Source organism: Leptodactylus fuscus, chromosome 7 (genome assembly GCF_031893055.1).
Source record: "Leptodactylus fuscus isolate aLepFus1 chromosome 7, aLepFus1.hap2, whole genome shotgun sequence".
Classification (NCBI taxonomy): domain Eukaryota; kingdom Metazoa; phylum Chordata; class Amphibia; order Anura; family Leptodactylidae; genus Leptodactylus; species Leptodactylus fuscus.
In genome coordinates this window covers 28,414,646-28,476,508 of record NC_134271.1, presented here as the reverse complement: position 1 = coordinate 28,476,508, position 61,863 = coordinate 28,414,646, and the positions used below count along the sequence as shown (strand labels likewise).

Here is a 61,863-nt window from a genome sequence, read left to right as displayed (position 1 = left end):
TGCTTTTTAAGCGGATAGGATTTCCGTCTTTTGTCTCCCAATGGATGGGAACCCGAATGCTAGACCTTGTGCAGGTATTGAGGCTTTGTTTTTAGGGTTCCTTTAATTCTGCCTACGGTAGAGGTCACAGCATTAGGAAGATGGTTATGACTTATTGCTGGCACATATATGCAAGCAGGCATAAAGAAGCATGTGTGTGTAGTGTATAACAGATAATATATGATACTGACCAGTGGCGTAACTAGGAATGGCGGGGCCCTGTGGCGAACTTTTGACCCCCCCCCCCACACACACAACCGACACCCTCCTCCGCACTCTATTATGTCCCTTAGTAAGCCCTGCACACAGCATTATGTCCCTTAGTGGCCCCTGCACACAGCATTATGTCCCACTGTGGACGCCCATAAACAATTATTATACTTTGGGGTCTTTTCAGACCCCAGAGTATAATAATTGGAGACCTGGGGGAATAAAAACATTAAACAAAAAAAAACAAAAAAAAAAAAAAAAAAACAGTTGCTTACCTGTCCCCCGGGTCCTATGCTGTCTGCCGCCGCTCTTGTCCTTCTTTAATGACGTTGGACATCACATGACCCGGGAAGCAGGCCGGGTTCATGTGACGTCAGACAAGTATGAAGGAGGCCTGGCAGGATCGTGGAGAGGTAAGTAACAGTATTTTTTACGTTCCCTTACCTCTCCCGGGCCTCCGATCATTATACTCGGGGGTCTGCAACCTCCCCTCCCCCCTTCCCCCCGAGTATAATGATAGTGCTTGTGGGGCCTGTGGTGTCACTTACCGATCCCGGCCCAGCCAGGATCAGCAATTGAATAGGGCACGTAACGGCCTATTAAAAAAAAAAAAAAAACAAAAAAACACAGCAGTAGCGGCTGTCACTGGGCCCCCTAATGGCCCGGGCCCTGTGGCAGCCGCCTCCGCTGCCTCTATGGTAGTTACGCCACTGATACTGACAATATTCTACTATACTCGTGATCACATTATCAGATCAATCAAGCTCTTGGGACTTTATTACAGATCTGCATAGAAGGCCGTGATATAAAGAACTGCTGACATTACGATGTTCCACACAGATGGTCTATAGCCCCGAATGTGCTGAATGTATTCATTTCTATCTGCCTATGAAGCAAAGAGAGCGCTTTTCATTTGTATGCAGATACTGGTTAATAGTTTTATGCTAATATGTAACATATTTTCTAACACGCGACAGTGGAAAGGATATTAGAAAATAGGAACTTAGAGCAATGAGGCATTCGCCTGTAACCAGAAATATCGCCCCACCTACACAAATACAACACAATTCTGTATAAAAAAAAAAAGATTTTATTTCAATAAATAGATCAGTTTAATAAATAAAGATATGTTCCCCGGATAAAATATAGGGAGCCATGGGAAGGACAAAGGGATAGCGGGCACCTTGTTGCTACTCCCTCCAATTGGAGGATGCCCAGATTCACAGTGTAAATAGGGGATTTAATGCCCGAGGTAATTCAGTCTCCCGCTTGGAAGATTTAAGACACAGATAACGGGGGATGGGCAGGAGTTGGCATGAAAATACCCCTGGAAGGAAGAAGGAAGGGGTGCTACGTTTCAAGCAGATACCTCATTTTCGCACAATGTAATATATATATTAAAAAAAACAGTTGTCACATTGTTATTGCACATAATTCTTGTTGCAAATCGATTTCTAAAAATATTGTCCGATATTATCCACTTTCTGCAAGTAGAAAACCCTGGAATTCATTGTTCCTTTTTTTCAATTTAGCGTGCAGCCCTGTCCACCGGCTGAGAGGGATTACATCTGTTATCCGGCAGATTAATGTTATGTAACCATTCCACTTCTTCTTCACCCTAAGCCTATTGGCCAATGCAGGAATCGGTTTTCTTCGCTTCCAATGCATTAAATTACATGTGAACGGGCACATAAAACCGCAGATTACGCTATTAGGATGCAAATTAACCCAAGATATGGTTCAGAGAGAATGCATTTCTGTCTATTCACCCCAATCGGGCAACGACAGCGTGAGAATAGCTGTATACAAGCTGTGTAATTATAATGTAATAATATTGGTGCAGCACCAAAAATGGCTGCCACATGTATAGACGGCAGGTGCACGTCCCTTTTTTTTTTTTTTTTTTTTTTTTTTTATTAATGCCATTATTTTGTCTAGCCTCCTTTAGTCCAAATTGGTAGCGAGCCAAGGCTTTAAAGGAACATAGATTGTAATGGTAGAGGTACTGAATGTCATCTACATGCTACAAACGGAAGGCTTTCAGGATTTCTACATTGGCATGGTCAAGGGAATCTGTCACCATGAACAATCTAACCTATTGGTGGCATGTTATAGAGCAGTAGGAGCTGAGCAGATTGATATATAGCTTTTTGGGAAAGATTCAGTAGATCTTCTGACATATTAATTGAAATCTTACATCATGGTGGACTTAGGAGTCCAGTGGGCAGTCTTCGTCAATAAGAAGAACCGCCCACTGCACTCCGAAGCCTAGAAGGAAGATATTTCAATGAATAAATTACATATTATACTGCATCTGTCCCAGAGCTCTATATTATTGAAATCTCTGCTTATTCTAGGCTTAGGAGTCCAGTGGGCGGTCTCACTTGTTGTGTAGAACCACCCACTGGACTCCTAAGTCCAGAACGAGCAGAGATAAGTTATACGTTGTACTGAATCTTTCCCACAAAGCTATATATTACTGAAATCTCTGCTGTTTTTGGCTAAAGAGTCCATTGGGCAGTCCGACTGAGTAGGACTGCCCACTGGACTCCTAAACCCAGAATAAAAAGATATTCTGTATTCAATAAGTTACATTATAAACCAAATCTTTTAACTATATATAAATCTGCTCAGCTTCTTCTGCCATATAACCAGATGCTTTGAGTAAGACTGCTTGTGCAACGCAGTATCTGACAGAGGTTCCTTGGGCCCACCCTACAATAACTCTTAGGAAATGGGCCATATTATCCTATGGAGTCTGGGCCCACTGGCGGACACTCTGGTAGTCAGTGGGTGGGTCAGTGCGAAACTGGTTCATCGTGACAGATTCCCTTTCAGTACAACCATTCCCTTCCTTCCATTACCTCTAATAGCTTATTTCTGATATTAACACACAAAACAAAAAACATAAAATGGCTAAATAATACTTCAACAGCCCTAGTTATCGTGTCATCCAATAATACTCAAGCTGCCGAATTTAGGGAAGATCACAGGTCCTTAGGGGTTTGATACTGCAGATTTCACTTTATAGAGTATAGTGCTAGTCTATGGAGGCCTGAAGCTGCATTTTTTGTGGACGTAGTAGCGATTTGCCTGGTGGATCCTGACGCTGCATTTCTATAATGATCTCATTTGGAAGGTTTTGCTGCTTGTTTAATCACATCTTGTGCAACATCAAAATTGGCTTCTTCCATCTTCTAGATTTTTTTTTGTGTCTCACACGTCACTCTCAACACCCCTCAGTCTGGGTACAAGGATTCTTGGCGTGATGCCTGCATTTAGGTCAGATTCAAACTCCAGGAGCTGCCCCATGAAATTCAGGTTGGGCGATATGATCGGACGCTTCCCCTTCACAAACTTGTAGGCATCTCCCACAGTCATCAATGTGTGCTTCATGAGATATGCAATGACCACAGTGGCAGATCGAGAGACCCCAGCCTGGCAGTGAATAAGAACGCTTTTGCCTTCCTGTTGTGCCTCTTCTACAATAAAGACAAAAAAAAAAAAAAAAAAAAACACAAGTCAGTTATCAGCTGTAAAATTCATGGATAACACAAACATACTATACAAGGTTCCTCCAAAGTGTCTATGTTCCATAAATTATGCATCTGATCACACAATCCTATAGTTCTGTTTTCCGCTACAAAATCCACTCCAATTTCCGCCTGAACGAGCCTCCACTGATTTCAATAGGAAGAACACGCTGATTTTTTTTTTCTTCTATAGTTTATATGAAACTATAAAACCTCTTTCCATAAATGAATAGTTCTGGTAAATATAAGAAACTTTGTAATATATCTTAAGGAGATCTGTTTCCTTCTTCACTTATTAAGCTGTTCTCCTGTTCCTTATCTCCAATGTGACTGCTTGTTTACATTATATTCCTAACCATATTCGCCTTCACACAGCCTTCTCTATGGAGAAGGTAGGGGTGAAGTAGTATTTTTCTATGGGCGGCCTGTTAATTGATTTCTTGCCTCATTCTGTGTACTCATAGCCTCTCATCTACAATCTAGCGGTGTTACAAAAGCAAGTAACAGCAGAAATTATTTGTCTGTCTTTTCTATCCCCTTCCCCCCTTCATAGACTAATATGGAGAAAGTAACTGCCTGAAAAGTGGAGAATAAAACAGATTTCTTTAATAGGATATATTTCAAAGTTTCATATATTATCCTGTATTATTCAGTTATATAAAGTTGTTTATAACTGGAGGTAGACTTTAAATGTTATACATGAAAATGGACCCCCTTTTATTGACTAGTGAGAAAATCTCCGTCAGCGAGTAAAGTAATATGTGGTAGTACTCACTCTGAAATGACCACTACAATACAAAGATCCTCATACGCTAGGTATACTCAATACAGGGGCATAGCTATAGGAGATGCAGAGACATCAGATGCTACCAGGACTTGGACCCTGAGGGGGCCCACTGGTTCTTCTACCACATAAAATATACCAATATTCTAAATGACACAAGGCATGGTGGACCCCCATTACAGATTATGCAATAGGGCCCAAGAGCGTCCTGTATTGTATTGTATACGTACACCCTGTATATAGTCTAGACAATTTCAAAATTGTTCATCTTTCTTAAGCTATATTCACACTCATGTCTGAAGATTCATTAGGAGTCTTGTCTGGTAAAATGATGGACTCATAGGTATCATTGTTATTGTTTGGCTACTATGATGGAGCAGAACAACCACAATGAATAAAGAAGATGTGAACAGAGTCTTATGGTCCATGCACTTATCTGAGAGCATTCGAGTTGGGGGGCAAGTTTATCACAGAATACAGTCAGATGACATCTGGGTACATTTCATGATACATTCACATTATAGATGAGCGAACACTGTTCGGATCAGCCGATCCGAACAGCACACTCCCATAGAAATGAATGGAAGCACCCGTGACGCCGGCAAAGTCAGCGTCACAGGTGCTTCCATTCATTTCTATGGGAGCGTGCTGTTCGGATCGGCTGATCTGAACAGTGTTCGCTCATCTCTAATTCACATCTAGGGGGCTTCTGGATCCATTCCATCCCGATAGCTCCTATCCTGCTCCCCCACATTATCGGAAAGGAATGGATCCGGAAGCCCCCTAGATGTGAATGCATCACAGAATATACTCAGATGTCATCCGAATGTATCCTGTGATAAACTCAGGACTCCAACTCAGATGCACAGTGGATCAGTAGTTGTACATGGGCCACATTAGATGTATTTGTCAGCAGGACTGGTGAACCTTCTATTATATACTCTCTCCCGACATCTGTATTTTTTTTTTATAACTCAAATTTTTATTGAAAATTTTTTTAAACAATAAGAAAAGAAAAAACAATTACAAGTTACAAGGCGAACACCCGCCCTGCGAACAGAAAAAGCACACAGTGCAACACAAAATACAATCAGAAGAATAAAATTAAAAAAAAATAAAAAAATAAAAAAATAAAAAAAAAATAAAAGACAAAGAAAGCAACATAGAAAAAAAAAGAAAAAGGAAAAAAAGGGGGGGGGGGAGGGAGGGGTTAGTGGGACAGATGAGTGGGGGAGAGGACTAAATGTGGGGGGTGAAAGGGTAGGTAGGGGTGAGTGTGAGCAGTCAGGAAACCAGTGAGAGCGCTCGCCAGGTCATCCATACCACAGCCAGTTGGGAAGGGCTCGGGAGCAACCACTGGTCAAATACCTGAGACGAACAACAAGAGTATCAATCAGAGGAGGGGTCAGAGCCCAGGAGCGTCCGGTACTCTGCAGACTGTTGAAACCTGAACCAGTAGAACCAGGTTTTGATGTACGCCTCAGTCGTGCCATGCAGGAAAGACGTGAGATTTTCCATGCGCATTATCTTGTTGACCTTCGAAATCCAGAGGGAGAGAGGAGGAGGATCCACTCGTTTCCAAAAAAGGGGGATACAAGCCCGGGCAGCGAGGATCAGGAATCTAAGTAGGGAACGCTTAAAGACCTTTACAGAAGACTCACAATGATTAAGGAGGAACAGGGCAGGGCCCAAATGGTGAGAAGTTTCAGTAAGCTGGAGGGTTATCCGCTTGACCCCCTCCCAGAAGGACGAAAGGGCAGGACAGGACCAAAAAATGTGTAGCAGCGTGCCTTCCTCGTCGCCACAGCGCCAACATAATGGGGAGACCTGAGGAAACATAGCATGGAGTCTCGTAGGAACCCTATACCATCGGGACAAGATTTTGTAGCTGGCCTCCTGGTGGCGAGAGCTGATGGAAGCAGTATGAGAAAGGCGAAAAATGCGCTTACGCTGCTCCTGAGAGAGGGAAAGGGACAAATCAGATTCCCATTTCAACAAGAACGGCGGAACAAAGTCCTCCGGAGGTTCAACCAGGATCCGGTAAGTGAGCGAGAGGGAGTGGCGAAGGGGGCCAGCACCAACAAAAATCTTCTCCAAGGGGGTAGGTTCGACGCGGAACTCTGCAGGAGCAGGGAGAGAATGTAAAAAGTGACGAAGTTGCATCCCCCGCCAAGCATCCAAAGGGGGCAGCTCAGGAGGGGCCTGGGAATTCAGAAGTGTAGTCCATCCCCCAGCGTCCTGGAAGTGACAGGCACGGAAAATCCCATGACGGCGCCAATTACGAAAAACTCGGTCAAACATTCCAGGTGGAAAGGCAGGATTGCCCAGCACTGGGAAAAGAGCGGAATCCTTAGGGAGGAGAGTGGAGCGAACAAGGCCCCTGGAACAAATCCGAAGCGTGGGACCAAGGGTAGGGTGAGAAAAGAGAGATGACAATGAGGAGGAGTCCAGCCATGGGGCAACCTGCAAAGGGATCGGAGAGAATGCCTGTTCGATGTAGACCCAAGGTTTAGAAACAGCATGCCTACACCAGTCCACGACACGAGTCAGGTGGGTAGCCAAGTAATAGGACTTCAGGTCCGGAAGCGATAAACCACCGCAACTCTTGGGACGAAAGAGAAAAGCCTTGCTCACTCGGGCGGGTCTGCCCGACCAGATGAACTTCAATTGGACGGAAGTGAGGGATCTAAGAAAAGACAGAGGGATGTGAATGGGAAGCGCCTGCATCAAGTAGAGAAGACGAGGGAGAATGTTCATTTTAAAAATCGCGCATCTCCCGAACCAAGTAAAGGCTCCAGCGGACCATCGAGTACAATCAGCCCTGATAGACGCCAGAAGTGGGGGGAAGTTGCAACGAAAGAGATCTTTCGGGTCCGGAGTAAGATAAACCCCCAAATATTTGAGAGAAGTGGGGGCCCAATGAAAAGGGAAAGATTGACTCAAGGAGGTGGCCGCCGAGGAGGAAAGGGTCACATTAAGGGCTTCTGATTTCGAAAAGTTGATTTTAAAATTCGAAAGGGTCGAGTAAACCTGAAAGGCAGACATCAGAGCTGGAAGAGAAACATGAGGGAAGGAAAGAAAAAATAGCAAGTCGTCTGCATAAGCCGCCACTTTGTATAAACAGGAAGAATGAGCAGCGCCTGAGATGTTCGGGTCGGCTCGAACCTGGCGGAGGAAGGGTTCAAGAGTCAGGACGAAAATGAGAGGCGAGAGGGGGCATCCTTGCCTAGTGCCATTTCGGATAGGGAAGGACTGGGACAATAAACTGTTCACCCTAACCATCGCTGTAGGGAGAGAGTATAGAGCCATGATCCAACTCATCATGCGATTTCCAAGACCAATATGTAACAGGGTCTCTTCCATGAACCGCCAGTTGACCCTGTCGAAGGCTTTCTCAGCGTCAGTTGAAAGAAGCATGAGAGGAGAGCCCGATTGTTTAGCCCCATACATGAGGTTGATAGCTTTGGTAGTATTATCTCGAGCCTCACGGCCGGGTAAAAATCCAGCTTGATCCGCGTGAACAATATTTCCTAACAAGGGCGATAAACGCGTCGCAAGGATCTTGGCTAAAATTTTTAGGTCAACATTGATTAGCGAAATGGGGCGGTAGTTAGAGCACAGAAGAGGGTCCTTTCCGGGTTTGGGGATAACCGCTATGTGAGCACACAGGGAGTCACGACACCGACATCTGTATTTTAACATGTAGAAGATGCTTTAGTTCTGAAGGAAATAATCCACTGCCAGCTGCTTTTTCTCCTCTCCATATTCAGACCACATGGAAACCAAGTTGAGCGTACATATGTATGGGGGGCTCTGGATAGGGTCAGCTGCTCGATATGTCATGTGTATGGTCAGCCTTACAGAGCCAGAACTAGGACTGGATCCTACGATATGTAATCATAAAACTCATGTCCACAGAAACTAACAACTAACTAACATTTACTGCCTTTTTCATTTATAACCGAGTAAGAATCTACCGTAGTACTAGCGACATATGGCATCAGAGTAAATGGCAAATACCGTGTAGGTTCAACGCTGCTACAAAATGAATCAATAGCTTAGGATCTCAACCTGAGGAACATTTACCCCAGGGTATCCATGCCATTTACTCACATGGTGCGCATGCTGTGCTTTTAATAGCACAGTGTGTGCTCTTAGCCTTGGGGTTACATTGATGTAAATTGTATAAATAGGAGGAACTTGGCTTGAGAATGATTGGAAACGCTGGATATAGGTTTTATTTGACCAGTTAAAGGGGTTTGACATGGCTTTTAGATTGATGACCTATGCTTGGGATAGGTCATCAACTGAAGATCCGCGAGGGTCTGACACTTAGGACCCCTACCTGTATCAATCATCAGCAGCACTGTCCGAGTGCCACTTCTACTTGGCATTGCACATGACATCACGTTCATCAGTCATGTGGCCCGATCATAGCTCAGTCCCATTCAAGTGAGTAGGCAGAGCTGTGAAACCAAACACTGCCGCAGCAGAAATGTATGGCACCATGGTACGTACTGAAGAGACTGCTGTATTCATTCATGTTTGCAGCGTCTTCACGCAGATGTTCGGCCAGTGTTGGACCCCTGACTATCTTTAATTGATGGAAAGGTCATCAATTATTTAGCCTGGAAAACCCCTGTAAAGGGTGGTATCAAGGTAAGATGTCTGACTGTTGGTGGTCCTAATCCTGGGACCCCCACTGATCACAAGAATGATGGCCCACGTTCCCCTATATGAATGGAGCAGCAGCCAAGCATGCACATCATTGCTCCACTCTAGGGGAATGCCGAAAACAGCTGAGATCTTATTTAGCTTCTCATTGACAGACCCATAAAGATGAATGGAGTGGCATCATCCATGCTTGTACTCTACTCCATTTTTATTATCGATGCAATTCCAACTCACATATCCTGGGGATAAGTTATAACCTTAAAACTTGGTACCCCTTTAACAGTTTTTGGATCTTAGTATATCTGTAGGTAAGGTGTATATGTATAAGGATTTGAGTCTAAAGGAAGGAGAAGACGATCACTTACCAATGAATTCAAAGGCCTCCTCAAAGTACTGGCGGAGGTCCTGCTTACTATTATCAGTGGCTGGCAATCTCTTGTAACGCAAGGCTCCAGATTCAGCATGGTACAGAGGCAGGTGGGTGGTGACGTTCAGAACGTGTCCTATGTTTAGGGTTACCATACGGCCTAGGTCTTGGGCGTCCTTTTCATTGCCCAAATAGAGGAAAGGCAAGATTGGGCTCAATTCAGCTTTTTCAACATCAGGAGACAATGGCAGAGCAGGAGTCACTTCTGGTGGTATAGCACAGTCATCAGCAGGGGGGTCGGTCAAAACTGTCAGAAAAATATACATTGTTAAAAGATAACCCTAAAATGCAAGATTATTTTATATAATAGGATTACAAGCAACAACTGCATGTATTTAGGTGTAAGAAAACATAAGGTTGGGTCTGTAAAATGTCCCATGCAGATGACAACAGTCTGATTCCAGGTAGTGCAGCAACGCTCCCATTACTTAAAGGGAAGAAAGAAAAAAAGAAAATGGCCGCGGGCATACGCAGTCGGCTCTGCCCGAGGCCCAATGGCAGAGCCATCTGGGCATGCCTAGAAATTTGAAGCCAGCGCCAGAAGACGACGCGGAGAGAGGTTGTTCTAGGCAAAAATAGAGGCAGTGCTGGAGATTTTTCTCGCAGCATTGGGGACGCCCCCAGTGCTATTTGAGCGCTGAGGACCGCCCCCAGTGCTGCGAGAGAACTCATTTGCATACAGAAGAAAACTGGGATTTCTACCAAACAGCCTCGCGGATAAGACATCTAAAGGTAAGAGAAGAATAGTCTTTCTTAAGGCTATTCCTATGTGTTAGGGAGAAAAAAAAAAAATAGCATTTTAATGATTGAATCCCTTTAAATAAGAGATCCTGCCTGCACTTCGTATCCACTGCTGTAACTCTAAGCGCTTGGAGGCTACTGAAACAACTGATCTGTGCAGGCGCTGGGTGTCGGACCCCACAGATCACATACTCATGACCTATCCTGGTCATCAGTATGAAAAAAATCCTTTAGGTACTGGACAACCCTTTTAATGGCTGTTTTTACACCATGAGTTTGTCCCACGTTTAGTATATGTATGGCCTATACAGGTGCCGTCAGCAGTGTGACATCCTTTCGCATAGTGTCCCATTGTAAAAACCTGTATAAATTAATTTGTATTACAGGATTTGTTGTGGCTACATGACAATTCAAGTAAACTGCATGCATGCCGCAGAGTTCCCAGCCATGCTACATACAGCCTCAGTGGTTGTGTTATAATAGAGCTCTGTTCAGACTAGCATTTATAATTGATCCCACAACAGCTATGCTGAATACTAAAGGAGATACCGCTATTCCTAATTTACCCCATTGCCTTTAATGAAGCCCTTAGGGATTTCAGGAGCGCCGCAGACTGTATTACTTGTCCTATCAAAAATAACAGCTTGATGTAACTCCCGATGGAACCCATTAATGCAAATTTTTCCTTAACTCATCATCTTTTGCCCTATAAAGTAATTTGTATTGTAAGATCCAGTCATTCTCCTGCTCTGTATCACCATGAAGGAAGGCGAGTCATAGACGCATAGGTGTGCCCATGTGTCACCTGCAAGACATATGTCTATAACGTGTCACACAAATAAAAGCGGTGCTCTCTCTTATTCCTTCCTGTCCAGGAGATGACTTTTCATGAGTAGCTACATGATGTAATTGAATTAGTCGGGAGCCTCCCTATAGAAGGTCTCCAACCAACATGTTCCTGCTTGGCCTGTACATTATGTCACCTGATATTTATGAGTACATGGGTCACCATTGTATTACACATGTACATGCGTTATCTATTAGTCATCTCGGATCTTCTATTACACAATCCTACAGTGTGATACACCTGTCTTCTTACCTAATGTCATCCATGTTTAATACAAAGTACTGGCGACGTGCACGGTTATATACCAGACAGAGGGTCACAGATGCTAGGTGGGTCTGTACCCTCAACTTTGGTGTCAAGTTTGACTTGCTTGCCGGATTCTTCAATGGCTTCTTAAATCATTCCAACACTCGCTAACTAACTAACTCTCTAACTAACTCAGTAATCCTGTCTTATCCAATTTCAGGTTACGTGGATCTGAACCGTCATGACCTGCGTTTGGATTAAAGTCGTGTGATGGCGTCAATTTCTGAAGGCCACGTGTTTTACTGGACTTCTGTTCGGTGGGGTCATGGATAATTGCTAAAACCAAACCATCTAAGGCTGAATTCACATAGATGTAATATGGTCTGTATAATACTAGGTCTGAACATGTGTCTAATGACCTGAACTGACAGCATCATAGATCCCTACTACTACCCTAGGTCATTGCATCCCTGGCCAGGTAGGGATTTACAGCTATGATATAGTGCGTATAATACTTATGTATTACAGCCTAAAAGCGATCATGCAACTTCAATAGAGATTGGCAACAGCCAACAGATATTCCTTCTAACTTGCCCAAACACATGAATGCCCGATCCTTTCTTCTACCTATATCATATCAGGAGAAGTTGGAGGAGAGTCAGGAGACCCCCATATACAGAAGACAGTCCTGACCAAATCAGCAGGTTCAAGTTACTTTTTTCTTATGGGTTTGGGGGCCTTAAAGGGTTTGTGCAATATACAAAACATAGGGTAAGTGGGTGATAAAGTGTGTGAAAGACTTTGGTCTGACCACTAGGGCCCTCCTCCAAACATGGGCGTCCCCTATATGAGTGCATTTGCTTGGCCTCTGCTCCATTTACTTCTATGAGACTGATGGTGAACTGTGAATGAAGCAGTGACTGAGCATGTGCAACAAAAGGGATTCGGGGACCCCCATTGTTATGGTCAGTAGGGGTCCAATCACAAAAATAGGGATAAGTTTAGTTTATGGCAATAAAAATATCATGTTGATGTATGTTCATGAATTACCTCTTCCTCCTGCAGAATTTTCTTTCTCGCTCAAGGGCTCTAGGAGTAGGTATAAACTTTGAAGTCTTTTAGTCGTCCCAACTGGAGACATTGGTGGTGGGGTGGAGGGAGGAGGCGGAGAGCGTGGCAGCACGGGATCATCTACCTCCAATCCTTCTAAACCTCTACAGTCCAGTAACAGCGGTGTTCCTCCAAGCATTCCTCCACGGGTCCGGGACATAATTTTCCGTGCCAACTCATCTGGCCAAATAGCCCGTACACTATAATCATCATCCTCATCGTAGCTTACCCTTGAACTCCCCACAAACTGTGGATCGAACGTCACTATAGGGTCACAGCTGCAAGAGGAACCTACAGACTTCCTGGGAGGACGAAGCAGTCGCCAACAGCCTCGGCAGCCACATTTTAGAGGGTGAAGAGCCCAACGGAAACATGAAGGTGATCGTGGGGAAGGCGATGGAGGAGAACCCCTCCGACGAGAACAAGGTTCCCGTGGCCAGCGGGGAGGTTGAAGTTGGGGTAGCAGTCCAGGCAAAGTGAGGTCAGCATGGGATGGTGCCCGGTGTCCTGGCTGCAGACCCCGGACTTCAGGGGCCATTCTTGCAGGTGGAGTTGTACGTAATGGAAGGGAGCGGGGACGAGGCAGGGGAACTGAACGATCTTCTAAAGGCACAGGGGGCATGATGCTAGAAAAGAAATTAAAAAAAAAAAGGCATTTTAGATGCTAATATGTAGCATTACAGTCTGCCCTATTGCATACAGTATAAAATATTATCCAGGGCTGCCAGACGTATGGGTCTATGCAGAAAACAATGCAGCATTTCAAAGACACAATGCAAATCCGACTGAGGAGACAATGCAAACTGTATGTGATCTGGAGTCAAACATAGTGTCATACCGCGAGCATGCATGTAAATACAATACAGATGAAGTGCATCGCTCTCCCCCGTCTACGTCCTTTCCTCTCCTTCCCATTTGTGGCTCTGCAGTAGATGCCTCTCCTCCTAAACGTGAGCTCCATCTAATCTGTACAGATCACCTTCACATAATGCAGCGGTTCGGGCCAAACAATCGCCTCCGAAAATGACAAATCTACAAGCCACGGCACGTACATGCATGCCCAGTGATATTAGGAGAGACTCGTATCATACAATATATATCTATGTGTTATATACAGCGCTGCACAGAGATAATAGGAAAGAGTCATATCATACAATATATAGGTATACGTTATATATATAGATATATATAGTGCTGCACAGTGATATTAGGAAAGAGTTGTATCATACAATATATAGGGATATGTTTTATATATATATATATATATATATATATATATATATATATAGTGCTGCACAGTGATATTAGGAAAGAGTTGTATCATACAATATATAGGGATATGTTATATATAGTGCTGCCCAGTGATATTAGGAAAGATTTGTATCATACAATATATAGGTATATGTTATATATAGTGCTGTACAGGGATATTAGGAAAGTCCTATCATACAATATATAGGTATGTGTTATACATAGTGCTGCACAGTCATATTAGAAGAGTCATATCATACAATATATAGGGATATGCTATATATAGTGCTGCCCAGTGATATTAGGAAAGACTTGTATCATACAATATATAGGACTATGTTATATATAGTGCTGTATAGGGATATTAGGAAAGTCCTATCATACAATATATAGGTATGTGTTATATATAGTGCTGCACAGTGATATTAGGAAAGACTCGTATCATACAATACATAGGTAGATGTTATATATAGTGCTGTATAGGGATATTAGGAAAGAGTCATATCATACAATATATAGGGATATGCTATATAGTGCTGCACAGAGATATTAGGAAAGACTCATAATATACTATATAGGTATACGTTACATATAGCACTGCACAGTGATATTAGTAGTGACATATCATACAATATATAGGTATATGTTATATATAGCGCTGCACAGGGACGCTGGGGAAGTTAGATCAGATGCATGGAGCTAGACTGTTATGAATTAAGCACATACACATATATGAGTATATAGTATATATACATACATTTATATACACACAGATTATATATAGACAGATATATAATATACAGAAAGATATACATTAGATAAATACATGTATATTTATAGATATAATAAACAGACATATGTATAATATATACACACACATACTATGTAGACATGTGCTGTATACAGGCTACTACCTCTGTCAGCTGCTCCCCTCCTCTGCAGACACGGGCTGCCGCTGTGCACTTGCCCTCATCTGTACATGTCTGCCTCCCGGGTGTCACGTCCTTTGTGTGTGCGCCCGTGTCAGCGTGTGTGTGTGTGTGTCTGCTGTGTGCACAGGGTGACACTGAATGACGAGCACCAAGCCCCGCCCCCTCCACACGAGATGACATCACCGCCAGCCAATCAGCGGCCTCCCCAGCACTACAACCGGTGTGAGTGCTCGGCGCTGATAATGATGCCTCACATTCTGCTGATTACAGGGAACAGGGAGCACAAAGAGCGCCCGAGGGCAACAAAGGATGACAGATGTGGACCCCGCAGAGGATGACTGGGGCTCCTTATTGTTCTCCTGCCCATAGACCAACGATTTACATCACCACTTAGAACGTCCTTTAAGCTCCGTTCACACACTCTTTTGTTGCAGTTCTTGGAACTGGCTTAGAAATTCATGCGGTTCTTTTGTAAACGTTTGTTGTGGAGTCTATGGGAAATCGTATGAAGGAAAACCCACAATGTTTTGTGTAGGCTGCGATTTGGCAAGAAAAAAGTCATAATGGACCTAAAAAAAAATAAAAAAAATTCAGTAATGCTTGGTTCACATCTGCGTTGTATTCTGTCCAGGGGAGTCCGCATGGGATCCCTGAATGGAATACCAAACGCAACTGCAAGCGCTGTGCAGTAAAAGCACACGGACACTATAGACTATAATGGGGTCCATGTGCTTGCCGCACGCTGGTCACACGAATCATGCGCACAGGAAAGTAGATTTTGAATTACTTTCCTGTCCGCATGATCGCTGCGGAGATTTGGCTGCAAGCACACGGACCCCATTATAGTCTATGGGGTCCGTGTGCTTTCACTGGCACATCGCTTGCAGTTGCATTCGGTATTCCGTTCGGGGGGGGTCTTCATGCCGACTTCTGAGGACAGAATACAGATGCTTATGTGAACAAGGTTTTAGGATTCATTCATTCAACCATGTGCAGTATACAGGTCATTGGTATCTATGTGTCATCCGTTTTCACTGACTTACCCCTCGTTCACATCTGCGTTTGATAACCCGTTTGGGGAGTCCGCATGGGGACCCCCCGAACAGATAACCAAACGCATTTGCAAGCGCTGTGCAGTGAAAGCACACAGATCCCCATACGCTATAATGGTGTGCTTGCCGCCAGATCTCCGCATAAGTCATGCAGAGAGGAAAGTAGATTGTGAAGTACTTTCCTGTCCGAATGTTCCCTGCGGAGATCTGGCGGCAAGCACACGGACCCCACTATAGTCTATGGGGATCTGTGTGCTTTCACTGCACAGCACTTGAAAATGCGTTTGGTATTCTGTTCGGGGGGTGCGCATGTGGACTCCCCCGCACGGAATATCAACGCAGATGTGAACTAGGGGTTATACTGAAATGAATGGACGAGCCATAAATATAGACACGTATAAGACCTACTCCATAGTTTCACACAGCTGTAAAAAATTTAAAAAAACATGGCTGTGTGTATGGGTACATAGAAAGGAACTGCAAACAAAAGCTACGGGCCTTAAACAGCAGAAAATGCAATCCCTTTGGCTATGAGGTTGTTCACACTATTGTTAGTAATGTCCATTGTAGCATCTGTTACTAAATGTTAACAACAGATCTGTCATGAATATGTTAAAAATCCCATTGATTACAATAAAATTTGATCTGTTGTCCGTTTTCTCCAAATCCGTCGCATTTCCGTTTTTCAGGGGACATAATATGCTAGCCATTTTTGTCCAATTTTTTCTGCACATGTTCATAAAGCAGAACAAGAAAACAGACAGTAACGGACACATTAACAGTTCCAAGTCCGACTCTATCATAACGGACATCCAGCGGCAGTGTGAATGATCCTTTTGGACACGTTGCGGCATTTTGCTGGGTTTTTAACCAAAGTCAGAAGTGGATTTAACAGAAGGGAAACGCCTAAAGCTAGGTTCACACTAGTGTTCCAACTACGTTCCAGAATCCACTTGAAAAATGCAGAGAGAAGTCCTGTAAGCATGGAGCATGAGATCTTAGTCCTCTAGAATCCCTTCAATCTCCCAATTTTTTAAAAAAAGCCCTGGATATTGTCAGGACGCCCTTTTACTCCAGTTTTTCAGGTTTTTCTCCTTTGTCCGGTCGGGACTGTCTGCTGAGATCTTCATTGTCCTGCTCAGATCTTGTTATTCTGGTTGTGATGACCCTCATGTGATTTTTTTTTTTTTTGTTACCCCTTCAAATCCTAGCATCATTTTCCAAAAAAACCCCCCCGTAGAGCCAAGAAGAGGCCTCCCCCTATTGATATGTTAACATGATCACCATTTTAAAGTTCACTGTAAGGGTATGTTCACACTGATTTTAGATAGACAAAAGTCAGTAGTAAAAAATATGCAGGCTGTCCCAACAGACCCCTGCTACCTGGTGCAAGTGCACCGTTGGCCCTATAGTTAAAGAGGACCTTTCACCATATCCGGGCACAGGCAGTGTTATATACTGCTGGAAAGCTGACAGTGCGCTGAATTCAGCGCACGGTCGGCTTTCCCGATCTGTGCCCGGCGTTTCTGACTGTTAGCCAGGAACGTCCTTCTGCCTCACGGCGCCAATCGCGCTGTGCTGTGGAGCGGGGAGGAACGCCCCCTCCCTCTGCTCACACAGCTTGTCCGTAGACGAGCATTATCAGGAGAGGGAGGGGGCGTTCCTCCCGGCTCCACAGCACAGCGCGATTGGCGCCGCGAGGCAGAAGGACGTCTCTGGCTAATGGTCAGAAACGCCCTTCTGACTGTAAAGCGCTACGGTACCGGGACCGATAGCGCTTTACACCGGGCACAGATCGAGAAAGCCGACAGTGCGCTGAATTCAGCGCACTGTCAGCTTTCTGGCAGTATATGACACTGCATGTGCCCAGATATGGTGAAAGGTCCTCTTTAAAGCGGCCCTGCCCACATCGTGTAAATGTTGAGGAAAAAAACCACAACATTTTACAGAACCTGCAAAGTGGATGCAAATCCCGTCCACGGTGGAATCTAGTGAATCCCATCAACACTTTGTGAAAAAATATGCACTGTTGACACGCTGCGATTTTCTAAGCCCAGAGGAGTAACTAGGAATAGCGGGCCCATGGTGAACTTTTGACATGAGGCTTAACCCAAACCGCCCCCCCCCCCCCCCCAAAGACCCAGACCGACCCCCGTCCCACATTCCTGCACGTAATATTATGCTCCATAGTGGCCCCTGTACACAGTATTATACCCCATAGTGACCCCTGCACACAGTATTATGCTCCATAGTGGCCCCTGTACACAGTATTATACCCCATAGTGACCCCTGCACACAGTATTATGCCCCATAGTGGCCTCTGCACACAGTATTATGCCCCATAGTTGCCCCTGCACACAGTATTATGCCCCATAGTGGCCCCTGAACACAGTATTATACCCCATAGTGTTCCCTGCACACAATATTACGTCCCATAGTGGCCCCTGCACACACTATTATGTCCCATAGTGGCCCCTACACACAGTATTATGTCCCATAGTGGCCCCTGCACACACTATTATGTCCCATAGTGGCCCCTGCACACAGTATTATGCCCCATATTGGTCCCTATACATAGTATTATGTCCCATAGTGTCCCCTGCACACAGTATTATGCCCCATAGTGGCCCCTGAACACAGTATTAGTGTGAATGCACCTTTACTTATCTCTCTTGGGCTCCAGCGCACTCCCTGCTACTTTTGGTCATCTTCAATGATGAAAGAGACGTCATTTGAGCTGGGGTTGCATCCTTATACGTCACACAAGTAGGGCCGAAGCCTTCTGGAGCCAGGAGAGGTAAGTAACAGTGTCTTTTATGTTCCCTCACCTCTCCTAGTTCTCTGATGATTATACTCGGGGGTCTGAAGAGAGCCCCTAAGTATAATGATAGTGTTTTTGGGGTTCACAGGCCTGTGGCCTCACTTACTGATACTGATCAATGGGAGCTATTTTTGCTGGCGGATTTTGAGGTGGATTCTGCATCAAAATCTACCTGCAAAAAAACTCAGTGTGAACATACCCTAAACAGTGTATTACACCATCGGGGGAAGGGGGGGGTACTTGTCAAACATTTGCTATGTGCCCACATCTTTCAAAGTTACACCCCTGATTAAGAAACTTTATTAGTCATTGATTTGTAGTAGATGCCATGTTTCCCATCCTAGAATCTCAGTGACGAACAGGCGATTACAACCGTCTCGTGTAGATATGGTCATAGAGAGCAATAGAGACAACATTCTACAACACCACGTGACCTGACAGCGCCGTGTAGAGAAGGGGCGTGACCAGCACTTCCTACTGTATGGCAAAAACCACTAAGGGGGCGGGCCAATACTGTATGTGGGCGGAGACAGAGCGGAGGGCGCTTACAGTGGGCGTGGCCTCGTAGTGGCGGGTGTTTTCGAGCGCGGTCCAGTCTCATCTGGCGGGAAGTGTACGGGAGCGGCGGAGCATGGAGCCGGTACCGGAGCTGTATGTGCTGTGTGATACACAGAAGCCTCCTGTCAGGCTGCAACGGTAACGTGTCACCTATGTAGTATAGGGGGGACTGGGGTTATGTCACACATTGGGCTGAGGCAGGTTATTGACATTGACAACGCTATGGTCTAGGAAGGTGCCACACACAGAGGACCTATGGGATGACTTCTTAGAAAGCTATAGAACATTGTGGCTGCAGTTATAGGGGTGAGCTCTAATTCACACATTGCAAATTTTGACATGCTGCGGATTTCATTGCATTCTGCACTTGGGTCATGCTAGTGTCCCCTCTCTGATGTTTGGGTACGTCAGGGGACCTGGATGACGCAGAGGCGGCTGCTAAGGCTGTGTTCACATCCGTGCTGGAGAATCCGTTGGAGGGTTTTTGGGTTTTTTTGCAGCATATATCCAGGAAAATATAAACAAAAAATGAGGAATTTTTTTTTTTTTTTTTTTTTTGCAGCAATTATTAGTGGCAAATCCAAGAGTGACTATAAGAAATTGTAACTATACAGGGAGTTCTTATACTTCTTCCTTCTGCACAATCCACTCCTGGCTTTGGATCGAAAACTGCAGCAAAATCCGCAACAAAAATCTGCGTTTCCGCGACACGGGGCCTCAGACTTAAAGGGCACTTCTAAACAACAAATGTAGTTCGGAGTGTATACTGTTGTAAACTATTATCCTTCCTATCTCCTCAGATTGTCTTCTTCTTCTCATGATGCTCTCAGCTTCTCTGCCAACTTGACCTTGCCGGTTCCTCCCCAGATGTTGGTTTTCAGCGTTGGTGACTGGTCAGGATTGTCTAATGATGGTCGTGTGGAGGTTCAGCTGGAGGTTAAAGGACTCGATGTGGTCAGAATTGGAACCATGACACATGAAACAAGGTAAGAATCTGGTGAAACAACTATCATCCTATATTAAAGACGACCTGTGACGTCCTCGGACACATACGGTGCAATAAACCGCTAGAGAGCCGACAGTGTGCTGAATTCGGAGTGCTATCAGCTTTCTCGTTCTGTGCCCCCGCTGAAGAGCTATCGGTGCTGGTACCGTAGCTCTTCAGTGTCAGAAGGGCGTTACTGACAGTCAGGAACACCCCTCCTCATAGTAGTGTCTATTGCGCTGTACTGTGAGAGGGGGCGCTTCTTATCTCCCAGCGCTGGGAGGTCCCAGGTGTTATACTGCCACTGATATGATATTGTTAACCTATTTTAATTATAGGCAATCAACATTTTAGTACAAGAAAACCCAATGGAATATCCACTACAGGATAGGCCATCAGTATGTGATCAGTCGGGGTCTGACACCTAAACCCCGCACAGATCAGCTGTTCTAGCAGTCTCTGGGTATCAGAACTACCAATAGGCACTGGACAGGACTGTTGCGCCACTCCTATGACTTGAATAGAAGCAGTACTGCATGCTCTGACCATTCACTAGCAGCTGATCTCTGCGGGGTTCATGAGTCGCACCCGGACAGATCACATACTGTTGGTCCATCGTGTATGAAAGTTCAAATTGGGGCTGGACAAACCCTTTAATTGTTGGATTGATGCAAGATGGCTGAAATCAGTGCCACTATGAATTGGTCCAGCACTCGAAATTAATTTCTAGCCCTTCTGACCCTTGAGGAAATTGCTAAATTCATAGGGTCAATTTCTACTGCTATGAATAATGTAGCAGCAGCCATTATCTTCTTTCCAACCTCTCCATACTGAAATCTATTTAATTGGGGTGAATTCACGTTGGCCTTTGCTTTCTCGGGCAAGAACATAAGACAGTGTTCAGCTGTTTTGAGTAAACAGGAGTGTATGAGGATAGGCATTAGGGCATACAAGTAAAATTTATTAAGGCTGAGGACTTGAGCCCAAATTTTTGCTCCATAGCATCATATGACTGCTCGTGCTATCTGAAGGTTTCAGATCTTGACTATTTAGCTAACAAGATCTTGTGGTTTGGTCTTACTTTTGCACTTTTAACTTGAATTTTTCTTATACTGTTGTATCATTCATTTATTTTATATCTCTTTACGCCAATGTTACAGAACAGGTAGAACACTTATAAGAGTCTTTTGTGACAGTTTTTTTTCCTTCCCTATGTAAGTATTAGCGGTTTTTTTTTTTATGTATTTTTTATTTGGATTTTACAGATGTTTCCTCTGGGAGCGTGCATCGTGGGCTGACTACAAAACCGGCACGTCAGGGAATGGAGAGTTTTCTGTCAGCATGGTTATACATGGACAGGTAAGACTATTCAGTATTTTATTACCTGTTCTAGCCTCTGTTAGGGGGATCTTCCCATCTCAGACATAATAGCATATCAATAGTATATACCATCATTTTGGATGTTATATCAATGGAGTGTAGGAGGAAACCCACACAAACACAGGGAGAACATACAAACTCCTTGCAGATGTTGTATTTTGCAGGATTTGAACCCAGGACTGCAGTGCAGTAACCACTGAGCCACTGTACTACAGTGTAACTATGATATCCTTGCACCTTTTTAGTAAAGTAAGCACAGAGGAATTCTACATGTAAAAAGGTGCAAGCCAAAAAAAAAAAGGACCAAAAAAATTGGTGCCCTTGTTAGATGGTCAGCCCATTCAGACAAAATCAGCAGGTTTGGCCAAACCTAATCTAATATATATGATTGCTAAATCACTACCAGTTTTGTGGAGGACCGTCTTCCCTTGTACGCTAGGTACACAGCACAAATGGAGTCACCATCTCGCTCCTGCAGGGCAGTATCACTTCTTTGTTATAAATCTGCAGCCACATAACCTTTAAGTAATTCTTCACTTCAGGTTGCTGTTACAGCCAATCGCCCAAACCAAGAACGCAAGAAGAGAAAGAGACTGAAAGAAGAAGAGGAGAACATTTGTCCTAATAAGGGATCTGCGAAAGGACAAATCACACAGCAAAAGGCCAAGAGTGGTAAAGATACGGCACTCACAAAGATGGCTTCTGGGAAAGGAAATGGGACAATATCAGGTCAGTTTATTGGAGGGGTTGCCAGTTGGATTGATATTGATGGCCTGTCCTAAGAAGAGAGGTCATCATTGTTGTATTTTTGGGAAACCCCTTTAAACAACATGAACGTGGCCGTATAAAAGTTTCCTTATATGTGTATGTATGTGTGTATATATATATATATATATATATATATATATATATATATACACACTCACCGGCCACTTTATTAGGTACACCATGCTAGTAACGGGTTGGACCTCCTTTTGCCTTCAGAACTGCCTCAATTCTTCGTGGCATAGATTCAACAAGGTGCTGGAAGCATTCCTCAGAGATTTTGGTCCATATTGACATGATGGCATCACACAGTTGCCGCAGATTTGTCGGCTGCACATCCATGATGCGAATCTCCCGTTCCACCACATCCCAAAGATGCTCTATTGGATTGAGATCTGGTGACTGTGGAGGCCATTGGAGTACAGTGAACTCATTGTCATGTTCAAGAAACCAGTCTGAGATGATTCCAGCTTTGACATGGCGCATTATCCTGCTGAAAGTAGCCATCAGATGTTGGGTACATTGTGGTCATAAAGGGATGGACATGGTCAGCAACAATACTCAGGTAGGCTTTGGCGTTGCAACGATGCTCAATTGGTACCAAGGGACCCAAGGAGTGCCAAGAAAATATTCCCCACACCATGACACCACCACCACCAGCCTGAACCGTTGATACAAGGCAGGATGGATCCATGCTTTCATGTTGTTGACGCCAAATTCTGACGCTACCATCCGAATGTCGCAGCAGAAATCGAGACTCATCAGACCAGGCAACGTTTTTCCAATCTTCAATTGTCCAATTTCGATGAGCTTGTGCAAATTGTAGCCTCAGTTTCCTGTTCTTAGCTGAAAGGAGTGGCACCCGGTGTGGTCTTCTGCTGCTATAGCCCATCTGCCTCAAAGTTCGACGTACTGTGCGTTCAGAGATGCTCTTCTGGCTACCTTGGTTGTAACGGGTGGCTATTTGAGTCACTGTTGCCTTTCTATCAGCTCGAACCAGTCTGGCCATTCTCCTCTGACCTCTGGCATCAACAACGCATTTCCGCCCACAGAACTGCCGCTCACTGGATGTTTTTTCTTTTTCGGACCATTCTCTGTAAACCCTAGAGATGGTTGTGCGTGAAAATCCCAGTAGATCAGCAGTTTCTGAAATACTCAGACCAGCCCTTCTGGCACCAACAACCATGCCACGTTCAAAGGCACTCAAATCACCTTTCTTCCCCATACTGATGCTCGGTTTGAACTTCAGGAGATTGTCTTGACCATGTCTACATGCCTAAATGCACTGAGTTGCCGCCATGTGATTGGCTGATTAGAAATTAATTGTTAACGAGCAGTTGGACAGGTGTACCTAATAAAGTGGCCGGTGAGTGTATATATACACACTTCACCTTTATATACACTCCTGGCATTAGCTCAAAAAAAAAAACAAAGCGAAATATGTAATCAAAAAAGCAGCTTTTCCACAATGTGTGGCCTCAGCCGAAACCTACATTATACACTGCACTACTATAATTTATGTAAATCACTTTAAATGAACACTAAATATAGACAGCAAATGTCTGGCCCAGCGACACAGGAGGGTTATGTCTGGAAATAATACAGGTAGAACTGCAGTCTCATATTTTTCTTATAGCTCTAGAATTATATTTTTCCCTGCATTACACTAATGCATGTACACTGGGGCAACACGGTGCTCAGCGATTAGCACTGCAGCCTTGCAGTGCTGGAGTCCTGGGTTCGAATCCCGCCAGGAACAACATCTGCAAGGAGTTTGTATGTTCTCCCCGGGTATGCGTGGATTTCCTCCTATTCTACAAAAAAAAGACATACTGATAGGGGAAAAAAAACCCAATGTACATTGTTATCCCTATATGGGGCTCACAATCTACATAAAAAAAAAAGAATGCCCGTACACAGTGAGAAACAGGGCATACTTCTCAATAGAGAATCAAGGGAAAAAATAAAGAAAGGCAGGATTTCACACAAAGGAGACAAAATTTGTTAATAAAATATATGACAAAAATTCAAATGTTTAGGTACAATTTAAGCATTTTGTCTTATCAGAGGCCACTCCTTTCAGAAAGCAGCCTTGGTGGTGATCACTAATTGAAGCAGATCCTGTAGGTCAATCTTAGTCAATTGAAGCCTTCGGTCATAATAACCTGATCTATTCTTCTGTGTTTCTCTTAAGGTTTCCCAACAGGGCGCTGGGGACATGCCTTATGTCCTGCGGACTCTGAAACAGTGATTCTCATCGGTGGTCAAGGTTCTCGAATGCAGTTCTGTAAGGACTCCATGTGGAAACTTAATACAGGTAATAAAATGAAGTATTGTTACAAGCTTCTCTGACAGTGCAGAGATGTTGATACCAGAACTAACAGTACTGATGTCTCTGCAACCAGGATATTGACAATACTACGTTGCAGCAGTATATAACACACACTGTTACAGGACATGAAAGATCCTTAAGGCTAAGGCATCACAGGACGATACACAGCGCTAAAGCGCGGCGGAAATGCATTGTGGTTCTTCCCACAGTGATTTGAACAGAAAGTTCACTGAGTTTTACTCCGCGGACTTTCCATTGGAATTATATCTACGGGAAAGCCATCAGTGTTTCCGTGGATATAATTGACATGCCGCGATTTCCAACACAGTGCCGGTTTTGGAAATCACAGCGTGTCTGCGCTGTGGTTTTAAGTGCAAAGTGGGCATGGGTTTCGCATGAATTCCATCCACTTTGCAGTTAGATATGTAGATATTTTTTTTTAATTTTTAGTGATTTAAAATAAAAAAATTGTTTGGAATTTTTAATGTTCTATTATGTTCGATACAAAAGAAAATCCCAGCTTCTTGCAGGTTTCTGATTCTTCATGATTTACTACAACTAAACTAACTTGCAACATAGAAACTTTTCCTAAAGGGGATATTAAACCTTAAAGAATGCCCACTTTAGATATTTTTGGAATCCTGAAAGAATATGCTTAGTGGGCCCTTTCATCTGTCAGATCTTTTTGACATATATTGATGACATGAAATAACTGTGTAAGGTGTGAATACGTTCATGTATGAGTAACCTTAAAAACAATTATGACTTCAACATGTGATCATCAGGACAGATACTTTTCTGGTCCTCCTTTTGGTAAAGGTCCATTCACATGGAGCAGTGTAAATGTATTCTAATGACATACTACCATGTGACATTCCTACAATGGTCTTCAATTTAGAGAAAAAGGCATGGTCTCCAGTGGAAGCTTTGGCGGACGGCTCCACCCCAGAGGCCCGCACTGGCCACACTGCAGTGTTTGACCCAGAAAGCCACCGAATATACGTGTTTGGAGGTTCTAAAAACCGAAAGTGGTTTAATGATGTTCATATCCTGGACACCGTGGCATGGAGATGGAGGAGTGTGGAGGTTAGTCTGCAAGTTTGCCGACCATGTTGTGTTTTTTTTTTCTCTAGTGATGATGTTAATTATTTTATTTTTGTCTTTAGGCCCAAGGCAAAGTCCCACCTCTTTCTTATCATAGTTGCTCTCTATTTCGGGGAGAGTTATTTGTGTTTGGAGGGGTGTTCCCACGTCCCCATCCTGAGCCTGATGGTTGCAGTGACTCTATATATATCTTTGACCCACAACATGAGATCTGGTACCAACCCATTGTTTTGGGGAATAAACCAGCTGCGCGTTCTGGGTAAGAATTAGAGGAAGGGTATTAAGGATTGCAATACATAAACATCCCCTAAATCAACTACTCTAGTCAGTTCCATATTCATTATATGTGTCTTTTCCTATATTAGCAAAAGCATCATTAAAGCTTGATCTTACTGTAGCTTTTCTTTCCCTGTTTGTAGACAAATATATCTTGCTTCTTCAGATGACTAACCATAACTCGTTCCAATCTCCTCATCATACACCCCTAGCCATGCGTATATTCCGCATAAGGGTGGGGGTAGTCTGCTGCTGGACACTTATGATTGTGGCTTATCTGCCTGAAGACACAAGGATTAGGCATGCTAAAATCCAACAGCTCAACTTCTTTTTCTCTCTGACGTGCTAAAATCAGTGAGTTAAACTTATGGCCCATTCTCAACATGTTTTTTTTAGATCCATTTACATCAGTGTTTAACCACTTCCGGACTGCCCATAGACTATAAACGTCCGGAAGGTGGTTGCTTAGTTCTGACTGGACGTACTGGTACGTCCAATCAGAACACAGCAGCTACACAAGATCGTGCAGCTGCTGATACAGGGAGCCAGCTGTAACTTCAGCCGGAGCTCCCAAAGAGAAGGCAGGGAAGGTTTATTATTTTGCCTGCCTTCTCGATCGCTGTGTATACAGTGCGCAATGATCGCTGTATACAAAGCTATGTGGTCTGCCGGTGTTAGTGTCTTCAAGAGCTGCTGGGTTCTACAGGACCCAGATCAGCTCTGCAAGCTGTGTATAGTAGCGTGCAAGAAGCTGTATTCCACCTGCAACTGGGGCTAAATGTACCAGAATTAGAGATGAGCGAGTAGTATTCGATCGAATATGACTATTCGATCGAATACTTGTATCGGTCGAATACCACGCGGGAAAAATCCATTGAATTCAATACAAAAACCTCCTCGTGCTCCTCGTCCTGCTACTTCCGGAAATTGGAGGATCCAGGGTGTCGAATTTTGGTTTCCATGGAAACCGGAACAACATTCCCGTTTTTTCCCATAGACTATAATAGGATTCGATATTCGAACGAATACTACTCGCTCATCTCTAACCAGAATCAGAACTCTATTACAAAAAAAAGTGATCAGATGTCCCCAAAGGTCTCTTATGATCTTATGGGGACACAATCTGAAAAAAAAAAATATATATTTTTTAAATAATACGCTAATAAAACATTGCTAATAAAGGTTATAGCCCCATCCCCCATCTACACCATATAAAATAAAAATTACTGGAACGGAGAGGAAAAACTATTTTACAAAGTTTTTCAGTAGCACTTTGTGTTATTAAATAAAAAGAAAAGTGAAAACCAGACACAATTTCCCTCCTATTTTGTTTATATTTTCCTGGATATAAAAAAAAAAAAAAAAAACACATTCAAAAATTAAAAACAACATAAAAATAAAGGCCTATGTGTTCTTGAAATAAAGACACAAAAATGAGTTGAATGAGAAAATAAGAGAAAAACGTTACAGCCCTCAAAACTGCACATACAAAAAACTAAGATGTGTCTGGTCCGGGGCCACAAATTGTCCCGGTACTGAAGTGGTTAAAAAAAAAACAAAAACTTGATCTAGTTCCGTCTGTTTTGTTTAAGACGGACACAAAATTATATTTAATATTAATATGAGGCACATGGCGTTGCTAAATTGTAAAGAGCGCTTCTCTCCAGACCCCTGTGGATAACAAGCAGAATGCTATGGGAGGTGAGGAAAGAAAAATAAGTGCACTCTGCTGTGACTCCTTTCTGTTTCCGTTACTACTGGCTGATGTCCCGTGGCACTGTGATGTTTACATCTATGCGTCACGTCACCACATGGCACTGAGACCCAATCGGCGGTTCCTGACATCAACTAGAAGTGCCAAAGACAGCAGGGAGTCATGCTGGAGCCCAGGAGAGGTGAGTAACACACTTTTTTTATGTTTGATCACCACCCTGAGCTTCTGCTTATTGTATAGTACTATTTTAGTATAAAAACAGTTTCACTTCGGACAAAACCACCAGCGAAATCCTGCGTACATGATCATACTGTAAAAGGGGAGTGGGTTTTAAAGGGGCCTGACCTAAATAATGCCCAAGTAATCACTAGTTTGACTTTTTTTTTTCGTACAGAAAATGTTGCCTTTCCCTGGGTTAGGCAGGGTTTGTAGATTTTCACACGTCTACATGTATGCTGTTCTCTTCTGTTTGTATCTGTACGTCTGGCATATGTATAATGTGCTGTCTTCTGTTCAGGCATTCTGCCTGTCTTCTGGACCGCGAGCTGTACGTCTTCGGAGGCTGGGACACACCAGTGTGTTACAATGATCTCTATCTCCTTGATCTTGGTGAGTAGCAGTCGTCTGTATTCACTGCATGAAATGTTTGCGTTTTTATATATTAAAGCTTAACCTCCAGTTATAAATAACTTTTCAGAAATGAATAGTACATGTGACTATAAGAAACTTTGTAATATATCGGATTAAATAAGATCTGTTTCCTTCTCCACTTATTCAGTCTGACTGCTTGGTTACGTTATATAAGTCTCCATACTCGGCCTCACACATACAACTCTATGGAGAAGGGAGGGTGGAGTGGGAGGATTTTGCCAGCTGGTTAGTGAATTTATTGCCTCACTTTGTGCCTTTTATCTACAACCTAGCGGTTTTTAAAGAGCACGGAATTGCAGAGTGTAACAGCAGCAATTATTGGAGTGTCTTTTCTAGAAGCATCTTCTCCCCCTCCCCTCTTTATGGACTAATATTTAGGAAATAAGTTTGTGTGAAAAGTGGAGAATGAAACAGATTTCTTTAATAAGATATATGAAGTTTCTTGTTTTTTGAGATATACATACATACACACATAGATATATCTCTCTACCTAGGGAGGGGTTCATCAAATGTTACATCATTTTTGTGGTATAAAATGATCTTAAATTGGTTATTTGTGACTATTTAATGCCATTTGCCACGAAAATAGTCACAAGTGTTCTTCTTGCACTGGTCTCGCAACTTATCCAAAAGGAGGTAGGGCTTCTGTTCCCCTCCACAAATCACTTTGGAATACAGGGAAAGCGCCTTCCACTAGTGCAGGGGACAGACAACTCCAGCAGAAAATATGATGAATTTTCACATAAAATTGATATTCGGCTGTCATGGCCACGCTGCAGCTATAAATAAGGCACTGCCTTACGTTTGTTTGCTTATCTATCCTGATCTAAGGATTAGGTCAGAGATCCTCAGCGAGAAAAAGAAAAAAAATCCCAGTTTATTGCATAATTTTTAATCACAGATTAGAGCAGAATACAGGGCCCAGAGAGGAAAGACTAGTTGGTTGATTTACAATTCTGAGGACATAAGGCAGAACATGTGTTATCACAGAAGCGTATCTTGTATTAGAGGGTTTGAGATTAGGAAAAAGCCAGTCCTTTTTTTCTACTAGAATCTGTCAATCTTTGTCCATGGGTTATTTCTGATATTGCTGTTTGGCCCTTTTGAAATAAATAAAACGGAGTGGTTCATGGGTCTGATCTGCTGTAATATTAGTTTGCCTTCTTCCGAAAGGAAGCCCGAATAAGTCAACACGATCTTCTAGAAATACAACTGCAAAAACTGATGTTGGCTCTGTGTAAAGCTTAGGGCTACACAGCAAATTGTAGCCGAGCAATGGAAGGTGATAGTATCGAGCTTTTACATTACACCTAGTGATAGTCAATGGGGAAGATTTATGAAGCTTGGAGTTGTCAATGCCAGTCTTTGTAGCCCCTGATCATATAGGACAAGGTGCGCCCACCAACAGGCCATTTGTCCGCAGGGAATATCTATACTAGTACATAACTGGCGTACATTTTCCGCCCCGTGTACGTCCTTGTCATATCCCTTTTGGAAAAGATGTGAAGGCAGTGCAAAAAAAAAAAAAAAAAGAAAATGTTGCTACGACCTGCAACCCACAAGCTTAACATGGCAGTCAGCAGAAATCTAAAGCTGCTGAATTTCTCCGTGACTATATTCACTACTATAGTGCGACTGGCAGAACATTAGTGATCTAGAGTCACATGAGCACCAGCTGCAGGCTAGATCTGAATAGATGTGATCCAATTAGACAATGGTGGGTACCATGAACTTTCTGCAAGCGGCTATGTTCTTATATACCACTTCTGTGACCGAATGTATATCAACCGGTCACAAAAGTGGTATATAAGAACATGGCTGCTTGCAGAAAGTTCATGGTCCTTGCTAGAATTGTCAGTGGAAGGTTACGTATTCTGTACATTAGTGGTCTCAGGTTACGTAGCTCTCAAATGCCTTATAGTCCCCTCTCCAGGACCCTCCTTGATTATCCAGATTAGATAATATCACTATCTGGGGGACGTTTATGCATTACACACATTCATTTCAATGGGAATTTTGTATGTGTGTTTCCCTTGTCTTGCTGTACGACTATCATACACTGCTGAGTACTTAGGGTTCCTAACAGCAAAACACTCTTCATCTGTTAATCTTTAGAAGACCCTGTTAATAAGAAGAAACTGTCTAAAATATTTATTTTTATTTCTGTCCTGTTATTCTGCCAGGATTTATGGAGTTCTCTGCAGTTGAAGTTAATGGTAGTTCTCCTACACCTCGTTGGTAAGTGTATTCGGAGCTGTTAACTCCCTTCCTCTTTTTCACCTCTTCTCTCATCTCCTCTATTCCATGGTCCTCTTATCGCTACTAATATGAATAAAACATAGTCACGCTGCTGGCTGTAAGACAACTGGCTGTAGCAGGCGTCTTCCCGCTGTTCCCAGAATTCACTAGGACAAGGATCAGCAACCTTCGGCACCCCCATCAGCTGTGAAACTACAACTTCCAACATGCTTCATTCACTTTCATGGGAGTTCCAAGAACAGCAGAGCAAGGATGCATGCTGGGAGTTGTAGTTTTACAATAGCTGCAGTGACAAAGGTTGCCTTCCCCTGTACTAGTAAAAAGATAAAATGGGAGAGACACCAAGCGCCAATATGTTGAGTAAATACAAACACTGTTGGTGATGATATGTGATTGGTCTCTTACCTATTGATGTTGTGAAATAGTCACAACATCATATGAGCATATAAAGGTGTTATAACAGCAGCTTTTTCCCTTGCGCTGTGGAACAGCGTGATGCAATGATAGGTGATTCCTCAGGCAAGCCCGACAGGAGTTGAGGGGTAGGGAGTAAGCGTTTCTGACGCAGAAGCGAAGCAACATACTGGTATTCACTGCTACATAGTTTGTATAACACTTGAGAAAGGGCAGGTGCCCGAAATGCGTAGTGTTTAATAAACTGTTCAAGATCATACTTTGGTGTGCGCGCTTACTCCCTACCCCTCCACTCCTGTCGGGCTTGCCTGAGGAATCGCCTATCATTCCCATGTACTAGGACAGATTGGGCCCTGCCCTCTCCACTCCTCAAAGATCTATCAGATCAGCGTATGGTTAACTCCTCTGTTTTGTGCAGGATAAATGAAAGACTGATTGTGTTGAGGTCTTGCATTAAAAAAAATAAGACTATACTAAATTTCTGTATAACGCATCTCTTCTTCTTAGCTGGCATTCTGCTGCCCCTGTGTCCAAGTCCCGTTTCCTAATTCATGGTGGCTATGATGGAAATCAGGCTCTTAATGACACTTACATATTCAATACAGGTAGAGTATAATTATATATGTCTGTAAAGCGCTATAGAATATGATGGCACTATATAAATAAGTAATATGTATTTGTGTGTACTATAATCTGTTTGTGGGTTGTAGTTGTGTTTTTAAAGCTTTTATGTCCTCTGACATTGGCAGTCGTTACATACCACTAGCAGTCTGACAATGATCCGAATTCAGTGCATCAGCTTTGCTGGTATATGCCTGTGCGCCAGAGATATCAGCTTTGGCAACAATATTCTTCCACTGTCAGAAAGGTGGGCTTTACAGCTCAGCATCATTGTGGGGTTGATAGGAACTTCCTCCCCCTCCCCATATTCTTCCATAACCTTGTACTGTCATGAAGAGCATTCCTCACAGCCCTGACATGACGCTGAGCTGTCAGGCTACCTTTCTGACAGTGGAAGGATATTGTTGCAAAAGCAAACGGCACCAATATCTCTGGGGGTTTGCAAGGCAGAATCCACCTGAAAATAGGTTATGATGTTTCTTTTTTCCTCTAATGGAGGAATCCACTAGAGGAAAAAAAATCTCCTACTGACTCCCATTGAAATGAATGAATCTGCTTGCAAAAAACTCTCTGAACTTACCCTAACTGCAGTAGCTTGGACTTACAGCATTTTATATCTGGGGGAAGACAGTCTTCTTATATTATATTGATCTTCTAGTATGGTGTATATAAATTTAGAACATGTCATTTTTTGTCCTTAGTGACTAAGACTTGGACTACATTGGTCCATGATTCGCTGCCATGTTCTCCTCGTGCTGGTTATTCTATGTTGTCCCTCCCTGGAGTTAAAGGAGATGGTGAGGAACATACCCCTAGTGAACTACTCATCTTTGGCGGAGGGGACAATGAGGGCCAGTTCTACAGTGATACTGTCCGGCTTCAGATATCGGAGATCCTCGATGACTAGCTTCTTATATATGGGCTTCCCTATAAATAACAAACCTTTCTGAATGTTCCTTTTAAGTGTATGTATATAATGTTTGGTCATTGTAAATAATTTTAATAAACGTCTGATATTGTGATTGTCGCCAGGTATAGAAGTTTCTTTCACTATTGTAAATGAAGGTGCTTTATGTAATAAGGAAATTTATGGAATTTTACAGCTTTTTAGCTGTGTGAACATAACCCTAAGGGTACGTTGACATTCACTCTGCATCTGACAACCATGCCCCTATGTGTGTAAGAAGCCAACATAAGCAAGTCTCCGCAACTGGTGACTAGATGGTTAAACAGCTGAGCCCTTCACTACATGGAGAAACCTGAATATCTTGAGAAGGGACTGAAAGGGCCCCTGGGCAGTTATAGATTTACTAACCTTTGTCTTCTGAGGAATGAAGTGTCAGTAAGATCAAAGCCGGTCTACAGTGTGACCTGATTGTGACTGCCGGACAATGACGTACGTGGCATTGGATTTTTTTATGACCACTGTACTGTGCAATGAAAGGTACCCAGTCCAAGGGAGCTTTGTATGACTTCTAGATGACCTTTAAATCTGTAATACATTCCAGACCTAAGAGCGCCATCTTCAGGAGTAGGTCAATGTCCGTGGCAAAGAAACTGGATAAGTCAGGGACAGTGACCTCGTTGGATGGTATGGTGTGGAGGAGTTAGAGATGGGCAATACATGGGTGTGGGGTTAATATATTGGGTAACGCATAGTCAAAACTTCCTTCCCTTTTCCTCTGTTACCCAATGTTTTTTACTTTTATGTTTTTCTATGTATATTAACCCATTAACTGCCTTTTGTACAGGAAGTGCACTGTGAAAATGACCTCGTGTGCACAAGGCAATGCATGCACGTGATCAATTTAGGTTTCCTATCATGGGCAACATCCTGCTGGAGCGCGTGAATGTCCCGTTTCTATTCCTCAATGACAGATGGCGTTCGTAGGCGGGTTAAAGTACCCGATCCCCAATTGAGGATCATAGCGGTTAAAGATCCTATTGTTAATTTTCCCAAAAACCAAGAGATTCTACAGTGAGGATGGTTTACATATAGTTACTGGCAGCACAGTTTTGCTGGTAAAATGCAGTTTTACCCATAAAACTGCTGTTTAAGAGCAAAATCATCAACTATTTGTACACCGTGCCCACCCAAGGACTTGGGTCTTGGTCAGATCTGACTGCTGCTCCATTGTAATGTATCCTAGAGCAGTTTACAGGTAATTCAGCCAATGGGAAAGTGCCCATTCATAAGGAAGTTTGATGCAGGAGCCCCATGTGGCGCAAAAACCGTAGCGTTTTACAGTCCCTGTATAGTGGATAAGATTCTTGCGAATCCCATTCACACATTGCAGAAAAATACCTGCAGCAGAAATGCTGAGATTTCCAATGCCATTGCATTCTTGAGGATCACAGCATGTCAATTATACCTACGGAATTGTTGATGGTTTCCCTATAGGTATAATGGAAGCGGAAAGTCTGCAGCTGAGGCCATAGCAGAATGAGTAGTTTTGGTCCCCTGTTCCTCCAGCAATTGGACATGTCCTGTCCTGATAAGTTTCCATAACAGCACCAATCCATTACGGAAAAGAAGAAAACTACTCTGATATAAATTAACTTCATACCTAATAACTTAGTAACTCTCAGAGGACACAAGGCTGGACAACCTTTGCAAATTTGTTTGTGAAGCCTTGCCACCAACCCTGCCCAGTCCGTATGTGCGCCAACATACGTAAAGTCTAATTCCCCCACATAAAATAACAATGTCTTCTTAGGATATAGTCACATGTCTGTGCCTATTCTTGGATCTGGTTTTCCCATGTGGAATCCACATTTTTCATGAACCCTTGACTCTCAGTGGAAGAATCTATGAAAGCAGAATTGTGTTTCTGATCTGTCAAAAAGTAGATTATGCCGTATTTTTCACAGATCGTATACTCGCCAGTGAATTCTATTTACATGAATAGAGCCTTAGCGCCTCCTACAATATACAATGCCGCTTTAGTTGTCCCCCACATGCCATTAAAAAAAAGCAATCTAGCCCCTGTTCTTAGAGCCCTACCTGCATGACTTCTCCATTCTATAGTGTCTGTGGCTTTCCCCAGTAGGTGTGATCACATCACAGCATGACGCCATGCTACTAATAACTGGGGGTTGGTGGGGGCCAGAACATATGTCTGGTGAGGCATGCCTGCTTTTTGTGTAATTGGTAAAGGTGAACTGCCGATTTGAGCTAAAAATGCAAGTTTTTATGCCATGTATGCAGTGGTGTAACTAAAGTCGTATGGGCCCACATGCAAACTTGTCCAGGACCCCCTTCCTAGACCGAATTCTTGATAGTGCCAGTTATGGGTGTTGAAGCAATATTTCAGATAGGGATAATGCTTTAGTATAACTGCAGTTATCAAGAATACGGTGCGTGAGCAGCGCAGCAGCCAGTATATAAATACTACTGGGACAGTATTACGTGCAGTGGCCCCCACACAGTAATACATGCTCCACAGTAGCCCCCACACAGTATTACATGCTCCACAGTGGCCCCCACACAGTATTCTATGCTCCACAGTGGCCTCCACACAGTATTATATGCTTCACAGTGGCCCCCACACAGTATTACATGCTCCACAGTGGCCCCCACACAGTATTACATGCTCCCTAGAGCCCCCCCCCCCCCCCCCAGAACCAATGCTATTATTATAATCTGGGCTTTCCTCAGACCGCAGAGTATAATATGTAGAGGCCCCAGAGAAGTGAACAAAAATTACAACCACTTTATACTCACCTCTCCGGGGCAACCTCTTCTATGTTCTTGTGCTCCAGCGGATACTCAGCCCAGGGCAGGTGAGTATAAGTATTTTTTTTATTTTTATACACCTCTCCGGTCATTTCTAGCTGGACCCGATCTCAGTTGCACCACCTGTGACCACAATCGTTACGCTACTGTTTGTACGCCACAAAACTAATAAAGATAATAAATCTCCTCCTACGTGTTTCCTCTCTGTGCTATTTATTTATTTTTCTTACTAAGGGTTAGTTCACACAGGGGCGGAAATATTCCTAGTTGAAAATTTATCATCAGGAATTCCAAGCTGAATTTTCCGCTTCTCCATGTTCTACATCAAAATCCGAATCTGCCAGGCAATATTTTCTGCCTCAAATTCAGCACCAGTTTCCCCGCATGTGAACACACTCTTCTATTTATTCATTTATGGTGAACTGTGAAGTTATGGTGTAATATTTTATTATCGTGTATTCTATTGAAACCCATTCATTATATTCACTATGGCACAGTCATTTTAGCATTGTCATTGTCAGGCAGTATAACTTTACTATTGTTACTTTGGCACGCTAAATAGGCCATGGCGTGGTTGTATTTGGGCAGGTCTGTAAAATAAACTTGCATTCAGTTGACTCCCATTGCCCTGTCAGCAGCTCTGCCAGCAGATGAGGCCACATCTTGTAGATGACCTATCTGGGAATACAGTGTGACGAGGCTGGAAGTAGTGCATGCAATATATAATACTACCAGGAGATGGTGCTGTTTGTTTGTGATAGGAGACATTGAGTGTTATAATCCAGATCACTGACTTCCAGATTTTATTTTGGATTCATTTTAATCTGTAGTGGCTAAGGCCCTGTTCACACCAGCATCAGGGTTCCTGTGCCAGATCCATTACCTGAGATACCCCAGTGACCCCCAAATGTAAAGCACCATGGAATTAATGGTGCTATATAAATAAATAATATTAATAGGGGATTCTATCTCCTCCATACTGTGCTAGATGGGTGAACTCACTATACTACATCCTTCTCCTGACAGATGAGATTTGCTAACTGCTTTCTCTTCCTAGTTGGGGGGAAGAAGAAACTAACAGGGCCCAGTACTTTTTAATATCTTTATAAATGATCTGGACGATGGAATTATTGGGGAACTCATAAAATTTGCAGATGATACGAAGATAGGAGGAATAGCCAACACTAGAGAGGAGAGAGAGTGTATTCAAAAGGACTTAGACACACTGGAACAATGGGCTGAGGCGAACAAAATGGTATTTAACAGGGACAAATGCAAAGTTCTACATCTGGGTAACAGAAATGTAAAAAACATATATAGTATGGGAGGAATAGAACTAAGTGATAGCATAGGGGAAAAGGACTTGGGCATAATAGTAGATCACAAATTCAACATGAGCCAACAGTGCGGTGCTGCTGCAAAAAAGGCTAATAAAATTCTGGGATGTATTAAGATCAAGATCAAGAGAGGTCATTATTCCGCTGTACTCTTCCCTGGTCAGACCACACCTGGAATACTGTGTACAGTTCTGGGCGCCTCAATTCAAGAAAGACATCGATATATTGGAGCAAGTCCAGAGAAGAGCAACCAAAATGGTGGAAGGTCTGCAAACCATGTCCTATGAGGAGCGGCTAAAAGAACTGGGATTGTTTAGTTTGCAGAAGAGAAGGCTGAGGGGAGATTTAATAGCAGTCTACAAATATCTGAAAGGTAGTCACAGTGCAGAGGGATCTCCCCTATTCTCATTAGCACAAGGAAGTACAAGAAGCAATGGGATGAAACTAAAGGGAAAGAGATACAGATTAGACATTAGGAAAAACTTTCTGACAGTGAGGGTAGTGAGAGAGTGGAATAGGCTGCCACGGGAGGTGGTGGGCGCTCCATCAATGGAAATCTTCAAGCGGAATCTGGATAAACATATAGCTGGGATGATTTAGGAAAACCTGCACTCGCAGGGGGTTGGACCCGATGGCCCTTGAGGTCCCTTCCAACTCTACCAAAAAGTAAAGTAACAGTCTTCCCATTCACTACTCAGAATTCACTAGTGTATGTTCACATCTGTGCTTGGGATTCTGTTTTCCATTCGCGAACCCTGGAGTAGGCTTCAGGCCTACTTGGTGATGTCATGTGGGCCAGGCCTGTGTCCTTATGCGTCGTGACGCAAGCCCTGGTTCAAGTGACATCTCTTCCTACATTAAAGATGGCCGGATGGCACATCAGCAGGAAGTGCGCCGAGCCCAGGAGAGGTAAGTAATATTTTTTTTATATTTGTATCCTTCCCTGGGTCGCCGATTATTATATGTAATCTGGGGTCTGAAAATAGTATAATAATTGTTCATGGGTGGTCCACAACGGGGCATGGCATAATACTTTGAGCGGGAGCCATTATGGAGCATAATGGTGCATGCAGGAATGGGGGGCTCAGTTGGTTGAGGTCCTCAGAGGGGGGGGCGCCACCATTCTTAGGTGGGACCCTTTATTTTACAGCTCCTCCAGGCATGCCACAGGCTACTCCAAATCCTAACCAATCCCTTTAAGAACACAGCCCTGCAATAGACGAATATTAGTAGTGGGAAGGGTCATACGGAAGAGCTTAGGGTGCCACTGTCATCTGATGTCACTTTTGTCACAAGTCAATCTGTATATCCACATAGATACAATTATTGTATAGTAAGGGTGTCTAGGAGTTACAACGGCTCAGCCACAAGTGGTAGACCATGCAAACTCACAGTGTGGGACTTCCAAGTACTAAAGTATGTATAACGCTTGCCCAGGGGTGTAACTATTGGGGTAGTGCCTGCCACAGGGCCTGGGACATTAGGAGGCCCGGCGACAGCTGCTACCGCTGTGGGCTTTTTTTGTTTATTTTTTTTTTTTTTAAAAGGTAATTAGCAGCTGGAGTAAATCCATCCGGTAATGAGCCCTATTTACTTACCCATCCTGGCTCCAGACAGGACTCAGGCCTACTTGTATGACGTCATATGGTTGGGGCCTCCATCCTTTTGTGTCGCGACGCAGGCCCGGGTCAAGTGACGTCCCGTATGTCATTGAAAATGGCTGACATAAGCAGGGACCGCACCGGAGCCAAGGATAGGTGAGTAGCAGTGTTTTTTATGTTTGTACCCTCTTCTGGGTCTCCAATTATTATACTTGGGGGGGGGGGTTTCAGTCTAACACGGTCTCTGCGCCTCCATTCAGTGTCTAAGGAGCTGACAGAAGCAGTAGAGAGTTAATCCAGATGGGGTTACATAATAGAGCGCCGTGCACATGAGTGTATAATCTAATGAAGTGTACGGTATTATGTGATCTCCACAAGGTTATATGTACATAACTGGTTGCCTATTAATAAAGATTCTCATCTATTTTTTTCATAGATTTCAACAAAATCCTGCTTTGTGGTGCTTGCAGCACTATTGACTTGTGTTGGCCCGGCTTTTTCCATCTGGTAAATGATAGACATGAAATTGTTATACTTTATTAATGAAGAAGTCTCATTATAAGGTGCCATTCACACAGCCAGAAATAAAGTGGAATATGGGGCAACACGGTGGCTCAGTGGTTAGCACTGCAGCCTTGCAGCACTGAAGTCCTGGGTTTGAATCTGCCAGGAACAACATCTGCAAGGAGTTTGTATGTTCTCCCCATGTTTGTGTGGATTTCCTCCCATTCTACAAAGACATACTGATAGGAAAATATATATATATATATATATATATATATATATATATATACATTGTGATCTCTATATGGGGCTCACAATCTACATTAAATAAAGTGGAATATGAGACGGCCCTACAGACTGAGCCTAGCCATTGCGGTCACTTGCACCATGGACTGTGCGGCTGCACCGCTGCTTTAGTTTTAAAAGGACGGACCCGGTTATAGTCAATGGGTTCCATCGGACTCCGTGTATTACATCTAATTTAGCAGTTCGCCTTTCCATTTATATCCAGAACGCCGGAGAAGGAACAACTAATGTGAACCTAGCATAAGAGAGAATACCTCTAGGAATACAGATGATGATGAATGAAATCATTTTTACAGAAAAATAACATTGACCAAGTGTAATGGGACTCATTATCTTTTTTTTATCTCATTTCTCAATTAAAACATTCTTCTCAATTATCAATTTCCCCTTCTTTTACTTAATAGGACAAAAAAAAAAAAAGATGTCAGTGATGAGCTTCTGGAAGTTGTAGTCCATAAATCAGGTAAGGCTGGGGTCACACCTGCACTTGAAGTCCGTTCGGGGTTTCTGTACCCAAGCCCGCTTAAACATTTTGGAGAGAAAAGCGCTGCAAGCATTTTTCGCTCTTTTTGGGCTGAAACTGGGGGGAACCTGACAGACTCCATTATAGTGTATGGGTTCTGTGGGTTTCCATGGGTAACCGCTTTTTTAAGCGGATTAGGTTTCCCAAGAGGACCCCCAAATGGAAACCTGAACACAGGTGTGAACCTAGCGTAAGAATAATCATATAACCACTATATATGACCTCAGTCAACTAAGTAATCTTTATAATGTAGACCCTGAATGACCTTTATATAAAGAAGCAGTGGTGTGGATCAAAACAGTCAAATACAGGGACATTAAAAAAAATGGAGCAAAATCAAACAAAACAGGAAAGTAAATAAACCTTGACTTCAGGCACAAAATAAGCAAAACAAAATACAGCCTTAACTTCAGGCAAAAACAAAACAAAGTCCTGCTCGTCTGAGCAACTAACTAAATAGAACTGATAACTAACTATACGTGTGGCTTACTGCCAGCCACATGAACAAAATAGGCACAACTTTGTCTCACCGGACTCCGGGTAACAGGACAGACCCAGCCGCCTCCTCACTCCCTGGATCTGCATAGGAGTGCAGGATCTGCAGCCTTTTCTGGCCCAGTAATGAGCCAAGGACTCACACCTAGGGCTGACATCTACTCAAGACCCACACTGGACCACACATAAATTAAAAACCTGGGGGAGATATAGTGTGATTCCAGCACTCTGCCTGTTACCTTCTCACAAAAGTAAAAAGATCAAAGGTCATGGGAACTAGAATTTTTAGTATAGAATCCAAAGGCATAGTCCAATTCCCATATTTGGAGTTGGGACAGAATTTTTTTCCTTTGGCGTTCGCCTCATGGGATTTTTTGCCTTTTTCTGGATCAACTTGGTAGGTTTATAGGTTGTTGGATTGGATGGACATGCGTCCAACCTTATTAACTGTGTTACTATGTTAGATGTCTCTGTAGGGGAACTAGTCTCTCCAGCCATTTAATCTGACCAGAAGTTAGATAGCTCTGAAGAAAGTAAAGGTGCAGATCCAACAGATATTTAAGTACCTGCTTATACATCTCCTGAAAAAGTAACCCTGAGACAGAGAGCAATCCTGGAGGGTCATGACTGGTTAGAAGAAGCAATAGACGTCTCTGAGGAGACTCAACAAAAACAATCTGAGGCAGATGGACTGCAGTCCTGTGTGGTGCACAGCTAGAATTTCAACCAGTGCATGGCCCATTAGTACAGATCCATGATGATGAAGATTACAGTCACCTTCTGCCTCAGACATGGAGAAATTCTGGTTGCTGACAGCATGAACAGAAGCCTGTCACATGCAATGAAGAGACAGCTGACACAACTTCATCATCAGGTTGCTCACAATCCCCTGAAAGTGGTGACAATTCTAGACGTTGATCAGCAGCTAGTTTTTTTTTGACTGCAGCATGTATGCCACTGCGAATGAATTTGAGATGTAGATCCTACATGCAAATAGGTGAACAGCCAAATGAGAGCCCACCTCATCCTGCGCCTTGAGAGAGGGTTCTTGAGCCCTAAAGGAGCGGAGCAAATTGATATACAGACATGGACAAAATTGTTGGTACCCTCGTTTAATTAAAGATTGCTATTCCACCCTGTTGCATGGGATGACCTGTGCACCAGCAAGAAGAGTCAGATTCAAGGCTTGGGCTCTCAGATTTTCCTGGACTTTCCACAGTTATCTGTATTCATTCAGAGCTTGGTCTCTGTTTTCAACCAGCGGATATGACTTTCACCGGACTTTCCGCAGTTACATGTATTCACCCAACTAGTGAGCTATCTGCTGCATCCAGAGGCAGGTTCTAGGCTCGGGGTCTGTTCTCAGCCATTGGATGTGACCTCAGAAATGGTTAGCATTGTTGCCTTGTAGCTCCCCCCATATTAGTGTGGGTTCCACCAAGTATGACGGTTTCTTCCCATACTCCGAAATCAAATACCCTTGAACTACTTGGAAGTGCGGATGCATCCCATCCAGCATGGACATGCCAGCATCATGGATAAAACACCCTTGTTCTCTGAGATCGTGGTATTCTCGGTGATCAGACAGGTATTTAACCTCTCTGCTACGGCTAGTGGATAAATACGGTATTCTTTGCGGCATAACCCCTTTACAAATAAGAGGGTTGTGATTTAAGCAGTCACAATCTAAAAAGTAGGAGTTGTCTAGAATTTTTATTTTTCAGAAACAGCGCCACTTCTGTCCGTGGGCTGTGTGTGATATTGCAGCTCATTTCCATGTAATTGAATGGAGTTAAACTTTGAAGAATACACAGCCCATTTTTTTGTTATGGACATGGATCAAGTGATCAGATATAATGATGATGGATGTGAGATTGTAGGTAGGAAATAATCGACTGTCAGGGCACAATATACAATGGAACTTATCCAAAGGAGCACCTCTTTGAGAAGACCACCCCCTTAGATGACCACTTCTTAATGCAATTTTAGGTGGTTATTTCAATGAGGTTTCATTGTACATGAATGAGTATAGATGGCGGAGTTGAGATGTGACCATTCTGATGTCTCCCGCACATGTTCATAGATTGTAAGCCCTCGCGGGCAGGGCCCTCTACCCCACTGTGCCAGTCAGTCATTGCTAGTATTATATCTACCTGTATATTTTGTGCATTGTATGTAAACCCTCAAATGTAAAGCACCATGGAATTAAAGGGGTATTCCCACATCGCATACTCACCAGTCTTCGCTGCTGTAAAATCTTCTTTCTTCCTGCTTTGTTGCGTCATTGGTGGGCGGGGTTACATATGCAAAGCCAGCGGCGAGAAGACGACGCTTCTATGCCGCTGGCCCTGCGTGTGCACTCCCGATGCAGCTAGGCATCGGACATACAGCCTTCACAATGCAATACAGACCCGCAGGGGCGGATCCAGGGCCGGGCGAGCCGGGCAACCGCCCGGGGCCCCGCGCTTAGCGGGGCCCCGCGGCGCGGCTGGGACCTAACAAAATGGTCCCGGTCGGCATGTCCTGATTCCAACTGAGCTCAGCGTTAAAGCAGGAGCTGACAGCTCCTGCTTTAAACGCCTATGTATTCAGCTCTTCGGCGGTAGGACGCCGATGAGCTGAATGCATAGGCGTTTAAAGCAGGAGCTGTCACAGCTCAGCTCCTGCTTTAACGCTGAGCTCCGGCATTTGTAGCCGCGATGTGATGACGTCATCACATCGCGGCTACAATATGTGTATGAGGGAGAGAGCTGCGAGGGAACGAGGAATGGTGAGTGTGTGTGTGTGAGAACGGCATGACACTGGGGCAGATGGAGGGGGAGAGAACAGCATGACACTGGGGCAGATGGAGGGGGGAGAACGGCATTGCACTGGGGCACATGAAGGGGGGAAGAACAGCATGACACTGGGGCAGATGGAGGGGGGAGAATGGCATGACACTGGGGCAGATGGAGGGGGGGAGAACGGCATGACACTGGGGCAGATGGAGGGGGGGAGAACGGCATGACACTGGGGCAGATGGAGGGGGAGAACGGCATGACACTGGGGCAGATGGAGGGGGGAGAACGGCATGACACTGGGGCAGATGAAGGGGGGGAGAACAGCATGACACTGGGGCAGATGGAGGGAGAGAACGGCATGACACTGGGGCAGATGGAGGGGGGGAGAACAGCATGACACTGGGGCAGATGGAGGGGGGGAGAACAGCATGACACTGGGGCAGATGGGGGGAGAACAGCATGACACTGGGGCAGATGGAGGGGGAGAACGGCATGACACTGGGGCAGATGGAGGGGGGGAGAACAGCATGACACTGGGGCAGATGGAGGGGGAGAACGGCATGACACTGGGGCAGATGGAGGGGGGGAGAACAGCATGACACTGGGGCAGATGGAGGGGGGGAGAACAGCATGACACTTGGGCAGATGGAGGGGGGAGAACAGCATGACACTGGGGCAGATGAAGGGGGAGAATGGCATGACACTGGGGCAGATGAAGGGGGGAGAATGGCATGACACTGGGGCAGATGAAGGGGGGGAGAACAGCATGACACTGGGGCAGATGGAGGGGGAGAACGGCATGGCACTGGGGCAGATGAAGGGGGGGAGAACGGCATGACACTGGGGCAAATGAAGGGGGAGAGAACAGCATGACACTGGGGCAGATGAAGGGGGGAGAATGGCATGACACGGGCAGATGAAGGGGGGAGAACGGCATGACACTGGGGCAAATGAAGGGGGGAGAACGGCATGACACTGAAGCAGATGAAGGGGGGGATGGCATGACACTGGGGCAGATGAAGGGGGGGAGAATGGCATGACATTGGGGCAGATGAAGGGGGGAGAACGGCATGACACGGGCAGATGAAGGGGGGAGAAGCGGGGCCCCGCGGCGCGGCTGGGACCTAACAAAATGGTCCCGGTCGGCATGTCCTGATTCCAACTGAGCTCAGCGTTAAAGCAGGAGCTGACAGCTCCTGCTTTAAACGCCTATGTATTCAGCTCTTCGGCGGTAGGACGCCGATGAGCTGAATGCATAGGCGTTTAAAGCAGGAGCTGTCACAGCTCAGCTCCTGCTTTAACGCTGAGCTCCGGCATTTGTAGCCGCGATGTGATGACGTCATCACATCGCGGCTACAATATGTGTATGAGGGAGAGAGCTGCGAGGGAACGAGGAATGGTGAGTGTGTGTGTGTGAGAACGGCATGACACTGGGGCAGATGGAGGGGGAGAGAACAGCATGACACTGGGGCAGATGGAGGGGGGAGAACGGCATTGCACTGGGGCACATGAAGGGGGGAAGAACAGCATGACACTGGGGCAGATGGAGGGGGGAGAATGGCATGACACTGGGGCAGATGGAGGGGGGGAGAACGGCATGACACTGGGGCAGATGGAGGGGGGGAGAACGGCATGACACTGGGGCAGATGGAGGGGGAGAACGGCATGACACTGGGGCAGATGGAGGGGGGAGAACGGCATGACACTGGGGCAGATGAAGGGGGGGAGAACAGCATGACACTGGGGCAGATGGAGGGAGAGAACGGCATGACACTGGGGCAGATGGAGGGGGGGAGAACAGCATGACACTGGGGCAGATGGAGGGGGGGAGAACAGCATGACACTGGGGCAGATGGGGGGAGAACAGCATGACACTGGGGCAGATGGAGGGGGAGAACGGCATGACACTGGGGCAGATGGAGGGGGGGAGAACAGCATGACACTGGGGCAGATGGAGGGGGAGAACGGCATGACACTGGGGCAGATGGAGGGGGGGAGAACAGCATGACACTGGGGCAGATGGAGGGGGGGAGAACAGCATGACACTTGGGCAGATGGAGGGGGGAGAACAGCATGACACTGGGGCAGATGAAGGGGGAGAATGGCATGACACTGGGGCAGATGAAGGGGGGAGAATGGCATGACACTGGGGCAGATGAAGGGGGGGAGAACAGCATGACACTGGGGCAGATGGAGGGGGAGAACGGCATGGCACTGGGGCAGATGAAGGGGGGGAGAACGGCATGACACTGGGGCAAATGAAGGGGGAGAGAACAGCATGACACTGGGGCAGATGAAGGGGGGAGAATGGCATGACACGGGCAGATGAAGGGGGGAGAACGGCATGACACTGGGGCAAATGAAGGGGGGAGAACGGCATGACACTGAAGCAGATGAAGGGGGGGATGGCATGACACTGGGGCAGATGAAGGGGGGGAGAATGGCATGACATTGGGGCAGATGAAGGGGGGAGAACGGCATGACACGGGCAGATGAAGGGGGGAGAACGGCATGACACTGGGGCAGAGACGGGGGGAAATGAAACTGTGGGCAGGTAAAGGGGGAGAATGGCATGAAACTGGGGACAGAGATAGAAGGGGGGACATGAAACTAGGGGTAGATGAAGGGTGTATATGAAAATGGGGGGGAGATATAATTTACGGGTGACTGTAGGAGGATTATACTGTGTGGAATCACATGAAAATTGAATGAGAATGGGTGGAATCAACATAAAACTGGGCGGGGCCTAATTTGCTGCTGCGCGCGCCGCACGTTTTGTTCCCTCTTTCTAGTCTTCAACTGTTGGGTCTTCAACATCGCTACGCTCCTGCCCTGCATGAAGCCAGCAGCGGCAGGAGCGATGCTGCTATTCCGCTCCTCCGCCCCCCCCCCTCCAGAATAGCAGCATCACTCCTGCCGCTGCTGGCTTCATGCAGGGCAGGAGCGTAGCAATGTCGCAGGCACCTGTGCCGGCGTCTAACCCTCCCCGGCATCTCTATTACCTCTCTATTTGCCTCTCTATTACAGTAGATGCTGGGTCTGTATTGGCGGCCCCTTCCCCCCCCCCCCCCAAGTGTAAACTACCCCCCCCCCTTTCAGGCTCGCTCCCGTGCACTTAGCCCCTCCTCCCTCCCCCCTGAGAGCAGGCTGACACATCACTTGACTTTTGACCAGATAAGTCAAGGGATGTGTCAACAATGAATTGAATAAAGTAAGATAGTGGACAAACAAAGCAGTTTTGCTGAAGCAATGTATTTAGGAAAAGTCTTACATTCAAATTAACAAGCAGTATAGATAGGATCCTTGTGATGGGACAACCCCTTTAATGGTGCTATATAAATAAATAATAATAATAATGTTCTGCCATATTTATCTTCATGCAGCAACTGTCAGCTCTCTCCGGCACCAGCTAGAATATTCTTTGCTCTCCCTCCGCCTCTCTGTATCTTCCTTGTCTGCTGTTGTTAGTCATAACACTAATTGTATGCCGTATGTGATTGTCTGGACTAATTACAGTACAGTGAACCCTCTTTATAATGCCAGTGTAAAAGATAGCATGACATCAGCCAAAGACATGAACTTTATGTGGCATTTATAAGTTTCCGCACTGAATAAAAAAATAGCAGTTATTACAAAGAGAAGAGACTCAGAAATCCCATTATATATAAATAACGTATAGCTCGCATATACAGCGGGTGTCTGTTCTTCTGGTCTATCGGAGAAGCCGAAGAAAGGTCAAACAGACGGCTAAAATAGCAGACACCTACAGATCCCATGTGACTCTTGACTACTGTGGGTCCATCAGGTGTCCATCCTTTTCGATGCAAATCATCAGGACTTTTTCATCCAGTGATTTGAGATGGATCTGCTCTGAACTCCGAGAATCCGAACAGAGGGGACTCCGTCTATGTCCATCTGTCTATCCAGCTTCCAAAAATTATCTACATATACATCCACAGCAGTGCTAAATACTTATTATTCCCTTGTACAGCCTTTGCTTGGATTTATTTTACTTGCTGCTCCTTGTATCACTTTTATGTACATGCAGTAAATCTATGGATAAACTACATTTCCCATGATTCATCTGCCTGCTCTCACTCTCTTTGTACCCCTCCCTTCTCCACTCTCTCCTCCAATGAAATCACAGGTAATAAATCCGAATTCACATGCTGCTGCGATTTTTCGTTTGCAAGCTCACTCCCCTCCCGTAAGCAGCAAACACAGAGGTTAATAGTAGGCTGATGAATAATGGGAAATGTAGTTTGTCTACAGTTGATTGCATGTAAATAACAGTGTTACAAGGAAAAACAAGTAAAGTCAAGCAAAGGGTGCACAAGGGTTATATTGTGTGTTTAGCACTGCAGTGGATGCAGTGGTGAATCTAGCCTCTCCGCCTGAGGTGGACGATCAAAAGATGCACCCCCCGGAGCCCCAGGGGAGGTGAGGGAACATAATAAACAGTGTTACTTCCCTCTCCGGGATCCGATGATAATCCTAGCAGGCTTCTGGCCTATATGGTAATGTCCCAGACGTCACGTGGTCTGGGATATTACCATATAGGCCCAAAGCCTGTGCTAGCAGTAACAGCCTGTTGCCATACAGGCCCAAAGCCTGTGCTAGCAGTAACAGGCTATTACTACTAGCACAGGCTTCAGGCCTATATGGTACTGGTAGCACAGGCTCGCTTCATTAGAGGTGCGGCGCTGAGTGGATGTTTTTGAAGATCATTTTTGGAAGATGGATCACCCCTTTAAAGTCTGTTGCTCTCACCCTATGATGGATGAGAGCAACGGATGATCACAATGGTAGTGTGAACGTACCCAGAGTGGTCTATGGTCTGAAATCCATTTGTGATCTCCTTATTGTGGCTGGGTTATCTTTTTGTACATGTACTATTCCCTGTCTGTTTCTGTGTAAGTCCATAGAAAGTTCTTGCATTCATGGCCGTATCTATTGGCAACTGATAAAGATAACATTGTCGCCACCGCTGTACCAAAACGGTTAGAGAAATATTTAATCCTATTAATATTATAAATGTGAAAGTTTGTGAGTTTGGATGTTTGTGGGTTTGTGTGTTTGGATGTTTGTTACTCAATCACGCAAAACCCGCTCGACCGATTTGGCTGAAAGTTTCCACAAACATAGATAATACACCCGATTGCGCAATAGGCTACTTTTCGTCACAATAGCACACATACGTTTGTGCCAGGACCCCCACAAAACCCAAACTCACACCACCATCTCTGCAATCTCACACATTTTGGACCATAGCAAGCCCCAAAATTCATATTGCCCTCTACAGCCTCGCCCCTAACCCCACACAATCTCATATACATATACTTTACCACTTTGCCCCTCACCTTAACGATACTCCAGGAGGCGCTCTTTAACGCTCCGGAGCAGCCATGTTTGCCGACCCCCACCGCTCTGACAATCCGCGACACCGCCCACCCATGTCAATACCCCTAGGAGGTCTAATAAATGCAAAAAAAAAAAGTTTAAAAAAGTAAAAAAAATATAAAAACAAATAAAAAGGATTAAAAATTCAAATCCCCCCCCTTTCCCTAGAACACATATAAAAGTAGTTAAAAACTGTGAAACACATACATGTTAGGTATCCCCGCGTCCGAAATCGCCCGCTCTACAAAGCTATACAAATATTTTTCCTGTTCGGTAAACGCCGTAGCGGGAAAAATGGTCAAAAGTCCCAAACCGCCGTTTTTTCACTGTTTTGATTCTGATAAAAATTTGAATAAAAAGTGATCAAAGCAATAACATTTCCCGAAAATGGTAGAACTAAAAAGTACACCCGACCACGCAAAAAAAGACGCCCTATACATCCCCGTACACGGACGTATAAAAAAGTTACGCCTGTCGGAATATGACGACTTTTCAAAAAAAAAATTTTTAACACAGTTTTGGATTTTTTTAAGGGGTCAAAATGTAAATAAAACCATATAAATTTGGTATCCCCGGAATCGTAACGAAACACAGAATACAGGGGACATGTCATTTTGGTTGCACAGTGAACGCCGTAAAACCAAAGCCCGTAAGAAAGTCGCAGAAATGCATTTTTTCTTCAAATCCACCCCATTCTGAATTTTTTCCCTGCTTCCCAGTACATTATATAGAATAAATAATGGTGGCATCAGGAAGAAAAATTTGTCCCAGGAAAAATTAAGACCTCATATGGCTCTGGGAGCGGAGAAATAAAAAAAGTTATGGGGTTTAGAAGGAGGGGAGTCAAAAACCAAAAATCAAAAAATGCCATCGACGGGAAAGGGATAACTTCAAATACTTCTGTCCCAAAGTCACTATGTAAAGTTTCTCAGAACACCGTATAGCAGCTCAAATACAAATTACCTTCAACACAAAAGTCTCACGTATTCTCTGAATTACAGCAAAAACAAGATACAAAGTTACATTTCATATCCCATACCTTATACACACTACGAAAACCTTACCCACCCCTGTATATACCCACTGCTACAATCACAGCAGACGAAGTCGCGGGTACCAGCTAGTTTCTAATAATTTGACATGTAGCCAAATACATTAGTCATTACTTATCACACGACTGCTACATCGATCCAGATACCTACTGTTACATCACATGGCCGCTACCGCCATGATGCATAGTAATGTAATGAATAAGAAAAGATAGCCATTGCTTCCAGGTATATTCCATGGTGTGCCATACCATGTGTACTGGAAAGGCGACATAGCTTGCAGATGTGTAAAATCGCTTCACATAGTAATTTGACCTCATCAGATCATTGTCATGTATATATGTAAATCTGCTCGTGTGCCAGTACTGATGTGTACATGTGATCCCTATAGATTCGCTCTAAGACACCTGAGTCTTTTGGGAAGTGAGAGACACAAACACACAGAAGCCTAACATGAGCCACAGAGGCTGGTTCTACGCTCGTAGAAAAGGGTGCCTAACATGTATCCGTCCTGGGTCAGTGCTGGACCTGGATGGGGTAAGTCAAATACTATATGGCAATGTATAGAGAAATTCTGAGAGTACTGTAGTGTATACAGATGTAGCAGAGGTAACCTGAACTTCTGCATTCGGTTTAACAGCTGCAGCGAGATATCTTATAACACAAGACAACCAAAGCCAATGAAAATGGAAAAAATGTTTTCCTAATGACTTTCCATTGGTTTTTGTTGTATTCTGCGATAAGATATCTCGCTGCAGCAATTGAACCAATTGTAGAAGTTCAGGTTAACTCTGCTACGTCATATGTTGTGACATTTTGGCCCATAGCAACCAATCACAATGGAGCTTTCATTTTGTAGGAGTTGAATACAAAATGGATGCTGAATTGTGATTGGTTGCTATGGGCAACTCTGACACTTTTTCTTTTAGATAGTTTAATAAATACGATCTATTGACTATTACATGTTATGACATCATATGATGGGGGGGGGCTACGGACTAGAGATACACTGATAGTGAGGAGATGGTGTCCTACGTGGCCCCCACTAATTCGATTTTAGCCATTGCATCCTCGATTATTGCCCTGCTGAGGCAGAAATAACCCCTGGTTGCCATGGTTATGATATGCCATGCTATATGGTGCTGTATACTGCCACCACAGCTCTGGCTAGGTTGTATTATATCCTTCTAGCTAGGTTTGGTACTATGTGTGATTTAACATTAATGTTATGTAACAAGACAGCTCTGCGACTGACGGATGTCAGCTTACAGTAGACAGTTATATGGTATCATCGTGATATATATTTGGCTGCCGCATGTGGCATCATCTCTGCCCACAGATTCATGTCCCCCCATCTCTGTCCCCAGATTCATGTCCCCCCATCTCTGCCCCCAGATTCATGTCCCCCCCATCTCTGCCCACAGATTCATGTCCCCCCATCTCTGTCCCCAGATTCATGTCCCCCCATCTCTGTCCCCAGATTCATGTCCCCCCATCTCTGCCCCCAGATTCATGTCCCCCCCATCTCTGCCCACAGATTCATGTCCCCCCATCTCTGTCCCCAGATTCATGTCCCCCCATCTCTGTCCCCAGATTCATGTCCCCCCATCTCTGCCCCCAGATTCATGTCCCCCCATCTCTGCCCACAGATTCATGTCCCCCACATCTCTGCCCACAGATTCATGTCCCCCCATCTCTGTCCCCAGATTCATGTCCCCCCATCTCTGCCCCCAGATTCATGTCCCCCCATCTCTGCCCCCAGATTCATGTCCCCCCATCTCTGCCCCCAGATTCATGTCCCCCCCATCTCTGCCCCCAGATTCATGTCCCCCCATCTCTGCCCCCAGATTCATGTCCCCCCATCTCTGTCCCCAGATTCATGTCCCCCCATCTCTGCCCTCAGATTCATGTCCCCCCATTTCTGCCCACAGATTGATGTCCCCCCATCTCTGTCCCCAGATTCATGTCCCCCCCCAATCTCTGCCCCCAGGTTTATGTCCCCCCATCTCTGCCCCCAGATTCATGCCGTTCCCCCCCTTCATCTGCCTCCAGTTTCATGGACCCCCTTCATTATGTTCCACCTCAATATTTAACACAAAAAAACACTTATGCTCGCCTTTTCCTTGCTCCCCCGCCGCTCTCTCCACAGTTTCACTCACAGAGTTGTAAGCGCGATGTGACGTCATCACATCACGCTTACACGGCAACTAGTTGGAATGCCGCGGCAAAGCAAGGAGCTGAGCTGTGACAGCTCCTTGCTTTAGTTGCATATGTATTCAACTCAGATCTGCGTCCTCCGAACGTAGATCTGAGTTGAAATCGGGACATACAGTACCTCCCGCCGCTGCGGCAAAGCAAGGAGCTAAGCTGTCACAGCTCCTTTCTTTAGTCGCGTATGTATTCAACTCAGATCTGCGTCCTCCAGAAATCGGGACATACCTCCCGCCGACCAGGACCGCGGGACAGGACACCGAAATCGTGAATGTCCCGCGGAAATCGGGACGGTTGGGAGGTATGCACCTGTATGTAGGTATGTAATAAGCGGAGGGCTAAAGGATGGTGGTTAAACATAACAAACTATTACTCACCTCCCTGGGTTCCCCTGGGTCACACCAGCCAACATGAATGATCCCGAAGGAGACCACTGAGGAATGCGACTAGGCCTCAGTGGTCTCTTGTCATTCATGACATTTCTAAGACCAGTTCACACAAAGTTTTTTTGGACCGGATTTTGACGTGGAGGCCGCTTCAGAATCCGGTCCATATAACGGCTAGCTGCGACTGGATGCTGGTGCTGAAGGGAGTGTCATGCCGCAGACGCCGTGGCGGATTAAGCCGTGGAATCGGTGTCAAGATAGGGCAGGTCGCTTCTTTTTTCCGCGAGTGTCAAAAAAACGCTAGCGGAAAAAAGAAATGAATGGCTCTCATTGAAGTTTTGCTGGAAGTCCTCGCTAGCTGTGACGTCCCATGTCCCTATCTTTTGGCTGGTGATTGACCTCAGCAACCTAAGAAAAGGACACATGACACATAGACGTCACACGTAGTGGCCTCAGCAGTCATGTGTGGTGGAGAGTTCCAGTATATATATATATATATATATATATATATATATATATATATATATATCCTGGGCAACCCCTTTATTATGTGATGCTACTGCAGGGTCATTATACTGTGCGGGAGCCATTAAGGGGCATTATACTATGTGGGGGCCATTATAATTGGTGTGCATCAGGTATGTCTAAATGGTGGTGATGGATGGGTGGGGATCACTTATGAAACTTTTTCACTGGGCTCAGCAATGTGTTAAACAGCCCTGTTCACAAATATAGGTGAATGGATTCCGGTGCAAAAATTTGCATCTCTTTTTATTTTTACATCTTTCTTGCCACTTTTCAAAATGTGTTTGGGGTTAACAGGAAGGGATGTGGCTTCCTGCGACCTGACAGATTTACTATAATTTATGTCAGCACAAACCAACACCACCTCTAGAGGTTGGATGCGGTATTGCAGCTTAGCCTTATTTATCTCAATAGTGCTTAATCGGGATACAATTTTTGTCCTGTGGATAGGTGCGGCGCTATTCCTGGAAAAAAAAAAACAGTCGGTCTTTCTAATCCTGAACAATCCCTTTAATAAGTTAGGACTCGTTCACTTCTGGGTCAGTAATCCGTTCGGGGGAGTCCGCACGGGGACCCCCCCCCAAACGGACTACCGAACGCATTGGTGGTGTGCAGTGAAAGCACACGGATCCCCATTGACTATAAAAACCATTCATGCTAGTTGTTTCAATGTTTGGCATTGAAAAACTTTCTTTCACGACAGGCATCTAGCATAGACTCCATAATAAATCTGCCCAATTCGCTCTTAAGCCAAGTTCACACGAGGGTTTTTTGGACCGGATTTTAACCCAGAGGCCACCTCAGAATCCGGTCCAAAAAATGGCTAGCCACGACTGGATGCCGATGCACTGCATATAGTGCACCGGCATCCAGTCGCAGTATTCCGCTCCGGATTAGGCCCAAATGAAAGCATACCTCCCAACCGTCCTGATTTCCGCGGGACAGTCACGATTTGGGTGACATGTCCCGCGGTCCCGGTTGGAGGGAGGTATGTCCCGATTTCAACTCAGTTCTGCGTCCAGAGGACGCAGATCTGAGTTGAACACACATGCAGCTGAAGCAAGGAGCTGACACAGGTCAGCTCCTCGCTTCGCCGCTGCCCGCCTCTCTCCCTGACACATGCGGCTGAAGGAAGGAGCTGACACAGGTCAGCTCCTCGCTTCGCCGCTGCCCGCCTCTCTCCCTGACATATGCGGCTGAAACTGCCCGCTTCGCCGCTGCGTCTCTCTCTCGCTGACACATACGGCTGAAGCGAGGAGCTGACCTGTGTCAGCTCCTCGCTTTGCTGCTGCCGCCGGCTCCTGGCTTGTAGACGCGATGTACAAGCCAGGAGCCGGCGGCAGCGGCGAAGCGAGGAGCTGACACAGGTCAGCTCCTCGCTTCAGCCGCATGTGTCAGCGAGAGAGAGACGCAGCGGCGAAGCGAGCACGCGAGCAGCTTCAGCCGCATGTGTCAGGGAGAGAGGCGGGCAGCGGCGAAGCGAGGAGCTGACCTGTGTCAGCTCCTTCCTTCAGCCGCATGTGTCAGTGAGAGAGGCGGCGAGGGAGCGGAGGAGAAGGTAAGTTTAATGTGGAGGTGGAACGTGAATCTGGGGGCAGATGAAGGAGAGGACGGCATGACACTGGGGGCAGAGATGGAGAGGACGGCATGACACTGGGGGCAGAGATGGAGAGGACATGAATCTGGGGGCAGAGATGGGGGACATGAATCTGGGGGCAGAGATGGAGGGACAGGAATCTGGGGGCAGAGATGTGGGACATGAATCTGGGGGCAGAGATGTGGGGACATGAATCTGGGGGCAGATATGGAGGGACATGAATCTGGGGGCAGAGATGGAGTGGACATGAAACTGGGGGCAGAGATGGGGGACATGAATCTGGGGGAGGAGATGGAGAGGACATGAATCTGAGGGCAGAGATGGGGGACATGAATCTGGGGGCAGAGATGGGGGACATGAATCTGGGGGCAGAGATGGGGGACATGAATCTGGGGGCAGAGATGGGGGACATGAATCTGGGGGCAGAGATGGAGAGGACATGAATCTGGGGGCAGAGATGGAGTGGACATGAAACTGGGGGCAGAGATGTGGGGACATGAATCTGGGGGCAGAGATGGAGGGACATGAATCTGGGGGCAGAGATAGAGTGGACATGAATCTGAGGGCAGAGATGGGGGACATGAATCTGGGGGCAGAGATGGGGGACATGAATCTGGGGGCAGAGATGGAGAGGACATGAATCTGGGGGCAGAGATGGAGGGACATGAATCTGGGGGCAGAGATGGAAGAGGGACATGAAACTGGGGGAAGATGAAGGGTGTATATGAAACTGGGGGAGAGATAGAGGGGGGACATATAATTTACGAGTGACTGTAGGAGGATTATACTGTGTGCGGGCACATGAAAAATTAACGAGTGGGCGGAGTCAACACAAAAGCGGGCGGGGCTAAATTTGCCACGGCGCGCTAAGCGCGCCGCACATTTTATCCCTCTTTCAGTTCTTCAAAAGTTGGGAGGTATGTGAAAGGGCCTAGTCGGGAGAGAGGTGTGACTCTGCGGAGGATTCCTCCGTGGAATCCGTCTTAAGAAAGGGCATGGCACTTCTTTTTTTCCATGCCCTTGCCCTTTCTTGAGGCAGATTCCATGGCGGAATCCACTGCAGAGTCTGTGGCGTGAGACTCCCTCCCAGGCCCATTCATTCGAACCTAATCCGGAGTGGAATACCGCTGCACAATATCAGCATTCCGTAGCGGGTAGCCACAAGATATGTTCACACGCGGAATCCATTTTCCACCCTGTGAACATACCCTTAAGTGTTTTCAAAACAGCAGCCACCTGTCCGTTTTTCAGTGTAGTCTGAATAAGATCTTAGATCAGCATAGCAACTATTAATTTTAGCAACTCCCCCCACTTATGTTTTTTTTCAGCTCACACCATTCACACTAGCGACACCCGGTCTGTTTTGGACTGTTGGAAGAGATGGGAAAACGGCTTCAACAATGGTCACATATGGAGCCCAATGGACCCCATTAAGACTTTGTTCACACTGCTGTTGGATATCTGTTCTGATACGGTCCGTTAAAAAAACGCCTATCATAGTGGACGTTACGTTAATGAGTCTTGTTTTTTAATTGATCCATGCAAAACGAAGGAAAGAAATGTCCAGTTTCCGCATAGAAGTGGCAGAAACCTGGCCCACCCCATTACTGTCTATGGACCTCAGGTCACCGCTGTTTTAGCGGATGGGCTCTCCATCATTTGGGTCCTCCGACAGACCTGAGCAATGGAGAGCCCAGCACAAGTGTGAACCTAGCCTAAGTGTCCGCTTTATGACCTAAGATAGCAACAGTAGCGTGAACACTGCTTAGGGTGGGTTCACATCTGCGCCCGGTCTCCAGTTTAGCCAATCTGGCCGGTCTCCGTCTTCTGCCCTAAGGGGACGGAAATCCAGCGATCAGTTTCCAAACCCATTCACTTGAAAGGGTTTGTAAAGGTGACCGCCCGTGTGTGTCTTGTACCTGTCCGCGGGGCAACCGTTGTTTTTTAACCGGACACAAAGTCCTGCATGTCCAACTTTGTGTCCAGCGGGTTTCCGAGGCAGAAGATGGAAACTGACCAGACTGGCAAAACCAGAGACCGGGTGCAGATGTGAACCCGCCCCTAATTGTAATGGTATCCGTAGTTGAAACGGTTAAGTTAGAGTTGCAGGACCTTTTCATTTGGCGACTTTTGACGCACACCGTGACAGAGTTACAGTGAACGTAGCCTTATGAGTCAGCCATAGAAATCTCAGTCACCATGATGTTACATGAGCTGATCATTTTCTAACTGCAAAGAACCGCAGCAAAGTGTTAAATGTGAACACTATGTACAGTATCCTCTTAGTACTGCCATCTGTCGTCCGCGCCCGCGTACTACACGCTTTTTTTTTTATTTCCCCCAGCGCACACCTAGACCGAGTTAGCTGACGCATGCGCACAAGCGACCTGAGTGTGTGAGTGTGCTGAGGCTAAGTCCGGGTATGCGCGCGCAGCCTCACAGCGCAGGAAGCCTCGCGGGGCGCCGCTCTCTAGTCAGGTGACGCCGGGGTCGTGCGTGCGCGCCCCTCCCCCCTCCATAGAGAGAGCTGCGAGAGCGGGGACACACCTGGAGCAGCGAGCGGGAGATCAACAGCGCGCACTTTGGGGGGGAAGGGGGAGGTGCCAGACCTGGGCGGGAGAATTTACCTGTGTGACCCCCCCTCCCTCCAACTCCTGTACACTCCTCCAGCCGTCACCCCTCCCCCGCCTCTTACTCACACACAACCTGACTGACACCTCAGGAGAGGTCCGGCGGCCCAGCAGCGGCTGCCATTACTCATTAACTCCCGAAAGGGGGCGGGCTACTGACTAAATAGGAGGAGGGTGTGTGTGGTGCTCATGTGTGTCCTCACCTGAGTGTCAGCTCTTGTGTCCAGTGCAGTGCCACCTGCCCCTCTACCCCAAGGGGGCGCCCTCACGGTCTAGCTCCCTTTCCTCCTTCCTAGGACATAGTGTGCAGTTACAGACCTGGGCCTAGTCTGGGCCCCCTGTAATTCCCTCTTCTATCTTTAGGGCAGTCAATAAGTACCCACATAAATGCCCCTGAGACCGCGGGGCCTTCCTCTAATATAAAACCCAAACTGCCCCCTGTGCACACCTTGCACACACGTCACCGCCATCTGCTGCAGCTTTTATCATCTCCTCTTGTCCAATGCTGTTCTTAAAGCGGATATATAACTAAGTAAAATGTCCACTCGGACCCCCCTACCAACCGTGAATGAACGCGATGGCGATCAAGTAAGTATGACGATATTCACACCAGACTTTGCCTTGCTGTAGTGATGTGTAGTTTGCGTTGTTGCTATGAGAACTGGACTGAGATGTTTGTAGGTGCCCAGATTCAATTGTATGTTATGAGGCGGGTCACCCATCGTGCTGGTCACTCTCATTGTACTTTTTTTTAATAAATGGGTATTCCCGCAGGATAGGGGATAAGTGTCTGACCTCTGGACCCCCTATGGTTATAAGAATCAGGGGGGGTCCCTGAATCCTCTATGTGAATGGAGTGATAGTTTGTGTGATGACCACTTTGTTCACTTCTATGGGACTAATGTATCAACGTCCATCATTATGGTGGTCACACATACCCACTACCACTCTGACCACCACTTCATTCACTTCTAGGGGGCTGATGGTCTTGCTCAAGTACATCAGACCTCTAGAAGGGTATAGGGCAGTGCTCATGTATGCAGAGGAGGAATATTGGGGTTACAGAATGTCTTGAATAAAGTTACTTATATTAATGACGATTAGGCTGAGGTCCCATCTAGCGAATCCCTTCCATACATTGCAGAAAAATACCCGCATTGGAAATGCTGCGCTTTCCAAATCTGGAAATCGCCGCATGTTAATTATACCTACGGAAACGCCAGAGGTTTCTATATAGGTATAACAGAAGCAGAAAGTCCGCAGAGAAAACCTCTGTGGACTTTGTATGAAACGTGCTGCGGGAAAAACCGCAATATTGAACTTTTTTGCTGCGTTTCGCTACGTGGGGCTTTTAGGTTACATAATTGATGACCTGTTGTTGGAATAGGTTAAAGTTTAGGGGAGAACTCTGACCCAGGCCCCAGCTGATTAGCACTAACCAAACACCATGTCGTACATTTGTACAGTGGCTATGCTTGGTATCACAGCTCTGCCCCTTCACTTGAATGGAACTGAGCTGTAAGCAAGCTATGTGACTGGTAAAAGTAATGAAGCGGAAGCGACACTCTGAGTCAGCTGATCCACAGGGGTCCTGGGTATCGGACCTTAACGGATCTTCCAAAGAACTTCCTAAACAGTGTGCCTGTGTTAGTAGATACCTGTATAAGAAATAAAAGCTCCGGAGAATCTTTTTCTTAGACTTCTTCATTGTGCTGTTCCTCTGGAAATGTCATCAGACAATCAGATGGTCCCCATACCTACTGACACAGTCTTATCTTATCAGTGGTGACCATAAAGATGGTAATTTATGTAAATAATATTTCTAGGGGACAGATAATAGAGGAATGGAACACTACAGAAGTCAAAAATGTTCCAGAATTGCAATTCCATGAGAAACACAGATATTTATTAAAACACATGTCAGAAGTCATAGGGTTCCTTTAAAGGGGTTCTCTAGAGATTTTGATTACAATTCCTCCAGGTTCGAAGGTCCTATTCACATATGTGTTTGGGGGAGTCTGCTTGGGGACACCCCTCCCCCCCAACATAAACCTATACGCATTAAAAAGCGATTACCTGGGAAACCGGTGGACTCCATAGACTACTATGGAGTCCATGTGGTTTCCGCAGGAATTATGTGGAGAGAAAAGTGCTGCTTGCAGCATTATTCATGTGGAAATCAAGCAGACTCCCCAATCGGCAGCCCGAATGCAGATGTGAACCGGACCTTGGGGTTCAGGGTATGTTTCTGATCAGACGTCATATGATCAGAACCAGCACCCAACCCACTAGTTTCTCCACCTCATCCTTTCTCTCCAGTGTTCACAGGTAGATTGGGGCTGGCTTTATTTTAGCCTGACAACCCCCATAGCATAGCCAAACACTGAAGGTGAGGCAGAGTGATTTGGGGACAGGTCCTGTTTCTCATCATGTGACCTGCAGTTGGATCCAGCCTGGAAGGTATAGTGCCTAAAAACTCCAGAGGAAGTAAGTGCAAATAGATTCCTCGAACAACCCCTCTAACCTCTGTATTTGGAGGTTCAGTTAGAACACCCTCTATCATGAAGTTGAGGTGCTCATACACCTTCACAGCTATTCTTTCTGATTCCTCCAAATGTGCACAATCAGCTTGACCCAGCTAAGGGTTGGTTCACATCTGCGTTTGTATTCTGCGTGGGAGAGTCTGCATGGGGACCCCCCCCCCCTGAACTGAATACCAGATGCAATTGCAAGCGCTGTGCAGTAAAAGCACACGGATCCCCATAGACTATAATAGGGTCCGTGTGGTTGCCGCCAGATCTCTGCACAGAACATGCGGAGAGGAAAGTAGTTCACAATCTACTTTCCTTTCCACATGATTCGTGCAGGCAGTGCGGAGCAAGCACACGGACCTTATTATAGTTTATGGGGTCCATGTGCTTTTACTGCACAGCGCTTGCAATTGCGTTTAGTAGTCCGTTTGGGAGGGTCCCCATGCAGACTCCCCCGGACGGAATACCAACGCAAATGTGAACGAGGGGTAAGAGCGAATGTTTCGTATGGGTGAAGAGAATAAACCATGGTTTATTTCCTTGACTACAAAAGAGTCGGGTGTTAAGTTTTCTATGTGTGATCCCTCTTGCACCTGACATCAAATCTCAGGGGAGGGTTGGACATAGACATGTGACAAATGAACCTTCTTTTCCTGCTGAAATTGGTGGTAATATTCCTTTTGTATCAGGGTGGGCAGGATATTGCAGACTTTAGCAGTTGGACGCTTTTATTGAGAGGAACTGTCCTAAACATTGATTGAAATAAACCCAATAAGTTACGGCAATTCTATCTACAGCCCTGTAACGCAACTAAAGATCATAATGTTGCCAATATAAGTGAATGGAGTTACATTGTGACCCTGAGGATGCTATAACTGTGACTTCTAGTTACAAAAAATTGAGCACTTGCGGGGCGTTGCGTCACTCTTGGGCCAAAACCCACCTGCCATGACTGTTGCGGCTTCCGACAGTCGCAGTTTCCCCCTCCGGAGTTGGCTCAAATGAATGGGCCGACCCCGGAGGTTGCTGCCGCCAGACGGACACCGCGGCTCAACAAGCCACGGAATCTGCCTGAAGAAAGGGCAACTCGCTTCTTTTTTGTTGCCGCTCACGGGAGAAAAGTAGCCTGGCGGTCTCCATAGACCACTATTGTGAGAGGGCGGATTATGACGTGGTAGCCCCCTACCTAGCAACTTTACAGATGCAATATTTCTATCTTATGTATTGTTTATTACATGTGTAACTGTTTCTATAGTATGATGTTTTGCGATCTCTCTACACAGGACTGAATGTAATATTTTTATGTAGCAGTAACTTTTCCACTGCTTAATAGTCCCATCCTTAGGCTCTGTTCACGTCTCTTCTGGGGTGTCCATCGGAGGACTAGAACAGTGGACACATACGGAGACCAATGGACCCTATTGACTATAATGAGTTCTGTTGGCTGTCCGTTATGTGTGTTTTTTTTTTTGTTTTTTTTTAAATCTGTGTTCAGGAACATTTTGTCCATCGATTTAGATGGAAACAGATGTGAATGAGCAGATGTGAATGCTCAGCTTTACACCAGTGACCAATGCAGTCTGCTGAATGTTGGTATCCTCTCCAGTTACAAGCAGGCGCCCCCCATGTCATCTGTGTGAATGGGTCCTAGACCACTGACCACTATCATGACAAATGGAGGTATACCTCAAGGTAGCATTATACAAATGCATGCTAGACAAATATACTTAGAAATTTTTGGATGGTTTTCTGGTAATGATTATGGAAGTTTTTTGGGCCATAAAAGAAAATAATAATAAAAAAAAACCCTTTTGAGCACACCTTTTATTTTTTCCACCCTGTTTCTTATACATTGAAATATTTTGTTGTTCAAAAATGTATTTGTTAGAGGTAATTGTATGACATTTAGTAGAAAATTTCTCATCCCAAAGGCGAAATATCTAATTATAGAAACTCCAAACCTGTGTAATAAGATATCACATAAACATTACAAAAACACAAAAAATAGCTACAACAGCACATTATAGTCCAACCCTAAGATCACGTCCCCACTTTTCCCTGCAAAATACCAATATAAGTTCATAGATTGCCTTAGATGGGTCCCTTCCTAATTTACCATATTCTATAACCAATAGCTCATGGGGGGGGGGGGGGGGGGGAGATCTCCTTCAAGTGAATCAACCTGGAGCTGAAATAAAAATAAAATATAAGGGAAATTATGTATGTGACTGTGTAAACACAATAGCACGCTCCCATAGAAATGAATGGACGTAGCCGGCATGCGGGGGGTTAAGCGGCCGGCAAAGTCTGCCTGCCGGCTTCTTCCATTCATTTCTATGGGAGCTTGCTATTTGAAACGGCTGTTTCGAATAGTGTTCACTCATCTCTATTTATAAATTCTACTTTAGGCCGGGGCCCCACATGATGTAAGAGCAGCAGTTTACCTGTGGTGGAAAAAGCAGCGTTTTACAGTCCCCATCCCTGCTTTGCGGTAAAATATGTGCAGCAGACATGCAACGGTTTTGG

General features: G+C 45.2%; 3 protein-coding genes across 3 annotated transcripts in view; 2 read left to right on the top strand and 1 right to left on the bottom strand.

The window, feature by feature from the left end:
* Positions 1-2,883: 2,883 nt before the first annotated feature.
* Positions 2,884-14,899, bottom strand: LOC142213215 (uncharacterized). Its single transcript, XM_075281474.1, has 4 exons — positions 14,777-14,899; positions 12,552-13,237; positions 9,606-9,914; positions 2,884-3,731 (listed from the first exon to the last, which is right to left on the bottom strand). The coding sequence occupies exons 2-4, from the start codon at positions 13,231-13,233 to the stop codon at positions 3,466-3,468; spliced, it is 1,257 nt and encodes a 418-aa protein (XP_075137575.1). The 5' UTR covers positions 13,234-13,237; positions 14,777-14,899; the 3' UTR covers positions 2,884-3,465.
* Positions 14,900-19,285: 4,386 nt separating this feature from the next.
* On the top strand, positions 19,286-32,642 carry LOC142212566 (kelch domain-containing protein 1-like). Its single transcript, XM_075280527.1, has 11 exons — positions 19,286-19,363; positions 20,026-20,211; positions 21,476-21,569; positions 22,133-22,319; positions 24,550-24,672; positions 25,586-25,773; positions 25,854-26,050; positions 28,299-28,390; positions 30,616-30,670; positions 31,613-31,710; positions 32,428-32,642. The coding sequence occupies exons 1-11, from the start codon at positions 19,299-19,301 to the stop codon at positions 32,631-32,633; spliced, it is 1,491 nt and encodes a 496-aa protein (XP_075136628.1). The 5' UTR covers positions 19,286-19,298; the 3' UTR covers positions 32,634-32,642.
* A 24,005-nt stretch (positions 32,643-56,647) lies between these two features.
* MARK2 (microtubule affinity regulating kinase 2) overlaps positions 56,648-61,863 on the top strand; it is an 87,106-nt gene continuing 81,890 nt past the window's right edge. The window contains exon 1 of the mRNA XM_075281490.1: positions 56,648-57,394. Within this exon, the coding sequence (XP_075137591.1) occupies positions 57,344-57,394 (51 nt within the window). The 5' untranslated portion in view covers positions 56,648-57,343. The remainder of the gene's footprint in view (positions 57,395-61,863) is intronic.

Excerpts from the sequence above, each read along its gene's own strand:
- LOC142213215 (XM_075281474.1), bottom strand. The coding sequence starts at position 13,233 with ATGCCCCCTGTGCCTTTAGAAGATCGTTCAGTTCCCCTGCCTCGTCCC. Across the intron at positions 9,915-12,551 it reads AAATTCTGCAGGAGGAAGAG|TTTTGACCGACCCCCCTGCT; the intron begins GTAATTCATGAA and ends TTTTTCTGACAG. Across the intron at positions 3,732-9,605 it reads GGAGGCCTTTGAATTCATTG|AAGAGGCACAACAGGAAGGC; the intron begins GTAAGTGATCGT and ends TCTTTATTGTAG.
- LOC142212566 (XM_075280527.1), top strand. The coding sequence starts at position 19,299 with ATGGAGCCGGTACCGGAGCTGTATGTGCTGTGTGATACACAGAAGCCT. Across the intron at positions 24,673-25,585 it reads CATGTGGAAACTTAATACAG|AGAAAAAGGCATGGTCTCCA; the intron begins GTAATAAAATGA and ends TCTTCAATTTAG. Across the intron at positions 25,774-25,853 it reads GGAGATGGAGGAGTGTGGAG|GCCCAAGGCAAAGTCCCACC; the intron begins GTTAGTCTGCAA and ends TTTTGTCTTTAG.